General features: G+C 36.3%; 1 protein-coding gene and 1 long non-coding RNA gene across 2 annotated transcripts; both read right to left on the reverse strand.

Moving 5' to 3' along the window:
- Positions 1 to 21,340: 21,340 nt before the first annotated feature.
- On the reverse strand, positions 21,341 to 25,392 carry LOC141687517 (uncharacterized). Its single transcript, XR_012561035.1, has 3 exons — positions 24,483 to 25,392; positions 23,894 to 24,222; positions 21,341 to 21,990 (listed from the first exon to the last, which is right to left on the reverse strand). It is a non-coding gene; the product is annotated as an uncharacterized LOC141687517 (long non-coding RNA).
- Positions 25,393 to 26,019: 627 nt separating this feature from the next.
- LOC141683337 (putative TPR repeat-containing protein At1g05150) lies at positions 26,020 to 28,757 on the reverse strand. The gene has a single exon (XM_074488033.1). The coding sequence runs from the start codon at positions 28,566 to 28,568 to the stop codon at positions 26,166 to 26,168; it is 2,403 nt and encodes an 800-aa protein (XP_074344134.1). The 5' UTR covers positions 28,569 to 28,757; the 3' UTR covers positions 26,020 to 26,165.
- Between the last annotated feature and the right edge of the window lie 43,332 nt (positions 28,758 to 72,089).

Raw genomic sequence — 72,089 nt, forward strand, 5'->3', positions numbered from 1 at the left:
GGGATCCATTTCTGCAATCGCAAGTTCACTGCCATGATGCAAAGGTATAATGTGAATCATTGCATTGCTACAGAGTACCATCATCAGACAAATGGTCAAGCTGAGGTGTCTAATAGAGAGATCAAGTTAATTTTAGAGAAAGTTGTGTGTCCATCAAGGAAGGATTGGTCTTTGAAGCTTGATGAAGCTGTTTGGGCGTATCGAATAGCATACAAGACTCCGCTTGGCATGTCGCCTTTTCAGTTGGTTTATGGAAAGGGATGTCATTTTCCAGTGGAGCTAGAGCATAAAGCATATTGGGCTTTGAAGAAATTGAACCTTGATTTGGATGCAGCTGGTGAAAAAAGAATGTTTCAATTGAATGAAATCGATTAGTTTCGACTTCAAGCGTATGAGAATAACAAAATGTATAAAGAGAAAGTCAAGAGGTGGCATGATAGGGGTCTAGTGCTCAAATCATTTGTGTCGGGCAACAAGTTCTATTATTCAACTCTCGTCTCCGTCTTTTTCCTGGAAAGTTGAAGTCAAGGTGGTCAGGGTTGTTTATTATCAAAACTGTGTTTCCACATAGAGCGGTGGAGATTTTTGAAAATGATCCAGGCCAAGCATTCAAGGTGAATGGACAGAGGTTGAAGCATTACTATGGAGATACGGAAAATCGTGAGGTGGTTAGTTCTGTTTTATTGTCTACTTGATCTCGAGATTCTACGTCAAGCTAGCAATGTAAACCAAGCGCTTATTGGGAGGCAACCCAAGTTTGTTGTACAATAGTAGATGGAGGAAGAAAAAAACAAGGAGAAAAACACAAAAAAATCAGAAAAAGAAAAAAAATCAAGTTCAACTATAGAAGCATGGCGCGCCCGCGCTGAAGAGCGGGGCGGCCGTGCTGAAAAATCAGTAACTGTTAGCGCCCGCGCTGGCATGCGGGGCAGCCGCGCTAGAATTCCAGGGCGCACCCACGCTGCTATGTGGGGCGGTCGCGCTGAGTCCCTGTAGTAAAAAAAAATAAAGGCAGCAAAATAACAGAAAATCGGGGACTTTAATACAATATTAATTCAAACCCGAATTTTACTTTCCCAAATTTCCCTCTCCAAATCAATTACCATCACCCCATTATTCCCATTATTCCCATAATCAATTCCTACTTCTTTTCCATAACTAATTCTCTCTAAATTCCTATATATACATACACTTATACACAAACTTCTCCATCACTTCTCAAATTCTCAAACATAATTCTCTTTTATACACACATCTATTATTCCCTCTTATTCAATCTCAATGGCACCCAAACGACAACGAACCCAAGTTAGTAGCAGCACCACCGATTTTTCGAGTGTGGGTGGTGTGAGGCCTAGGTTTTCAACTCCAGAGGCTGAGGCAGAGTATACGAGGCTGCTTTCGAAGCCTATAGCCAAGGAGTGAGGTTTTCTGCCATCGGGGAGGGATGGTAAGTTATTGGAGATGATTGTGGAGATGGGGTGGATAGCTTTTTGTGAGGTACCTGCTGCGATACCTATGAGTGTGGTTTGTGAGTTCTACGTGAATGCAAAGGTGGAGAAGAACAGTTTCAGGGTGGTGAGGGGATTGACGATGGACTATAGTGCTGAAGCGATTCGGAGGGTGATTGAGCAGCCCGAGAGGAGGCCAGAGCAGGAGAACTGGAACGAGAAGACGGTGGATGATTTTAACTTGGATTTGATAGTTGTTACACAGTGTGTGCCTGAGACACGCTGAAAGTTCAAGAAGGGCACGAACGAGTATGTTATTTTCCCTGCCTCGTGCATGAACAGGTTTGCACGTGCATGAAACTCTTTTATTTGTGCAAACATCATGCCATCTTCTCACGTGCATGATGTTATTATGGAGCGTGCATATTTATTGTGGGGGATTCTTCAGGGAGACTATGTGGATCTCCGGATGGTGATTCATCAGGGGATTCTGAGGTTCTTGCAAAATAGTACTAGGTGACTATACCCTATGCGTCCATTGTGATGAAGCTGTGTATGGCGGTTGGAGTTTATTGGCCCGCACACGAGCAGCTGCAGCTTCCGAGTGCCCCGATTGATAGTTCGACGCTGTTGAGTATGCAGGAGTGGTACGGTATGAAGCCCGATCCTAAGGGGCTTGGTTATTCTTATGACCATCTTCCAGGTGGAAGGTCAGCTCCTCAGGCATATGCTAGTGGCACGACTGAGGCAAGCAGAGCAGCTTGGAGAGCTGAGTTGGGTGAGGAGGCCGGTCCTTCGGGTTCGCAGCAGCAGCAGGAAGCACAGGGAAGTGCTGGGATGAGTTCAGCACAGTATAGGCGCTTGATGAGGAGGATGGATGCGATGCATGACATCCATAGTTGGTTTGCACAGGACCTTACCCAGGCATTGGGGACTGCATTTAGATCCACGGGAGTTGACATCCAGTGGCCAGTTTTCGGTGAGGACTTTATGTATCCACCTCCAAACACTCCTGACACACCGCCCCATGAGGGTGATGTACCTGATTCTAAGTAGGTATGCCTGATTCCTTACTATTACCTTCACTGAGGACAGTGAATATTTTAAGTTTGGGGTAGTAATTAAGAATTATATGTTATGTGTGTAGTTTGCATATTCATGCTAGTTTAGTTTTTAGTTTATATAGTTGCATATTTACCATGTAGTAGTTTTTTTATTATTTTATTTTATTTTTATATTTACATGATAGTTTATTCATATAGTTCATGCATTTGCATTATAACATCATCCCTTAGATGATTTTTCCGACTAACTTTTTATATTGATACTAGTGTAGTGATGTCGTGTTTAGTGATGTTAAGTCCTATCGAGTTGATTTGTATGCTAGGGACAATTGTAATTTCACAAAGTCTTATAGGTTGCTTGAGGTCTAGATCATGATCATGGTTTGTTTATTTGTCGAGGTTTAATCACATGTTTAAATTAAAAATTTAGGACATTCTCTTAATGATAAAATAACATGGATATTTAAAAATTGGAGAAAATATTGGATTTTATTGCTAGTTGTTATGGCTAGGTGTCGAATGGCTAGTAGCCGGCTCATTTTATATGAGTAGTCTAGGGTTGAACGTGATAGAGTGAAACGCACTTGTTCGGAAATTTGTGAAAAAAAAGAGAAAAAAAAGAAAAAAATTGTGTTATGCATAATTGATCACAAGTGGGATCTTTAGTACTCGAGTTATTAAGTTTTTAGGGGACTTTGTGCCTAGTGACCTAAGGCTTGTATAGTTTGGGATCCAGTAACCTAACGCTCGCTACATGGGTATTATTGTATAAGTCTTTTATGGACCTCACTCATTGAACGGTCAAATAAGCATATTTGTGTTGTTTATGTGTTGTGAATAAAAGCATGAATCCATATAATAACTCTGATATAAGAATTGAAGTGTTGTCAGTCATTTTGAGTTTAGCTTTTTATTATATTTATAACCTTATGATTGCCTTGATGAGTAGTGAGTCATGATTGTTGATCTAGTTGTGATGGTATATCTGTAAGCAGTTGCACACAAGCACGTTTCTGGCTTGTAATTTGATTTGTGGGATTTGATTGATCTATGTGCGAATAACTGCATTTGTTGAGATGTTCCTTGTTGGTTGGTTTAAGTTAATCTGAGGGGATCGTTGCATTCATATAGTTTGCATTCATGCATTTTTATTTCTTGTTCTTTGAGTCTATTTATGCTTGAGGACAAGCATCGGTTCAAGTTTGGGGGTATGTTAAGTGGCATTTATGTCCACTTAGAATGCTCTATAAAGGCTTGAATTATTGTTTTGTACTCAAGTTATTTGTGTTTTTGATGTATTTTTGTAGTGTTTTGCATTTCAGGCATAAATAAAAGAATCAGGAAATTTAGCATTGTTTTGGTGCTAAATTGGTGTTAGGAAGATGTCTCGGGAGTTTGCTCATAGATCGCCAACTAAAACCAGCAAGAAAATAAAAAGTAGAAGTTTTTCCAGAGAGTCAGCGTGCCCGCGCTGTAGTAGCGCACAGGGCGCCGAGATGCTAATTTGCAGCATGGTCGCGCCAGGTCGGGTTTCAAGAATCCTGATTATACTATAATTTTGATCTGCTGGAGTTCTAATCTGCATGGGTTACTATATATTGATAACTTATGATCTTTTTTCATAACAAGACGTACCAGAGCTTAAGGGGAAGGCGTAAGAAGACCGTATAGCATAATTCAACCAAGATGAAAAGGATCTAGTTTATTCTTGTGATTATTTGTTTTAAGTTGTAATCTTGGATGCTAGTTTTCTTATTTGTAAACTTATACTCTTGTGTAACGTACTTGGTTTTATTATTTATTCAGTATAAACACTACGTTTATTATACCAAGCTTTCATCAGAACCCACGTTTATGATTAGTCCGATTATGGGATAATCGTTATCGTGGGGTTCTAGCGGATTTACTTATGGATTTCTTTAGTTAATTTGTTCGACATCTTAGTGTGTGGTGATTGTATGATATCCTAGTATTGGTTGTGCTTAATCGTCTTATGAGCGTCGCGAACTTATAAGATAGTGTGTTAATCTCTATTGAAGCGAAAGTGAATTTAGGGGTTTAGAACTTGCCATGCTAGCATAGTTTTATGTATTTGATATGCATGATTCGTAAGTAATTTTAACCATCTTACATGCCCTATGTAATCATGATAGATAACTTGTGTGTTAAACCGTTATGTTGTCAAATTCTATAGACATATAGGGTCTCAATATAATTGGTGTCTATTCAGCTTCTATATCTTTTGTGGATGTCTGGTAGTAGGGTATTCGTACAACAAAATTTGGCGTTTACTAGTTTCGTGTTATCTGATTAGTGTCATCACCATTGCATGCTAAGGTTAAGAACCAAAAAAGGCTATTGAATGAAGTAGTAATGAAGTTAGAATCCCATGTTTGTGTCATATAGTAATCAATCCCTTTTAATCTCTTAGTTAATGTTCTTTAGTATAATCTCTTAGTAAATCATAGCTATAAACAATCTCAATTTGTTAATCATCTTAGCATTGAATAATAACCATACCATTATTGCATAAGTACATTGATTAAAATTAACTTAAAAGAGTCTCTGTGGGAACGAACTAGAAATAATTATATATTACATGCGATCGCGTATACTTGCGTGAATATTATCACGTGTTTTCATCCTAACAAGTATACGCGATCGTAAGTAATATAGAATTATTTCTAGTTCGTTCCCACAGAGACTCTTTTAAGTTAATTTCAATCAATGTACTTATGCAAGTATAAGTACATTGATTGTTGATTTGTCGAGGTTTAATCACATGTTTACATTTAGATTTAGGATATTCTCTTAATGATAAAATAACATGGATATTTAAAAATTGGAGAAAAACATTGGATTTTATTGCTAGTTATTAAGGCTAGGTGTCAAATGTCTAGTAGATGGCTCATTTTATATGAGTAGTCTAGGGTGGAACGAGATAGAGCGAAACGCACTTGTTCAGAAATTTATGAAAAAAAAGAAAAAAATTGTGTTATGCATAATTGATCATGAGTGGGCTCTTTAGTACTCGAGTTATTAAGTTATTAGGGGACTTTGTGCCTAGTGACCTGAGGCTTGTATTGTCTGGGATCCACTAACCTAACGCTCGCTACATGAGTAGTATTGTAATAGTCTTTTGTGGACCTCACTCATTGCACGGTCAAATAAGCATATTTGTGTTGTTTAAGTGTTTTGAATAAAAGCATGAATCCATATAATAACTCTGATATAAGAATTGAAGTGTTGTCAGACATTTTGAGTTTAACTTTTTATTCTATTTATAACCTAGTGATTGCCTTGATGAGTAGTGAGTCATGATTGTTGATCTAGTTATGATAGTATAACTATAAGCAGTTGCACACACACATGTTTCTGGCTTGTAATTTGATTTGTGGGATTTGATTGATCTATGTGCGAATAACTACATTTATTGAGATGTTGCTTGTTGGTTGGTTTAAGTTAATCTGAGGGGATCTTTGCATTCATATAGTTTACATTCATGCATTTTTATTTCTTGTTCTTTGAGTCTGTTTATGCTTGAGGACAAGCATCGGTTCAAGTTTGGGGGTGTGTTAAGTGGCATTTATGTCCACTTAGAATGCTCTATAAAGGCTTGCATTGTTATTTTGTACTCAAGTTATTTATGTTTTTGATGTGTTTTTGTAGTGTTTTGCATTTCAGACATAAATAAAAGAATCAGGAGATTTAGCATTGTTTTGGTGCTAAATTGGTGTTAGGAAGATGTCTCGGGAGTTTGCTCATAGATCGCCAACTCAAACCAGCAAGAAAATAAAAAGTAGAAGTTTTTCCGAAGATTCAGCGCGCATGCGCTGTAGTAGCGCGCAGCCGCGCCGGGATGCAGATTTGCAGCGCGCTCGCGTTGGTGAAGCGAGCGCCCGTGCTAGGTCGGTTTCAAGAATCCTGATTTTACTACAATTTTGATCTGTTGGACTTCTAATCTGCATGGGCTGCTATATATTGATAAGTTATGATCATTTTTCATAACAAGACGTACCAGAGGTTAATGGGAAGACGTAAGAAGACCATTTAGCACAATTCAACCAAGGCGAAGAGGATCTAGTTTAATCTTGTGATTCTTTGTTTTAAGTTGTAATCTTGGATGCTAGTTTTCTTATTTGTGAACCTATACTCTTGTGTAATGTACTTGGTTTTATTATTTATTTAGTATAAAGACTACGTTTAAGCTTTCATCGGAACCCACGTTGATGATGAGTCCGATTATTGGCTAATCGTTATCGTGAGGTTCTAGCGGATTTACTTATGGATTTCTTTAGTTAATTTGTTCGATACCTTAGTGTGTGGTGATTGTATGATATCCTAGTATTGGTTGTGCTTAATCATCTTATGAGTGTCATGAACTTATAAGATAGCGTGTTAATCTCTAATGAATCGAAGGTTAATTTAGGGGTTTAGAACTTGTCATGCTAGCATAGGTTCATATATTTGATATGCATGATTCGTAGGTAATTTTGACCATCTTACTTGCCCTATGTAATCATGATAGATAACTTGCGCGTTAAACCGTTATGTTGTCAAATTCTATAGACATATAGGGTCTCAATATAATTGGTGTCTATTCAGCTTCTATCTCTTTTGTGGATGTCCGGTAGTAGGGTATTCGTACAACGAAAGTTGGTATTTACTAGTTTCGTGTTATCTGATTAGTGTCACCGCCATTACATGCTAAGGTTAAGAATGAAAAAGGCTATTGAATAAAGTAGTAATTAATTTAGAATCCCATGTGTGTGTCATATAATAATCAATCCCATTTAATCTCTTAGTTAATGTTCTTTAGTATAATCTCTTAGTTAATCATAGTTATAAACAATCTCAATTTGTTAATCGTCTTAGCATTGAATAATAACCTTACCATTGTTGTATAAGTACATTATCTGAAATTAACTTAAAAGAGTCTATGTGGGAACAAACTAGAAATAATTCTATATTACTTGTGATCGCGTATACTTGCGTGAATATTAGCGCGTGATTTCGTCCTAACAAGCCATGGAGAACACCAGCTTCTGAATAACACTTGAAATGTTATCATACCCTGTCTTCATGCAGGTGAAAGCCCTAACTTTTAAGTCAAATAGGAAATACCATTCCCTGCCACTATTTGTTCAGGCTTGCCAAGTTGATCCTCTCACAGTAGTTGATGAAGTCCATGAACTCAGCTAGCTCATCTTGAGTTGGAACCTCCACCAGATTGTCAATAGGGATGCCCAAAGGCAGATTGACATCATTCTCAGAAAACTCCACCTGTTGGACTTGAATGGGGCAATTAACCACCGTAGACATAGTTTGGTTCTCATGCACTATTATCCTCATCACAGTTGTGTTCCAGAAATCACATAGAACATCCAAATACATAATTGGATTAGCAGTTAGAGCACCTGCAAAGTATGTTTTAGAGAGAAACTTCACAAAGCTCTTGAAGCTATCAGGAGCTTGGTTAACATCTGTGAATTCAAGATAGTTGGTGCCCTCCTTTGGGATAAAAGGTCTAACTATGTTTGATGCCATTTTTGGTGTTTGAATTTTAGTGGGTAAGAAAAATTAGAGAGAAAGATTTTTAAATGAGAGAAAACATTTTGGATTTACAGAAATTAGGTCACTTAGAGATCTTGAAGGCGTAAAGAGGTGTATGCCAAGATGTCTGGGGTATTTATAGTAAAAGGTAAGTGACTTGTCGAGAAGTAGAAATAAACGTTTGGGATTTTCTTATCGAGAAGCCACGTGTGAGAATAGATACATATCGATATGTCACTTTCCTGACTCTTATCGAGAACTAGATAGTTACTTATCGAGATGTCAAATAAATACCCAATTTATCTTGAAATGGGCTGAATTTTCTAAATTTTATTTGAATAAATCAAAAATAAAATTAGAAATATTTTATATCAAAATTATTTTATTGGAATAATTTGTTGATTTAAATTATTCCTGTTCTGAGTTATCGAGAAGTTTAAGAATTATACTTGTAGAGAACTCAATCGAAAAGTCTTAAAGTAACTTATCGAGATCTCTATAATGATTTATCGAGAAATCATAATGAAGCTTGTCGAGAAGTCATTCGAGAAGTCTAGGGAAAGGCTTATCGAGAAGTCATTTAGACTTATCGAGAACTCAGTTCTTTATATACTTTTATTTGCTTTTGATTCTGCATATGCTAATTTTACATACTGAAAATGTAAATTAATAGTCAAGCAGTTTCCTTAGAATTTTTTTAAAATTTTGAAAAATAAATATACATAGAATTCTAAAATATTTATAACTCATATTCCAGTTAATTTTTAATTAAATCAAATTAATTTTGATTTATTAGAAATTAATTTGCTGCAACACATTTGCTGAGTTTTTGCCTTTAGGATGAAGAATTTAACATTCCGATTTCACCAACAAGTCTAGTGAAAGTTGCTTCATTCAAAGGTTTAGTAAAAATGTCAGCTAATTGTTTTATGTTGGAATAAAAATAAGCTCAATAGTACCATTTGCAGCATGTTCTTTAATAAAGTGGTACCTTACATCAATGTGCTTTGTTCTAGAATGATTAACTGGATTAGCCACAATAGAAATAGCACTAGTATTTTCACACATAATTAGAATTTTATGTAACACTGGGCCATAGTCCATTAGCTGATTTCTAATCCAAAGCACTTGAGCATAGCAACTTCCAACAGCTATATATTCAGCCTCAGCTGTGGAAGTTGACACAGACTGTTGTTTCTTGCTATACCGGGATACAAGTCTTTGTCCCAAGAAATTGACAGCTTCCACTTGTACTCTTCCTATCAACCCTGCATCCAGCAAAATTTGCATTTGTGTATCCAACAGCTTCAAATCCAGTTCCCTTAGGATAGCATAATCCCAAGTTTGGTGTCCCCTTTAAGTATCTGAAAATTCTTTTCACAACCATCAAATGTGATTCCTTTGGATTGAATTGAAATGTTTCACACGGACATGTTACAAACATAATGTCTGGTCTACTAGAAGTTGAATACAACAAAGATCCAATCATTCCTCTATAACCTGAAATGTCTACACTTTTCCCTTTCCATAATCTTCTTTTGTTCAAGCACATAAACTCTGTAGGCAGTTCTTTCCGATGAATATCCCGGAAAAATTGCTTCAAAAACTTTAGAGTCAAATTTTCCCACATATTCAGAGTTGTCTTTTAACACAAAACACTTGCTTCCAAACACATGCATATGCTTTACAGTAGGCTTCCTTTTTTACAAAATTGAGTAGGGTGACTTGCCAAGATTTTTGGTGATGAGATGTCTGTTTTGAGTGTAGCATGCAATGTTGACAGATTCTTCCCAAAAACATGTTAGCAACTTGGCATCTTGCAGCATTGTTCAAGCAGATTTTACTGGTGTTATATTCTTTCTCTCAACTACCCCATTTTGCTGAGGTGTTCTTGCAGCTGAGAACTCTTGAACAATGCCCTTATCCTTGCAGAATTCATACAGAGTTGTATTTCTGAATTCAGTCTCATTGTCACTCCTCAATCTTTTTACATAATTCTGATCTTCAACCTTCTTCTCAATTTTCTTGATGTGTTCAATTATGATGTATGGAGTTTCATCCTAAGAATGCATAAACTCTACCCATGTGTACCTTGAGTAATAATCCACCATCACAAGTGCATATTTCTTTTTAGAAATAGATAAGATATTAATCGGTCCAAATAGGTCCATGTGAATGAGTTGCAAAGGTGCACTTATAGAATTCACATATTTGCTCTTGTGGCTTGATCTCTTCATTTTTCCTTTTTGACAAGCCTCATAAACTTCATTCTGAGTAAACTCCAAGTTTGGCATATCTCTCACTTACTCCTTTTTCACCAAGGTATTAATTGCCTTGTAATTCAAGTGAGAGAGCTTTTTGTGCCATAGCTTGTTTTGCTCAACAGATGCCTTGGTGCAGAAGCAGCATATTACATCCTTATTTGCTGAGTGTAAGTCTGCAACAAATAAGCTTCCCTTTATTGCTCCTTTCAAAGCAATTTCACCAGTCTTTTTGCTGATTATTGAACAATCTCATTTGTCAAATAAAACATTAAATCCTTCATCTGTGAATTGACTGATACTCAGGAGATTCACTTCTAAACCATCCACTAGTGCTACATCTTCAATGACAATATTTCCAGAAACTAAATTGCCATATCCCATTGTGAATCCTTTGATGTTGTCTCCAAAGGTCACTAATGGGCCAGCCATCTCCTCAAACTGTGATAGCATGGCCTTATCACTTGTCATACGTCTTGAGCATCCACTGTCTATGATCCATATGACTCCCTTCAATTTGCCCTGCACATAGTGATTACTAAGTGTGTTTAGCTACCCAAGCAATGTTGGGTACTTTCTTCTTCTTAACATATTTAGTAAAAGTAGAATTTGATGATTCAGAAAGAACAGTGTTCATAGATTGATTTACATATTCCATTTTAGCTGCAGACCCAATGTTAACTTCTTTGAGGTCTACTCTCAGCTTATGGAAACTTGTCATCACTTTCATGTTACAAGGAATGCAATCAAACTTGTCACAGAATGAGTAGGGATCTTCATCCTTTGCTTCATTATACTTGCATGCTCCCACTACTGGCTTACTAACAACCTTTTTACAAAGGTGAGTTAGATGATTCGCAAAGCCACACCGTTGACATTATTTCCTGGGAGCATCTGCAATAAATGCAAAGTTATTTCTTTTGTTTACTCTAATATTCCCATTCATGTTCCTCTTTTTCTTTCCTACATTCTCAGTTTTAATTTCCTTGACAGGTTTCTTAGAACCTTGATTGACCATGGGCTTCTTTTCAGTTTTAGAAGTTGGATTTGTTTCTGTACATTTCTTTTCATTGTCCTCACCTGCAAGCTCCTGCTTGATAACCAATTCAACTTCACTGAAATTGACTTAATATGTTTTGAACAAAGGTGCATCAACTTTCCTCAACATAACTGGTACATCTTCATTTGCAATGTTTTACCTCTATCACCTTCAATTTTCTTGTTTATGTTCAAAGCATCATAGTCAATGCCAATGGCTATATTAGCACATGGCTTGTTCTAACTGAGACGCATTCCTGAAAGACTTTAACTATACTTCATTCTTCTCTATCTTTTACCTCAACACATCTTCTATTTCACTAGCACACTTCAGCTTGTTCGTCAAATATTCATTTTCTTGATTGTCTCAAGCTCCATAATCAACAGCTCAAATTTTTGTTTCTCATTCTCAAGCTTCTCATTAGCTTTTGACAGCCTACTAACCTCCTCAGTAGCTGCCACCATGCTAGTATGAATACGGAACATCTTTATGTTCATCTTTTCAACAGTCACTTTATATTGACTTGTATTTAAATCAATAGTGGTAAGAGTGGGTACCTCTGTTTTTTATGAGGATGACTCTCCTTGCTCTATGGCCATGAGTGCATAATTCCCAAACTCCTCATTGTCATCATCATCATCATCAGTGTCATCCCAACTCTTTCCTTCTATAATATAAGCTTTACCCTATTGCTTCTTTAAGAGAGCTTCATACTTTACCACCAACTCAATATAGGCTTTATCTTTCTTCATCTTCTTAGACTTCCTGCATTCAGTAGCAAAGTGGCCCAATTCATCACAATTGAAGCACCTAGTTTTGTTTTGTCAACAGATTCAGTCTTGTAGCCACTTTTACCACCAGGAGTGTATTGTCCCTTTCCTTTTCAACAATTGTCCTTGTTAGATGTTTGTCCTTTACTCTTGAAGAAATTTGTCTTTTTTACTCTAATATTAAATAATTTCCTTTCCAGATAAGCCATGGATTAATCTAACTCATCCAGTTCTTCCAATATATAGAACTCATCTTCTTCAAGTTCTAGAATAACTTGCTTCATTGGTTCCTTCTTCTTTTGCTCAATACTTGAGACAGTTGGAGTATAGATCTCTAGTTCATCATCAGATGACTTGTTGTCATTAACAACTAGTGCACTTGTTCCATCAACAATGTGCACTTGATCAGTTTTTAAGGATTTTCTTTGAATTATTTCCAGTTCATATATTTTCAAAATCCCATATAAAACCTCCAGTGTTATCCTGCCCAAGTCTCTTCCTTCTCTTATGGCTGATATTTTCTGTTCAAGATGGTCAGGAAGGATGAGCAAAAACTTCAAGTTAACCTCCTCAGCTTCATAGTACTTGTCATGAAGCTGCAAGTCATTAATCATCTTGTTGAATCTTTCAAACACATCAGTAACAATCTCCTTTGGTTTTGCCATAAAACCCTCATATTGAGACACCACTATTCTCTTTTGGTTTGACCTAACTTCCTTTGTACCTTCATACAGTATCTCAATCTTCTCCCAGATTTTCTTGGTTGTGTCATAGTTGACAATATTTTTGTACATGGCATTGTCAAATGACTCTATCAGAATTAATTGTAGGCCACTGTCAAGAGAGACTTTTTCCTTTTCAATTTCTTTGTATTTTGAAGTATCTTTAGGACCATATTGAGCTGGGATGATCATGTCTCCATCTGTAGATTCTTCAATCCTTTCCATAGGAGTAAAAGGTCCATTCTTCAGAATCTGGATGTACAAAGGGTTGGCCATTCTTAGAAACGGCATCATCTTTTTTCCATAGTGTAGTTAATTTGATCAAAGGCTGGTATCTTTATATTGATTATCTTTTGTGTATTCATTCTTCCAAGATCTTAATCTGTTTACTTTCAAATTTTGCTCTGATACCACTTGTTAGATATTGAATACAACATAGGGGGTGAATGTATTTTGGATATTTTTAAGCCTTTTTAGATTTGTTTGGTTGTGTGAAATGTAGTAAAGAAATGCAGTTATATTATGTTAGCAGAAATAAACTACCAAACACAATATTTCAAAACTCATTTAATTTTGCACTAAAATCAAGTTAGGACTTGCTACAAATCCTGGGTTATTTGTAAGTAAAGAACTCAGCTTCTATCTTGAGAGAATACAAGTATGTTGAATCTGTTTGTTACAACTAAACTAAGGACCAGTGCATGCTTTATGCACAAGCAGCACGGGTTTACAAAACTTGCACTAAAATGTACTAAACCCTTTTTGAAAGCAACCTATTTCTATTATTATTACTAGCTTAGCAAATCTGTGTAGAATCTTGCAGGTCTGTGACCATCCTTTGTCTAGTTAATCTTGGAACTTGATCTTATATTCTCCCGAGCTACTTTGTAGACTTTTCAATATAGTTGATAGATTGTTTGTTGACTGATAATCTTGAATCTTCATTTGTTTGCATTTTATATTTGAGAGACATGTCGAGATCTCCAGTTTGTTCTATAAATAAGTGACATCTTGATAAGTATAATGACTTATCGAGATCTCTGAGTTCTCTATAGGGTATAATTGACTTGTCGAGGTCTCTTGATATCTGTATTGCTAAATGACTCGTCGACATGTCTGAGATCTCTACATGTAGAATTGACTTATCGATATCTCAGAGACTTCTCTATAAGCCATTTTGGACTTCTCGATAAGTCATTCTGGAATTCTCGAATGACTTCTCTATATTACTTGATATGTGACTTGTCGATATTTTTACTTAGAACATTTTTTATAAAACAGATTTATTCAACTCCAAACTTCTGTATCATTTCTCTGAGGCATGATCTATCTTGATCATCTTCCAGAGTTTATTCCTTAGGCTTAAACTGTTTACAGAAAAATACTTCAGTCTAATCTTTTAACCATTTTTACAGATTTAAGTAATACAATATACAAAGTTGATTATCAACCAACTAAATCTTAGGGCTGTCAATTTGACTTATTCTTGTTATTGTATAGGCGTGTCTTGCACAACACGAGATGCCCTAAAATTATGATCTAGCTACGGGATACCAGTGCTATTTCGGGACTAATCATCAGGAATAACATAGTGTATCATTGATTTTAGTCTAAATTTGGTGTTAACACTTATATTGTTGTTGACTTCTAAACCTTCGTTGATAATCATAAAATAGATGATTTTTCATAAATTGTGTTGTGTGGTTTACATCAAAAAATGATATTGATATTAAATTTTCTATTAATATCAAAAATTGATATTAATATTTAAGTTGTTGTTGACTTTGGTATGGGATGTTGTTAGCATCAAAACTAGTATTGATATATAAGTGGAAATTGACATCAAAATGAATAATAATATCAGGATTGGGATTTTGAATAAATTTAATATAAAGTTTATGATTCAGTCCATAATCACTCTTTCGTATTGTTATTTACGATATTCCCATAAATACTTTTAGTAAAGTTCTGATCCTTAATGAAATTCAATTATTGCTGAAACAATTTTGCTCAAATATATCAAAATAGTTTTTGAATGTGATTCCTGGCAATTACTTTAGCCCAGTTATTGGAAACAATTATTGAATTACTTAACTAATTTTATGGTTCAATTATTGTTATTAATGTTATCCTTCATTGCAGATGTAGGTTTTATATCAAAAGATCGCAAATACATTATACTGAACTTGCTGAGCATTTCTTTCGCTTATACTTGCATGTTTTAAATCTAACCTTCTAGAGAGGAATAGACTGACGCTATTTAGGCAAGTAGTTCGAGAAAAGCATAGAAATAAGCTTTTATAAAGATGGTTAGTCCAGGATTTGTGGAACTAAAGTAAGTTCTATTATGTAAAGTTGTTTATATATATATATATATTATAGTCATGTTATCGTGTAGTTTTCTTAGTATACCTTTTTTAAAGTTATACTAGTGGGTTAAGTTTTGAGTTTGGTTATTGTTCAAAAAGAGTTTTAAAAGAAAGTGGAAAATTAATTTCTAGAGTTTGGAAATCTTATTTCTAGAACTGTAACCTGAAGATCTTGGTTTAGTTTGGGGTCGGAAACTATATATTTTAGTTGCGGAGCAGTTGTTGACATTTGTTTATTGAATAAACAGGTTGTTTTATATTGAGGTTTCATCGTGACGACCAAATTCTCTAACCCCAGATTTGGGGGTGTTTCATAAAACCCTTTATATATATACACACACACACTCTATCACTGACCATTAATAAGTCTAAAAAAATATAGCGGGGTATGACAAATGAATTCTATATATTGAAGTGATATCACATACCACAATAACTAAAACATGAATTAACTAATCAGGGTAGTGGTGATGTTCAATAGGGGTTTTTCAACTCCAAAGTTACACATAAAAATGGGTAGTATAAATTGGTTATTATAAAGGCTATAAACTAACGATTTCCAAATTTTTAACTACACCAGAACATCCTCAATCCAACCAACTCAAGAACCCGTCATCAATAATTTTTATATGTCAAAACCTCTCAACAATACTAACTTAAAAATAGCACAAATCATGGATCAACCAACAACAACCATCATTATACTAACTTAGATAATCAAAATTCTTAAACATGCTTTATACTTTCATCCATTAACAATCCTCAAAACAAATACTTAAAACTCATTCAAAACAACTTGAATACTAAGAGTTCAAGAGTGTTATACCTTTCTTGGAGCTTCTTAACACAAGACAAGAGCTTGTATATCTTAAATGAACCTTGATCTATGCTTAAACAACCTTAATCTTTCATGAAAATGAAGAAAACAAATGTTAGTTACTATTCATTTACTATTCATGTTCATTTTATTATGAACTTTTGACTAAGTTAACATCCATATAAAGCTATGAAACTTGGTGGTTACCTTTATCTATTCAAGAGAAATCTATTGAAAATTTTAAAATCCATGACTCTGAAATGTAAAGTTCGTCTCCCTTTTCCCCAAGTAGAAACTTGTTAATAGGACTCCACAAAGAAGTCATATCAGCTTGGAAAGGGGAGAGTCGCTAATATTTTCCAAGCGATGCTTGTTAATGGATTAACTTGTTCCAAGGCTTACTTCCCGAATGTTGGGTAAGTAAATAAAACACTCATTTTTTATCTTTTCAGCAACTTCGTTGCGAATATAAAACCCATCGTTGAGCAGGATCCCCTATATTTTGAGCGAATATTTAAATCTCCTTCATAAAGAAATATTTCAATTTGAAAACGGGGTTTGGGGTCCTCTCTTTACTTTTAAAATAATCTTGATAAAGTTCAAAAATATTCTTCGAAAATATTGAAGGTTAAAAATGATTTAAATAATATAAATCTTTTTCAATCTCATTTACAAATATTAAATGAATATTTAAATATCATTCCTTAAATAATTATTGAGTAAATAATATATTTAAATAAAATAATTAGAGTTAAATTTTTAAATGAATATTCAAAAAAATAATATTCATTTAATAAATAATATGAATATTTATAAGTAAAATCTTTACTTGAATAATTAAAATAATATTCACTAATAATAATTGATCGTAAATAAAATCTTAAATGAATATTCGAAATAATATTCACTTAGAATTTAAAACTATAACTTTATTTGATTATCAGTTATCGAAAACCATATGTAAAATACTCGGAAACATCGTCTTCCGGTTCAAAATACAATGTTTAGTTGTACGCCCTATACTCGGGGTGTTCGTAAAATATAGTTTATCATTAGCATAGGTATTATATAGCTCGTAAGCTCAATGTTAAACAATCGTATTTCAATATCAAAGTATCATGATTTAAAACATACATGCATATATATCGTAATATCACGTTTTCCACAATACACATGCATTTATATCACATTATATTGCATATACTTGTAATCATCACAACAACAGTAATCAGGGTTTGAAAACGTGCCTAATTATTCGTGGGTGGTAGTGGGTCTCCAATTGGTCCGATAATCAATAAACAATAACATAACTCGGGATTAGTCAATAATCGCTTATGAAACTAAGCCTTAACTCTCATATATATTAACGCTCATTTTCAAGTGATCGATTAACATTTCTCGTCTGCACACCCTCGGCTCCATTATTTTTATAAAATCGAAAAATAATCTTTTTAACGCTAAACCTTCGTGAGGGCCTTAATAAATGCATCTAACACTTTACATAAAAGTTTCATGATCCAACAAGTCTTTTAGGGGTCTCAATAACAGTTTCAGGGTTACATATACGGTAAGGGTGGTTTCGCGAAACATCATTACTTAAAACACTCGTTTCTCCTAAACCGTAAATCCGATAAACACGATCTATACATCAAAACAAAGCTTAAAACATGAACTAACTGATCATGACAGTGGTGATATTCAACAGAGGGTTTTTCAGCTCAAAATTTACACACAAACATGGGTAATATAAAATCGGGCATTACGACGACTATAAATTAACGATTTCTAAATTTTTAACTACACTTAAAGATCCTCAATCCAAAGAACAACTCAAGAACCCATCATGAAAAACGTTTATATGGCAAAACCTCTCAAGACCAAATTATAACTAGAACAAATCATGGATCAACCAACAACAACCATCATTACACTAACTTAGATAATCATAACCTTAAACATGCTTTATACGTTCATCCATTAATAATCCTCAGAAAATACTAAAAACATATTCAATACAACTTGAATACTAAGAGTTCAAGAGTTTTATACCTTTTTTAGAGCTTCTTAACACAATTCAAGAGCTTTTATATCTTAAATGAATCTTGATATATACTTAAACAACCTTAATCTTTCATGAAAATCAAGAAAACAAATATTAGTTACTATTCATTCATTATTCATGTTCATATTTTTATGAACTTTTGACTAAGTTAACAATACAAAGATATGAAACTTGGTGGTTACCTTTATCTACTCAAGAGAAAACTTTTGAACTATAGAATACTATATTAGGAGCTTGAATACTTGAGTTGACTTCTCCATTTTCTTCCTTGCAAAAAAAAGCTGATAGCTTTCTTGAAAAAGGGGGGGGGGTGTTTGCTTGGTTGATGAAAATGATAAAGGGAAGTGCTTGGTTAATATATTCCTTGGTTACTTTTAATAAAGTGCTTACATCACCTAGCTTACCTCATCTCCATGCCAAGTGTTATTAATCAAGTTGCTATTGATGTAATCAAACTTGATCCTTTGATTTGATTTCACATTAATGCTCCAAATATTGCACTCCTTGTTCTTCTAATTGTAACAAGTATTTCTTCCTCATTTGACTTCCCTTTATTACGTTATTCATCCGTCGTTTAATATCGTTTGATCGTTCGAGGGAACATATCGGTGATCTCATTGTTAGGGTTTCTTTGAAAACATCTTAATATCTTTTATTCATTTATTCATCCTCTTTTGTATTCCTTGAATTTAATTCCTTCAATCTTAACATTTTATACTTAATTCCTTCGATGTCCGGTAGATTTTTGGGAAAAATCAAAGTGCTCATTTTTTGAACTCTGACGACTTTTACATACACTGAAATTCATTACTGAACACTAATATGTACTCGGAACTTTCATAAAAGAATTTCTATATATGGTAGCCTGATAATAATTTAAAATCAGCAAAAAATTATTGTTCATCAGGGTTTTAAATAGTTACGCAAATTAGGTTTATACAATAGACCTATCATTTTATACTCCCTACGTCCCAATTTATTTGTCTTATTTGACTTTTGATGGTCAAATTGACTCAACTTTAACCATAAGTATAAACTCATTATTTTATTATATTGAAAAACTGAAAAATACATATTGAAGTAGATTGAACATACTTTCTAATGATATAATTTTATAAATATTTTTGATAATGTACTATGTCCAATTTTCAGTCAAAATTGGTCAATTTGACCTCAAAAAGTCAAACAGGACAGATAAATTGGGACGAATGGAGTACAAGTTATTACCAATTAAATATTATCATTTGTCATATGGTACCTATTTTTTGGGACCTTTATCATTTCTCAATTTATAATATATGTTGGAAGATAAAGATTCAGTAATTTAGTAGTAAGGTTGTAATCAAAAGTTTTGGGTCGTCTACCGATGCCATGATAATTACCATGGGAGATATCTTGTTGCAGAGATACGGAGAAAGAACTAGTTGGCTGAGTGATAGTACATGTAGCTCCTGCAAGAGCCAGGCCCGAACTCCTAATGCCATCCAGTCCCGCACACCACTAGTCCTAACCGGCCCAGTCCCGCAAGCTCAACCTTGAGAGGTCCCAGCACGTGAGGCACATGCCAAAAAGCATGATAGGGACAACTGTCACCCATCAATCATGGGAATAATCAAGGCACGTGTCAGAGGATCCTCATAACATTCCCCAACCATTCTCGTGCCGACACGTGTAAAGCATCAATTTCAGCCAGGTGTCCTCCGCTCCTAGAACCAACGACTACGATTAAAAGGTACCAACCCCAAAACCCTACCCTTGGGCTATTTAATTTTGGGGTTAATCACTTTTTTACACTCATATACACACAGTCACATTGCATTCCTTTCTATCTTCATCTTCCCTAAAAGTGAGTTCTTACTCTTACACCGGAGGCGCCGCACGACCCAAACCCCCTTCTGGTGTTGTTTTGTAGGAACCCCACGACAGCTACACCTCCACAGTGGCAAAGGGTCCAAGCACGGCGTCGAAGGAGCGGCCCCGCCACCAGGAGCTATCACTGAGAATATGTATAACGAAGCTTTGAGTTGAGTAACTGAGCTGCAAAAGCAAAAGGAAGAAAAGAATGAGCAAAATGTATCCTGGCATGCCATCCCAAGCGATTTCTTGTGTTTTTCCACTCCCTAATTATGCTGTATAACCCAACATATATTTTTTTGAGTTGCACTGGTTGTCTACCTTGCTGTATACACAAGCTTATTTGTTCGTTCTTGAAACTTGAGAGAACATTATTCATCCATATATACGTTTAGGGACAGGTAGCGGGGTTTGTCATTCAAACCACAACGAGACATATCTGGGTGTGGTTTTAAAAAGATCAAAAAAATAAAGCTAAACAATGTCGAGAATCAGTGTCTGAGCGGTTTGCCAAAGGCACTAATAGTGCTACAAGAGGGCTAGTGTTCAATTATTACCGAAACATATCCGGTGATTTAAAAAAAAGATGACCATTGCCTATGGTTTTCGAATCTCCTCCATATTTCCTGAATGTACTATGTGCATTTCTTCTTGTTCGTTTCTTATTCATCTCATTTGATTAACCACTTACCCTTTTTTTATTCAACTTGAAAGTCTTTTCTTTCAGAAATATCACAAAAAATTATACGACAAAGAAATGAATGAATGTACAAGTGTGATTACTCAACATGCTTAAAAAGCTACTACTTTTACTGGTCCAACCCCATTCATCGCAGGTATGTCTGTATTGTTTCAAATAATTTAAAAGATGGATGTTTTCTGCATCTCTCACTATTTATTGATGGTGTGTTTGATATATGTTTGTATGAATGTATTTTTAATCTTTTGAAACCGATAGTAAGGGGTGTTTGGATAGCATATTGGAATGGGAATCGGGAATGGGAATTGAGGAAATGGGAATGGGGGTAACGATAATGGGAATGACTTAACCAGAGGTGTTTGGATCGTCCTGGAATCGGAATGAGATAACTGAATCAAACTGTTTGAATTACCCTGGAATGGGAATGAGATTGCTTTTTTTAAAAATATTAATTTCAAAAATGAAAATCAAATGAAAAATTGAGATAAATACAAGAAAATATATTTTAATATGAAAACTGAATTGGAATTAGTTTTTAACTATATAACAGTATAAACTTGTAACCCACTGTAGGAACACCAATATAAACTTCTATTACAAAACTGAAACACAACAGAGTACCTAAATCACAAGAATTCAGAAGCATAAGCACATGGATATATGCAAGTCTACTCATCCTTTTAAATATAAATATATGGATATATCTTAAACCATATTCATCCAACAATACCATCTTTAAAGTAATGGTGAATAACAATAAAATCTCCTTATTACAGCTGTAGGACATACAAATAAAAAAAATGACTTTTTCTTCTTGGACAATATAAGGCCAAAAATATATTCTTTTCTCAACTCTGCATTGGCATGATAAAAAAACTTTCAATTTATGGGGCTCGGCCATAAGAATTTTAGAAGTCTCCAACACTTGACCGCTTGACAATCCTTCCATTTGAGTTAACGCATCCATCACTTTACATGTCATGTCATCACTCTCGTTAGCAACCAACTTACCAAGATGCATGTCAACATTATCCATAAATGATCCTAATTTGCTAGACACGTCATCAAACATGGCAACTAAATTTTTTTCGATGTTGTCCTTTGATCGTTTTCTTTTACCCAATTTGGAAACAGAAGGACACTCTTGGTCAGTTTCATCAATGGACGCACTAAACATTGATTCGGTTGTTTCATTACCCATGTTCTCAATTGCATCAGAGAATTGTTCAGGATGACTACCAGTTGCTCGATCGTTTACCCATCAATTGTCCAAGTGCATGAAAATGTGGAAACGAAATGCCCCACATTCCTCTAGCATCCTTGTGACTCTGATATTGTAAGATACAAAAAAAAGAATTTAGCAACCTAACTCCAGATTAGTGGAACATTAAAAACACATAGCCATAAAAGATACTGCTAGTTTACAGCCCTGATACTGTCATTTCTCAAGCATGTCTATTTATAAAATACAGCACTTGCATCATCACTTCTTGTCTTGACCATACTTGTATGTACATATTGCATGTACAGAAAGAGAAAACATCTTCAGCACCATTAATAAATTTTCACCATTTTTGATACAGATTTTTACTAGTATTGGTCAGTAGTTTACCTACTTAAGTTAATGAGACTCACGGGGTACAATGCATGAGAGTGACGACTTGTCGTACTAACTAAATTTTGTGTCACGAAAACTTGTAGACTATAGTACCACCTGTGATTTTTTTATTGTATTATCTTTTTATTGGACAATATGTTATAGGCATTCAAATTCATATATTCAACATTGAATAAACGTAATTCTCTGATCATTTTCACTTGAATCCGCTGCTATTCAAATTACAAAGTCACGAAGAAAGCACAAATAGATAAGCAAATAGAAGAATTTTCATTAGTGAGTATCCAAAGATTGAACTCGGTGCATCAAATCAGAACATTAAAGCAAAAAACAATGGGATATATTACAAGATTCCTTGTAATTAAAACCACGATAACAACAAATTGACATTCTCTTTCTTTATAAGAATTATATAAGAGAATACATTGCAAGAAGGAATCATACTAGCATACAATTATCAAACAACTAAAAGCAAATGGTACAAAATTACACATTCCAATCTTACAAGAATCATATTCTCATCAAGCTCAATATACATAGCGAGATGATCAAATCATGATATTCGTCTAAAATACAATTCTGCAATAGAAGCTCAAAGATATTAAAGGAAATGTGAAGGGCATATTTGTGGACATTTTCGTAGTGATTTATACCAAAGTTCTAAAAGCAAGCCACCCATTTGGCCACAATCTTCTTATAAACACTCAACGGAAAACACAAAGAAGAGCTTACCAGTTACCCCAAGATGACAATCATATCTATAGAATCCCAGGAATATACAGTTTACATATCAGACGAACTTGAAATAAAAAATACTGACCTGATTATATGTTTAATTATAGCCCCCAAACATGCATGCTAAAAGAGATTTTACAATTTAGACTCCTAACTAATATTAAAACTTCTGCTATTGAGATTATATGCTAATAACGCATAACTTCTATATTCATCTCAACATCTAATTATTTGCTAAATTAACAGTCATATAGCAACAAGAATTGCAAGTGCATAGCACCTACATGCAGAAAATTAATACAAGCACAAAAAATACTGTTGTAAATATTGTTGTAAACATTTCAATGACTTCGTAACTGTTTACAGCAATCAAAGTTTTCATTTATCTTGTTCCGGCTTATCCAGCCTTCCATGGATCCTCACTCAGCCATTCTCCTACTTCCACTAAAAAAATTAGTAATTCATTTCTCAGTTGCAATCACTCCAGTAGAATTAACAGTACACAGTGCTGATCTTACCCGATAATCATTTCTTTAGTCTACTCGGGTAAGTTCTTTACTTGCTCAGGGAATTAAAGAACTCTTTGAGTGATAACAATTGGTTCAAAATATATCTTGTTTAATAAACTTGCCATATACTTCTAAGATTTCAGCCATTCAAAAACTGGTCCTAAAAGTGTTGCTTAGTATTAATACACGATAATATATGAGTACTATAAATTAATAGTTAGTGCAAGACATCGTTCATTTCTAAAGTTAAAGTTCTCATATATAAAATCTCTATAAGATAAACAAGTATACATTAAAATAGGTAAACAAATAATAGTAGCATAAAATATATGCAGAGAGGCAGTGTTAGTCTGTAGAATAACTACGTACCTTACACCATTCGTCATAAATGCTTTTATCACATTGGCTTTTTTGTTCGTCTCATCCCAACCAAATCCAGAACTGCCCCGCATATCAGCTATAGCATTGTATTTTCTTTTCAAATATTTCCACCTTGACTCTATATGGGGATTTGCCTTCATGTCAGCCATGGGTAATTTTGCAGCCATTAACTCCTCAACTCGAACCAGGTAGCCATCCTCCATCCCTTCTCATTCTTCCAATTTGTATCAAATGCTACTTCTTGAAGAGTTTCAGTGAGAGCCCGATCCTCATCAATAGTCCAATTCCTCTTGTTTGGCCCTCTTCCTGAATTCATCCTATATATAAAACGACACGATAAGCATAACATTTCTTAGAATTAAGAATTACCCATGTTACGAAAATCATTTAGCAACACTGTATTCACTCACTTGGTCATTTTAACAAACACTTTTATGTCATTTTGCCAAATAATACATATAATAAGTAGTAAAATTGACTTCAAATCCATTAATACTACAATTGATCATAAAAATAATACATACACAGATACGGGTGTATGATATATAGCCTAAATATAATTTTAAATTTACCTTACCTTAAGAATAGATCTGAATAATGTAAATTCGAACTTGCAATTCGTTGTGAGTACACACTCGCTGAAATCGGAGACGTAAAAGAAGAGGGGAGAGAAGAATACAAGAACGAAGGGGAGAGAGAGAGAGAGAGAGAGAGAGAGAGAGAGAGAGAGAGTATTTCAGAGATGGAAGGAGATACAACGAGAGAGAGGATTGAGGGAGAGATAACGAGAGAGGGAGAGAGAGAGAGGAGCGCAGAAACAAAAGAGGCAGAGAGAAATAGAAGGAGAAAATAGCGAGAGATTAGAGAAATCGACAGAGAAGAGAAGAAAGAAATATCGAAGTAAAAAATAGAAGAAGATAGTCGGGAATGAATTTGAAATCCCGGGGGTATGGATAAGGTTTGGGTTCCCATTCCTCGACTTCTAAAATTTAATCCAAACAACATAGTTAGGAAGTAGGGTTCCCATTCCCATTAATCAAGCCCATTAACCCCCGACCAAACAACCCCTTACAAGAAGTTTGTTACAAACCTACAATTTATCCCGAAGACTTGTTAGCAATTTATCCTGTACCGGGAATCAATGTCGTTTATACCAAAGCTTAACATATCCCAGCAGGAATAGTCTATAGATGCTACAGGTTATCTCCACATTACAATACACAGAGCAAGAAATGGTTAGCAACAAGCTTCACAAGTATGTCTAGAAACTTTCTAATCTCGGTAGTTGTGTGCATTGTTCAACTGTAATCGCATTGCAATACAGCAAAAATATGCTGTGCTAGCACATCTCTGTTTCTATGAAATACTGTATGTACTCTCTTCTAGGTTAAAAGAATTATGTTATCTGTTCCTCGTTTTTTGTTTTTTATTTGATGAATTGGTATCTCTAAGAACGTGTGCTCCACAAAAACAAAAATCAAAAGGGATGGAAAGTTGAATAAAACAGGCCCAGCAAGAGAACTATCTGTTCAACAAATAGATATAAAAATGATCAAAGAGTAAAAGAATTAATAGAGTAGAGTAGAGTATAGTATAGTATAGTCTACCTTCATTTCATAAACTAAAAGAGAAAAAATGTTTACATGAGTACTTAAATTTTATCATTAAATAACGATTAGCGGAATTAGTAAATAAAAATCTGGATGTAACTTAAAATTCCCTTGCTGGAGATTATTAAGATGACTAAAAAAAGATAATTTGGTATCTTCATGATTGTGTATTAGTAGGTACAGCCTGTTACTGATATAAAGTTCTCATTTAAACTTTTCGTAGCCAACTTTGCAGTTTAGACAGCTCATTTATTCACTTGTTTTCTTGTTTTGATTATACAAAAGCATAAATTAGGCTTTGTAATCAATGATCTAACCTAACAAAACTTACAAAACTAGGCACAAATAATCATTTGTCCAATGACTTGCAAGCAAAACTTAACAGAAAGTGCATTCGAGTACTAGCATTTGAACTATACCACAGATAAATGATAATTATGAAGCAACAAAAGAGATGGTACAAGTAGTAAAAAAATTAAAATTTTACTTTAAACGCAAAGAGCAGAAAAAATAACAATGAATTTGAAAGGATTTATCATACAAAAGAACAAGCCACTAAACACATACATTGAATATATATTCATCACACTCAACAACTAAATTTGTACTTGAATATTACATGTTTCCCGAAAGGAAATTGAACACACTAACTATCTAGGGGGATCAACAGGTGATGAATTTTTTGAATGCACTCTGAACCACATGCATTTATCTTTCATTGCATCAGACTCAGTTGCATACTCTTTGAATCTGTATTCTTCCTGCTTGGAGTTTGGAGGAACTTTCCCTTCGCTGTAACACTGACTACACAGACTAAATTGAGACTTCATTTCCCTGAAACGAGAACCAATAATTGGGTAGCGACAAATGCAACAAGCGTGTCTACCATGACGATTTCTATCTCCACTCTCAAGTTTCAGTAGAGTGGACATAATTCCAAAACCCCAGTCAGAATCATCAAACATTACAAGAAACTCTGTCAAAGAAATTAACGATACATCCGTTTCTCCATGTATTTCCAACATTTCACTAATCCCGTAAGAAGGAATATAGATTGATCTTAACACCTTAATGTACTTTAAAGCATCAACTTTCCTTATCTGTGTTGCATCTGCATTAACAGAACGCCAAGCAAGGGCATCAAATGCAACTCGTTTTCTTCTTTCTGGTGGACCACTGCATATGGGGGCAATAATAGCAAAAAACATGCCCAAATCCACCCTTCCTGATTCTGATTCATCCAAAACAGACAGGATTTTCTGGTTAATCATTTTGACAGCTCCCACAAAGGTTTCGGGCTTCAAGAAACTGAGTAACCTGTGAAGAATCCCTTCCAAAGAAGCCTTGCGAATAGACTTCTCTGGAACACCACCACCAGAGTAGGACACCGGTGCATTACCTTCATTCATCTCCTTCTTCAGCAAGTCAACATCACAGCGGCTCAACCTGGTAATCCTCTGAAAAGCTCTTACATCAATAGCATTGGCTAACTCCTGCCTTGATGTCGTCTTTTCACCAACCATTTTAAACTTCGAAGCCTCCACAATAACAAAGCTCTCCTCCCCGTTGCCTGACCCATTCCCTTTCAACTTCTTCTTCTGTAGCTGCTTCAAGTGGGCAATTGCATCATGCAACTCCACCCTGTTTGTCATCTTCAAAGCTTCTTTCAAAGCTTTCTTGGCATCTTCTGTTTCCCCGGCTCCTAACAACGAGACTGCCTTATTAAGTTGAGCCCTCCAATGATTTGGCCACACACCCAAAACCCTAGTATACATCTCAGAAGCTCTTTGATACCGACCCATATCCATATACAGCCCGCCCAAATTATACAAAGCATCCACATGACCTGGCTTCAGATCAATAGCTTTCTGAAACTCCTTAATTGCATTATCATCATCACCCAAAGCATGCAATGCGGAAGCCAAATCACAATGTGCATCTGCATAATCATGTTTCATATATATAGCCTCTTCTAAAGCTTTAATAGCTGCTTTATACTCACCTACACCAAAAAGAGCACTACCCAAAAGCTTCAAAGCCCTAAAATGAGTCGGACACAAAATCGCAGCCTCTCTATAATGTTCACAAGCACTAATAACCATACCTTCACCTTCCAGTGCAATCCCCAAATTGACATGAATCTGAGGAAGCAAATAACTCCACTCATTTCCACTAGCCTCCGCAGCATCCAATGCAAGCACAAACTCCTCTTTCGACTCCCTCTCCTTCCCTAGAACATACAAACAATTCCCCGCCCTAAAATGTGCTCTCACATCAGCAGGCTGCAACTCACACGCCCTCTTAAAACTCACAAAACCCTCCTTAAACAACTGATGCTCATACAAAACCCTCCCAATCGCCATATGTCCATCAAACGCCTCAGACCTCGACCTAGCCCCATCCGCCCTTCCTCTCAAAACCCCTAACTCCTTAACAAACACATTATACACACTCGAATTATCCTCCCACACAACTCTCTTATCACTAATCTCCGTCGACGCCCCTAACTCCCTCGACCACCCTGCATCTGAATACGCATCAAAATTAGTCTCTCCTCCCTTCCCCTTGCCGTCCTTAACCCCTTTGGCCTTCAATTTCTTAATCAAAACCTCCAAATCATCGACAATTCTCCACGTATCATCATAAACAATCCCGTGATTAGGCGACGTAGCCCACGCAGCTGTCCTGAGCTTTTTCGCAGGCTCAACGACAACTCTCTCATCCACCAACGACGTCGAAGCTTCCTCAATTCTCTCCGCCTTCAACTCCAATCCTAACGCATCGAAATCACGGTCAACATCACCAGCACCATCATCATAAGTTCTAAGAAGACCATCATGTGTAAGCCCTTTTTCTCCATCTATAAACTCACTATACGTCTTAAACACCTCATCGAGAATCGCATTTATTTGCTCATCACTAAACTTAACTCTTGGATTAACGGCGACAACAAGCGCCGCCATTTCTTCACGGTTCAGACCACCGTCAACGTTTACATCGAATTGCTCGAATATTGTCTTCACTTTCTCCGATCTGCTGCCTCTTGTCGTCATTTCGAATTGGGGATATATTTTCAATTAATTGTGTAATTGAACATGGAATTTGAAACCCTAGAAATTAAATAAAGAGGGGGGAATTTGGGAATTAGGGTTTGTTTGGTGGGTTAGATTGAAGGAGGTTTCATTATTAGGATAGATCTCAACGAAAAATAAAGCAGGAGAAGATAAATAAATTAATTTGAGTTTTTTCTTTTGAAAATAAACTAAATTTGTTTCAGCTTTTATTAAAGGGTGGGGTAATGGTCCAGCCCACTATGATTATGAATCTTTCCTGTCATATTCAAAAATGGTGTGCTTTGTTTTTTTTTAAATTAAGTTATGAAATATATTGTTTTATTAACAAGATTAATTTTAAAAATATATATTAAAAAAATAAATTGACAATTAATTCACTTAAAGATAAAACTTGTATGCAAGTCAAGTGCGGGATTCTGAACGAGGAGTAAAATTTATCGGAGTACAATTATTTAACAACAAAAATTCATGTTTTTATGCGTTGAAGCCTACATTTTATTGTGTGATGGTGTTATCATCACTAAAACCTATTACAGATCATAACTGAATTCTCTGAGTTTGCATATGCTGATAACGTTACAGATTTGTTATCCCACTCGTAAATCATAGCCTTCTCGTATATCCGTGATAGTTTCATTCAGTCTTTTATCCCCCAATATCTGATTACACAAATCATTATTCGCATTTTCTCGCATTTTCAATTGCTGAAAATACTCTTTCAATATTAGTTGACGTGATTGGCAAAACAAAATTTCAACAATTAATTAATAAACAAGAGGATGAGGTGTATATTTACGAGTCTTCTTCATTTTAATTACAAACTCTCCTGTATTCTTAAGATCTGAAATATTTTTATCACTTAGGACATCAAACTTGAAGTTGTTTGACTGATTGTCCAACACTTCTTGATCCGTAAACAAGCAATTCTTAACATTTTTAAAAAAAATCTTCCATTTGTCTTATCTTAATGATATTAGTACCACTTTTATAGATCGAGTCATAATCATAACATTGATAATATGTTCAGTCTTCTGTAAAGATTTAAATACACCAAACTATTTTTTTACTAGACTATAAAATAGAACAATTATCTAAGTCCAGTAAATAAGCTTCTGTATTCTTGTTCCTATTTAATTCTTTCAGATTTTGACAGATTTGTCTTTTGACAGAATGCTTTGTATAATCATCTAAATTTCTTGTAAGAAAATAGAATATTTTTTCTTTTTCAAAATTTTCAAGTCAAAACATTTGTCTTGGCTTCCAATTTCGTCCGAGAATCCTGTCAACACATGTGCTATGTCATATTTGTCTTTTGTGTTATTGTTAAGTCACTATCAATGGCTATTGAATGTTTTGTTGTTGATTTAGTTTCCTCGACATTTGTTGAGTAGAATTTCCTTTAGTCGTTGATAGTCTACAGTAACAGTCACAGTCACAATCACAGTCGTTGATGTTTACTTCACTTAGATAAAATTACATGCTATATAATATTTATAATTGGTTATCATATTCTACCTATCCATTGAGTATGCATGATTTATATGATCTATACTATCAACTGCTAAATCTGGAATCCCATGAAATGTGTTATACAAAGTCTTATTCATTGATAAGCTTCTTATTTGATGGATACTTCTTAATAATATTATCCATTGAGTGGTTACAAAAAATACTTATACAAAATATATTAAGTATTGAGGTATCATTAAAAATATAATTCCTAACAAAATTTATCCCCAATATCAAAAAATATGGTTAATCTTGTCTCATTCGCACAAGAACTTATGAACTCTCTTTGCAACTTTAGGGATATAAGTTGACAATTTCCAATACCACTCTTTATACCTTTCTCCTTGCAAGGTCATTCAAAAATCCAAAAAAGCTTCCCATGTCCAAAGAATTTACAAGCTCATCATGATCTCAGAAAGGTGTTAGGTCCCGAATTATCGTAGAAGGGGGGTTGAATACGATAATCACTAAATTAGCGAATTCTTTCGAATCTTTTACGGATATAAAATTTAGTGCTTAGTTAGTGGTTCTGTGTTCTTGAGGTGAATAGTGTTTGAAACAATAAAACGAGGAACACAAGATATTCAGCGAAGTATATATTCGTATATAAATCCTCCGGGGTGTTGCTACACTCCAATAAATAAATTAACCGGCTACAATCTAAGAACAACAAAGTTCCTAACTTCTACAAAGATCAATAAATTAAATCATATACAATGATCTAGCTTTTGTTTGTCTAAGGATTTAATTACCAGGTAACGATTATATTGCCCCTATGAATATACAAGAGTTAAATCGGGCATTATAACGTTACTCCGGTGAGAAAATTAATGGATATAGATTTGGGTGTATATCTCATTTGTCTCTCTTTGCTTCAATTCTTCAGCTCTCTTGGGAGAGAAGATGAACAGAACAATTTTGATTGCTTAATGCTTCTACTGCTATAGTGTAGACTTTATATTCAATTAAAATGCGTGGCTGAAATTGAACCACGTAAATTAATTGAATTTTCAAGAAAGATGTGGCTGAGGAGTAAGTGGCGACCGAGAATATTCATTTGTAACTTGCGACGTTTATTGGTAATCTGCGACTCAGGAGGGGGAGTTAACCTACGACTAATAAAACGAACTGGCGACTGACTTGGTTTCTTTATATACTCCACAACCTACGACCAACCAAATGATCACATTTGATGGTTTCTAACCTGCGATCTTTTTGGTTGCTTTTTTCTTGTATTTTGTTTTTGTTTTTCTTTTCTTTTCTTTTTTGTTTTCTTTTTTTGTTTTTTCTTTTTCCTTTTCTTTTCTTTTTTTATTTCTTTTTGTTTTCTTTTTGTTTTCTTTTTGTTTCTCTTTTATTTAAGTTTAAATTGTAACTAAATTAATTTATAAAATAAACTTAAATATAACTTATATAAATAAACTAATTTAGATTTATAAAATAAACTTATTTTAAAGTTTATAAAATAAATTATTTTAAGTTTATTAAATAAATTATATTAAAGTCCATTAAATAAATTTATTTAATTTAACAATTAAACTTTGAGTTTCTCCAATCCCTCGAGCAGTTTAGTTGTATACCCCGCGCACCTCTTCTCGTACTTTAACAGATAAACGTTCAATCCAAGTACGTTCCTCAACTTAACAATTCTTCTAAAATTAATACCCAGATTCTTTTTATGAGCTAATGACGCCTAGTGCAACTGGTCTGGTTCACAGACGACTAACCCCGATTAAGGTCTTAATATTATTGCCTTGATTACATTGTTAAGCTTGCAACAACTTTATCGCTTCGAACACTGACTGTCAATAAAAAATATACTTTCAATGGAATCCTTTATGATACTTTAGACAACGTCTTCATTACTACTACAATCTTGAATACTTCATTCACTGTTCTTCACTGACGCTTGAACATATAAATGAACTCCTGTCAGTGAGTATAAGTTCAAGACTGCAGTTGTCTTCTTCAACCTCTGTCTATACCCTGTCTTCAATTCTTCATATTCTTATGCTTCGAACAATGTCTATCTTCAATCAATACCAATACACTGAAATATTCTTGTGGCACTTATACACTGAATATTCATCATTTCTGAAACCTTGAAAGTCTTTAATCTTTATTTTCACTGAGGCATGAACATATTAATGAACTTCTTTCAGTGACTTGTAAACAGACTTCAAGCTTTCTTCTAATATTTTGATTCTTTGTATTTACCTTTTCTTAATTTCTTATGATTTCTCGTGTAGTCGTGATATTATTAACCTGTCATGTTCTAGTGTTGTTCTCATGTTGAGTTATCACGTAACTGTTCATACAGCTACGCAGTCTCGCCAACAATCTCCCCCTATTTGATTGTTAAACCTAACAAATAAATTAAATAGAGAGGATAACTCAACTAGCAATTATAAAAATCAAAGTACCAGGACTTGTAAATAATGCTACTGGTTTTCTGGATCAAATACTGCATTTCCAGATTTTTTGAGTAACTGAAATCAAATATGCTTGTTCCTCTAGCACTGAACTGATCTTCAAGTAGTTTCATCTTCATTTCCTTGGTTCTTCAAATCTCTGCCAGATAACATTTTTCAGTCTTGAAGTAATTGTTAGGACGAAAACACGCAAGTATACGCGTTCGCAAGTAATATAGAATTCTTTCTAGTTCGTTCACACAGAGACTGGTTTAGGTTAAGTTCAATTTATGCACTTATGAAACAATGGTATGGTTATTATTCAATGCTAAGATGATAACAAGTTGGGTTTGTTTATAACTACGTTTAACTAAAAGATTATACTAAATATCATTAACTAAGAGAATAAGAGGATTGAATAACTTATACGAGATAAACATGAGATTCTAACTTCATTACTACTTCATTCAAATTCATTGTTCTTAACCTTAGCATGCAATGGTGATGACAACTAATCAGATAACACGAAACTAGTAAACTCCAACTTTCGTTGCACGAATACCCTACTACCAGACATCCACAAAAAAGATAGAAGCTGAATAAACACCAATTATGTTGAGACCCTATATATCTATAGAATTTGAAAACATAACGGTTTAATGCACAAGTTATATATCGTGATTATATAGGGCAAGTAAGATGGTTAAAATTACCTACGAATCATGCATAACAAATACATGAACCTATGCTAGCATGGCAAGTTCTAAACCCCAATATTCACTTTTGCTTCAATAGAGATTAACACGCTTTCTTATACGTTCGTGACGCTCATAAGACGAATAAGCACAACCAGTACTAGGATATCATATAATCACCACACACTAAGATACTGAAATAAATTAACTAATAAAATCCATAAGTAAATCCGCTAAAACACCCCACGATAACGATTAGTTCATAACCGAATTCATCATCACCATGGGTTTCGATGAAAGCATGGTTTAATAAACTAAGTCTTTATAAACTGAATAAATAATTAAAGTACGATCACAAGAGTAATAGGTTCAATAAACAAGAAAACTAGCATCCAAGATTACAACTCAATCAAAGAATCACAAGTGAAAACAAGCTTTTCTTCTTCTTCATTGTATTTGTGCTCCTAGGTCTTCTCGTCGTCTTCTCCTTAGTCTCCGTTATGAAAATCGTCTTTAAAGAGTCTTATAAAGCTGCCCAATCAGAAGAGAAGTCCAGAAAATCAATCTTCTACTTGAATCAGGAATCTTCATAATCGACCCGGTGCGGCCGCGCGCTATCCCAGCGCGGGAGCGCTGTACTTCTGCTACTCTGGCACGGGCGCGCGCTAACACAGCGCAGGCGCGCTGACCTTCTGGAAAAAACTTCTAACTTCTATTTATTAGCTAGTTTTTGATGGCGAACAATGAGTAATCATCCGAGGCACCTTCCTAACACTCTTCAAGCATAAATTCATGTAAGATCCATCCCCGTCTCCGATTATGCCCTGAAATGCCAAACACTAAAAAAACACATCAAATACAGAAATAACTTGAGTACAAAATACTAATTCGAGCCTTTATAGAGCATTCTAAGTGGATATAAATGTCACTTAATAGTAATCATCAGCAGCTTCCTTTATACAATCACATTTCCTCTTGAGAAGCGCATATCTCTCTTGTTTCTCCCCCTATGAGAATCAACTGCTTAAAAGAGATCACCTTCGTTTACCACCTCTCCCGTATAATAGGATCCGCAGATAAAAACCAATGGTACTCATTTTGGAAAATAGCTTATCCCCTTATGAAGAATAGTGATGAACCAATTCACTTCTTCTGATAGTTTATGGTGTACATATGTTTTACCTTTTTCCTCCTCCCTGCTATTTCTCCCCCTTTGTTGAGGAATCCTCCAAACTATTACTTAAGCTTTTATCTCCCCCTTAGAGAAGGAATGTATGCTATCGTCTGAAGGAGTTCTCATATTTTACTTGGTTGGAAAAGAAATAACAAGTCATAGTCTGATCAACCATGTCCCTTTAAATGCTGCAAGAATGACTTCACTGTTGATTATCATGTTCATTAATCTTACCAACCCCTTATACCTCCCAAATGTGAGATCACCAATTGTTACCAATTGTTATGTCCCGAACTTGTTAGGTCCCGAAGTATTCTAATCCAATCTGTAAATGTTAGGTCCCTAAGAGTTAGGTTCCAATCAAAAACAGATTCGAGACCAGAAGTATCAAGAACCATGTTTAGGGATAGTGAATGGGATATGCTGTTTCTCTTTCCTCCTCACTGTAAATGTATGATTCTATTTCGTGTACCTCACAAGTGTTTCACTTTTCTCTCCACTCGTGTTTACACTAATTCTCATAAGTGTATCACTCCTTTCATAGCTCCAAAATCCAGTTGTACCTGCAAGGAAAATCACCTTAGCCATCCTTAAGGAGGTCACAAATGGTGCAATGGGAGTTCAAAAATCCCAATCCTTGTTAGACTCGTCAGATGAATCTGAGTTATAATCTGCAAGTTGCTAGTTTCCCGTTTCCGGTTCCAGATTTGAACTCTGCTAAGGTAAAGAATGATCCAAAGAATTTAGCATAAAGATCAAAGTTTCCTTCTAATGTATGTGAAGACATTTCTATATGGCTCATCAGGTAAATCTAAATCATTATCAACAAGTTGTCGATCTGCACCTATGTCAGATCCACTATCCACATATGCATCCAGGAGATTTAAGCCTGGGGAGGTAGACACTGACCACTGACATATGGCTATTGGATCAGTATCCTCTCCTAACACTTGTAAAGGCAGTTGGTCCATTGAAGAACCTTGAACAATCGAATCTGACCTAAAATGGTCAAAACTCTTGTTTTTGTTAACTCATCCTTTGTGTGTGTAACCATTCCTTGTGCATAAAGAATTGTTTATGTTTGAGGTGGTGACACTACATCGGATACCCTGGCCGACAGGCGAATTTTAATAGACGCACCCTGTTGAGAAGATGAATCTAGTAACTATTTTTGTGCCTTTTCAGTCATTACATCTTTTTGAGAAGATGTATGGGGGCTAGCAGTTGCCTCGTTTAAATACTATTCATCTTTATAGGAGACAAAGTTGTTGGGTTGACTTCAGAACCTTCCTTATGTGGTGCACTAAGGCACTTTCTCCCTCACGCTCATTCATACTTCATTTTAGTGGTAAGAAAGTGTTGGTTGCTTCTGTTTCTGTGTTTGTCTTTACAGTCTAGGATAGAAGTTGTGGCTTTTCAACCTCATGACTATTAAATGAAAGAATGCCATTGGAGGCTGAAACTGCATCACAGAACATATGGCAATATAGAGATTAAATGCACTTAAGATCTATAATGAATGAAAATTATGCATTTAATCTTTTGAGAGAAATGATGTACAATAGTGATTTCAAACGATTTTAATGAAATAAGCAATCACCACTGTAAAAAGAAGTTTGATTTTCTCCTAAAATTGTTCGAGTGCACAAGTCTGTTTTTATGCTTATAAAGATAAATGATTTGATAAGACACAGACTGATGACCTAGAAGTATTATAAAGAGAAAGAAAGATTGTGTCTTTTAATATGAATGAGTTTTTGTAAGATCATTGATCACTTAGGGTAAAGTCTAAGTAATTCTCACTCATATCAAAAGCTCTATAATCTATCTTTATAAAATTGTAATCAACAACATTGTTTGTTGATAAAAAAAATCTTAATAAGAATGATTATGCTACTGATTTCAAATCTGTCAGCTATAGCAACTCATATAAATTCACTAGAACTTAAAATCTCACAATTATCTGCAACAAAATATTAACAATATATCATTGACTAATACTTGTCAAGTACTTTAGATACCAATAATTATGTTGCATCCTACTTTAATATAATGTAAATTATAAAACTGATATGACATGGAATTGTCTAACATTATAATTCAATTATATTAAAATAAGATATCAATGAATAAATACCAATTATTTATCAAATAGACATTAGCATTCAATTTCATATATCAGACAATTGTTAACTCCTAACAACTGTAATATCTCAAACAATACTGGTTCGATAAATAAAGCAACATTAACCAATATTATCTTGTTCGCAATATTAGAAAAATATTCTAAGTTCCATATACTTTGGTCCATTGAGTATGGCATTTATTATCAAAGTGTTTAGGAATTTGCAAGTAAGTATAAATATTATTCTAACTTGAAACATATAGTTACTTCTAATAAAGCATCAAACACAATAACCATAGTTGTACTTTAAGAAAGATTTCCACACTTTTTATATTAGTATAAGTGACTGAGGATAAGCATTGATTACTTAGAGGAGTTGTAAATAATGCCATAAATACTAATACTTCACAATTAGTTCATAGTTAAACTCTTAACTAAATATCATTAACTGATATAAGTCAAAAATTAGTACACAACTAATCATGCTACAATCACGATTCTGATTTCGGTGAATTCTTGAGATACAAGCATTTCTAAATTCACTAGAACCAAAATCTCATAATAAATTTATAACACATAAGTTACAATCAATATACTAGATATCAACTGTTGACAAATTTAGTTATAATCAATCATGCTGCTTATTTATTTTTAATTAGTTTGAATTATGGAGCAAATAAAATCATTGAATTGCCTCAATTTCCATAATCCAAACTATCCAAAATAAATACTAAATAAATAAATAAATACTAAATATCTATAAGTTAGATACTTGCACTTAAATATTTATAATTATCCTTGAATAATCACCAATATGATATATGACTTCTACTATTTTGGATCAAAAACTAAGGTATAATAATTGTTGTGTTTAATACTAGGGAACGTGAGCTTCGAGGCTCGATTTGACTGCTCTTGTGTTTCGTGACTCAATCTGCCTTAACAAGATGCCTACGTACCTTACTGATTGCTAAGGATCAAGTCCAAAAATATAGTTCTGATTTGTGGGGTGAGGCCCCTTATATAGATGTTAGGAGTCCTTGAATTGGACTTGGGTTAGGAGACTTGGTGGTCAAGTCTCAGAATTAGAATGGACTTTGGAGTCCTAAGAAGTAGGAAGCTGATTCCTTATCCCACCAGGTTCCTGGGAGGTCAATCTACAAGGATTTATTTCTCCACTAGGACTCATCTTATCAGCTGACTTATCCCTTATTAATTAATTACAAAATTAATTAATATTCAGGGTTTTGGGCCTTCTCAAATGGGCCTAGCTGTTGGCCCAATTCTGATATGATTAATGCAACATTAATTACATATCCAAGCCTTATTTTCTTTCCTATGACACTCTGTTTGAACTAGCATGACTTTCGGTATGACAATCTATTTGTCATACTAGCATGACTTTCTGTATGACAATCTGTTTGTCATACTAGTTCAATTGATTGCTGAATTAATATCTGGTCGAATTAGGCTCCTAATTGCCCTGATCGAAGCTCTTTCGAGCAAGACCAATTCGAGCAGGAATCCTGGTCGAATTTCGACCAGGATTTTCACCCTATATAATTCATTTTTTTTTGCGATCAGGATTTTGCCTTTTTTCGGTCAAGATGCCTATTTTCTGACCGAATTAGCCTGTTTTAAGCCCAGGTCGAAAACAATTTCGAGGAGAAGTGTTCGACCTCAATTCCTGGTCGATTTTTTGATCAGGATATTTTTTTTTAGCAGGAATTTTTTGTCAGAATTTTTGTTTTGACCGAATTATACTCCCCTTCTAGCCCTGGTTGTGACGGCCTCAACATTGGGGTCAAGAGTTGACGTCACTAACAACAATAATAACAATCATAATTCTGTCCAGCTCATTAGTAATACATAACTACGACCCCTTTACCAAGACCTTTTCCAGGTTTAAGTATGATTTAGGTTGCAACTAGTACAAACCAACTTACAACAATCTTTCTGACGCAGCTAACTTAACACAGCAACTCAACAGACCATCTTTGGTCCAGCACAACTACCTCAGAGGAGCCTGACACGAAAGGAGCTGGAACTCTGCCCTGACTACCGCGCAAGAATCTCCTAGGCATTTGTAATACATGTAAAATATTCTGCAAGGGTGAGCAATCGCTTGCTCAGCAGCACCACTATATGAATAACAAGTAAAACAGTTTAAAGTAAAGCAGTTATAGGAACAGAATTCATATCTTGCCAGAAACGTGTAAAACAAGTATAAACTGGATATCAAAACTAGCATGCTCTATAAAACAATATCATCAGTAGTGTGCTGTGCATAAAAAAACATAGTTCAATTTTAGCATGCTATTTCCATTTTTAAACCTTTCGTTCCATTATAGGAACCATAAAACTTGTCCCATCACAAGACCTATAAAACTTGTTCCTCTCCAGGAACCTCAAAATCACTTGTTCCATTACTGGAACCACAACATCATATATTTCAAACACATTGATTTGTTAAATAATTTCAAAACTGAATCAATCAAATCTATTGGGCGTTAACGGGTGAAGATAGCTGATCAGTTTACCCTCATCGGACAGCGACTAGCGGCCGTCCAGAAATGGAATGTGTTCCGGAACTTGGGAAAAGACTAGCTAGGTCTTTCCCCCATGCTGGACTATTTGGTTAAACAGAATGCACAACCCAATTAGCCACTTACGCAACCTCATGCTGGGCCGTTACCGAATAACGGGCCTCTTACGCAACTCCAATAGATTAATCAAATTCCCTTTTTGCCTTTTTCCAAAGTTCCACGACATAGGTGGATCAAAACATTCTCTTTATCCAGTTTCCAAAATCACCGCCACCTATCTCTTGTTAAAACCATTTTATCACAGCACACTATTCAAAACTCTTTTCATTTAAATCAAGTTGAGAGATAGGTGTTTTCAGAAGTTACTTTCCCCAAAATATAATTTTAAACAACATTTTCAAGTACAGGGGAATACGTAACTTAAAACGTTTCTGTTCCATTACGAGATTAAAACATTAGCTATTCACATATACTGAATCATAAAAGAATGGTCAGGGGTACTTGCCTTGCAGAGCGTTACAACTATCTCTGATTGACCTTGAACCGATTCGGGACACTCGGCTTTACCGCTTTTTTATTTGACTATCCTGAATCTGACTTCAACGCTCAGGTCCTTCGATTGGGGGAACCTTGCTGCACTCGTCGACTGATCACTAGGTTATCTTAGATCGATATCATTTCTTGAGTCCTTTGACTAGAACCTACAGAGTGGAAATACCCTACGTTAGACGTCTAGGTATGCTTGACATATCCTCGATACTAATTCTACCAAATGATACTCAAACCCGACTCGTAATTATGTAGATTATAATAACACACGCAACAATTAGGGTTCACAATCTCGGAAATCGGTTCGGTGTTCATTTTCAGAAAATACGTATACTCTTCATTTTACGAAATTAGGGTTATTGAGTTTTAACAGAACATTCACCACAGCATACAATCACGTTCCACACATAATATATGTGTATACTTATTTATACTCATTCGATGTTCCGATAATTACAGGGTATGTCCCGAATTTCTGAATTTAATTCCCAAAAATTCGGGCAGCACCTCCACTGTTTATCGGCCTACCCGTCGAACAACTCGACGTCAAATCACAATAACAAACAATCCAACAATTCATTCCACCAATACAACCAAAATCCATTTCACAAATCCCAAACAACGATTTAACCAACTAATTATTATTATCACATCTTATATTTATACTCGTATTTATTTATTAATTTTATTCGAATTTTTATATTTATTTATTTATTTGTAGGACTCAGAACAACGTCATCACCGTCGACTCGCCAAGGCTCATCATCGACGGCGGTAAAAATCGTCGGTGCCCGATTAATTCGGGTTTCCACACGAATCTCACCGATTATAATAATAATTTTCTACACGCAATATTTATATATCAAGAAGTTTACTCAAATAATTTCATGCACAAAATATTATTTTCATTAAACCAACATAATCAATCAATTACTGCAGAAAATTAATTAAAATTAATAAAAATAATTCCCACAAAACAGTCGAACCAAAACAACCAACACAAAACAAATACGCGTCTACGCGCTGCTCAACCCACCGGCCGCCTTATCGGAAAATCGGCGGCAACCGCAAAATCAGACGGGAACAACAGTAAGAATGCAAAGAATCTCAACCGGACTGCGCATATACACACAAAACGTGTATGTACATACACAACCCAGCCAATCAGAATAACAACCGAGAACAACAAGGAGCCGAAAAAAGTAACAGGCAACACAATACTCAGTAACATACACACATATGCGTATACGTATATGTATATACCATTCAATCAGAAGAAGGGAACTGAAACCACCAAGACTCGCCGGAGTTACACGGCGGCTCACCGGAAACGGGAGTCAAGGAAACAGCCGTGAATCAAAGCAAAGAGAACAGGAGTGAAGGCGCTCAACAGATGGAAGAGATTAAGAGCAGAGAGAGAGACACCCACAATCGATCCCCCCCCCCCCCCTCTTTCTGCCCTCTCTCCCATGTTCTCTTTGACCAGTCTCTCCCATTTTTTTCTTTCTAAACTGAAAAAAACCCAGCGTCTTACACGTGTATACGAAAGTATAAGGTTTTGACACGTAGCAGTACAATTTTTGTAGTTCAAACACGTATACTACTGGATAGTTATAAGGATTCTAAGACCTGGTTTCATCCCGAAATTCGAAATTAACGGACCGAGGTACACGCAAAACAGTTTCAGAAAATTACGAAAATAGTCTTAAAATGTCACAAATATCCCGAAGTTTATAAAAACATAAATTTCGTAATTTTAAAACAATTTCTGAAACGCAACTTACACCCGCTTTTATCAATTAAACGAAACAACGCGCGGGTGAAATCAATCCCGAAAATTTCCAAAATAATTTTAAAATTCTCAGAATATTCCAAACTTAAATAAATATGAGTTTCATAATTTTTGAAGAATTCTAGAATTAAATACGGATTTTACAAATAAAGGCATTCATAAAATCATACAGGGCTAAATAATTGATGAAATATTGATTTTCTAGATTTTATAAAATCCCAAAAATAATTATTGTAATTATGAAACCATAAAAACAATTTTAGAGATATTCCAAATATTTATGCAAATAAATTTACACTAAATTCATTTTTAAAAGTGAAAACGATTCAATACAACTCAATAGTTAATTACGCACATAACCCGGTACACCCTAATTCACACAGAGATCATAATAAAACAACACATAGCGATCGAAACCAATACACATATTTTATTTAACTATTTATTTAATAATTACACTTTTAAATAATATAAAAGTATACGAGTCGTTATACTGGTCGAAGGTAATTTCGACCTAGACCATTAGACCAAAAACATAGTATTAATCCTGGTCGAACTAGGTCAGAAAATGACAATTTTTTGTCCCTATTTTCCTGGGCCTCTTTTTTTTGTTGGGCCAACCCTTTACTGGGCTTTGTCTCTTTGGGCCTTTAATTTCAATTTCCTGGGCCCCTTTTTTTGGGCTTTGTTTATTTCCAAGCCCAACAAGATTTAATTTCACTACTTTTCTTGAGCTGGGCTTTTATTACCCCTAGGCCCAATAAAGTTTGGGTTGGGTCTTCTTTTTAGGCCCAAACTCCATATTTTTCTAGAATCTTCTATTTGTTTCTAGGATTTACTTGGATTTTTCTAAAATCTACTAGAGCTTTCCAGAGTATTCTTTTCTTGGGCCAAAATGGGCTTTCCTAGGCCCAATTAGCCTTCTTTGTGCCTATATAAGAGTGTGATGGGAGAGTGTTTTCCTCACACTTCTCACTTCACTCATTTTTCAAACACCTTCCTCTTCTCTCAACACTCTCAACATTCTTCTTTCTCTAAGAGTTTTCCAGCCATTTCCAAGCCTTTTCAGGCCTCCTTCCTTCCATCCAAAGTTTCAAGGTTTCCTTCAACCTCCATCAATGGCAGACAAAGGTGCTGAGAGAGCGGCCAAGATTGTCTCGGCTTCAAAATGAGGTAAAGATGTCGAAATCCGCTCTTCTTACATGTCTTTGATAGATATGATTAATACTAGGGGGACAAATATCCTTCCACTGCACATCTCGACTCTTTTAATCATTGCAACACATGGCACAATATAGATTATGATAAGTTAAATGCACGTTACAATGTTCGTCCTCCCCTTAGCCTAGTTCCAGTTTCTGGTGGCGACCGTACCTACCACTGGAAACCCGATAATCTTTTTGTTTACACAGATGCCCTTGATGTTGGGCTTAGGTTTCCTTTTCACCCCTTTATTCCTCACCTCCTAGCTGATTTGCAAATAAACCCCTGTCAGCTTCCTCCAAACGCCTGGAGGAATATTTTATGTTTCATGGTTTGTTGTCTTCGGGGAGGTTTTCCCTTATCTGTAGCTGTTTTTAGTAAGGTTTTTCAATGTTACAACATTTCTTCTGGTAATTGTGGTTGGGTCTACATTAAACAAAGGCCCAAGTGTAAGCACATTTTTAACAGCGCCTCAATTCCCGACAATAACCAAAATTGGAGGAATAGTTTTGTCGGGTTAAGGCGGGAGAATGGTGACTGGGGCACCCTCTTCAGATCTTCCTTCGGGAAGGTTAGTGATGGTAGCCTCAAATTCATTTACTTAACCCCCGAGGAAACTATCATTTATGATGAGCTTACTCGGGATGACGGTGCCACTATCAGCTGGACTCTTTTAGAGGAGTTCTGCCTCATCTACGTGGGGCTATCCTCTGTTTCTCAACATGGTATTTTTCTTTCCTTCTCATTTTTATTTTGTTTCATGCATTATTGACACCACTTTTTTTGTTTTTTCTCTTGTTTTGCAGCTGCTAAGGAGATCAACGAGGATAATGTGCCTCTCGTTGATGAGACTGCTAGGATGAAAAAGGCTCGCCTTGCGGGTCTGGATACTCGAGGAAAGGCTACGGAGCCTAGCTTCCTACGAAAGCATAAGGAGCCCATGGTGGAGGTTCCGGCTGAGGGAGCTGAGGTCCACAATGCCCCTATCACTACTGATGCTCCTGTCTCTGCTGCTACGGGTGCCTTTCAACCTCTCTAGGGTTTAGTGTTTGCTCCCGCGCTTCACTCCGTCCAGCATGTCCACTTCCTCCAACCTCGGGGTAAAGGGGCATCCCATAAGGGGGGTTAGTGGTTACAACAGTTGAATATTCGTACCCAATGGGTCGAGAATTCACAGGTGTATATAGTTGTTGAAGTTGGGGATTCGTACCTTGAGGAGCCGTGGGAATCGTCCCTTGAGGTTGAGGTTCAGTTGCCCCTACCTGGGCTCCTCCTTGGGTGACGGCATAGGTTGAATGCGGAGGCACCTCCACGGTTGACGAAATCATTTGGGTTGTCCCCGCGGGTGTCCCTCCTTCAAGGACGCTGCTTATTCTCCTTGTTCTCGCCATGGTTGTTGTTGTGCTTTCCCACAGACAGCGCCAAATGTTATGGATCAAAAACTAAGGTATAATAATTGCTGTGTTTATTACTAGGGAATGTGAGCTTCGAGGCTCGATTTGACTGCTCTTGTGTTTCGTGACTCAATCTGCCTTAACAAGATGCCTACGTACCTTGCTGATTGCTAAGGATCAAGTCAAAAAATATAGTTCTGATTTGTGGGGTGAAGCCCCTTATATAGATGTTGGGAGTCCTTGAATTGGACTTGGGTTAAGAGACTTGGTGGTCAAGTCTCAGAATTAGAATGGACTTTGGAGTCCTAAGAAGTAGGAAGCTGATTATTTATCCCACCAGGTTCCTTGGAGGTCAATCTACAAGGATTTATTTCTCCACTAGGACTCATCTTATCAGCTGACTTATCCCTTATTAATTAATTACGAAATTAATTAATATTCAGGGTTTTGGGCCTTCTCAAATGGGCCTAGCTGTTAGCCCGATTCTGATTTGATTAATGCAACATTAATTACGTACACAAGCCTTATTTTCTTCCCTATCATATATACATGGCAATCACTCTCTGGATAATTAGTAATTTTAGAAATACTTTCTAAGCATATAAAATATTGAGAGTTTTATACACATAACTTAGAAAATACTTCAACTTTCAATATTAGTGATTTTAGAAATAAGTATTGATTACTTAGGATAAAAATTCTAAATAATATCACTAATACCAAATGTATCACAATTATTCGTACATGATACAAATAACTATGCTGCATATTATTTTAATATAATATAAATTATGAGATTGATACAGAATGTAATTGTCTACCATCATAATTTAAATCAATTAAAATAATATTCAGACTTAATGCTATAATACTTAACTATCACAAATATATATGACATTGTAATAATGATAATCAAGATGGTAGCACTAAGTACGAGGTACTGGATTACTGATAAATTCACAAGTCCTTTAAATATTGAAGATTTAATACTTGCAAACTTATGTTAAGAATTCCTTACAGATGGGATTTCCAACTAATGTGAAATAAATGATATCCCACACTTACAAACCAGTCGTAAAATATTAATTTTAACAAGTGATTTAATAAGTGGTTCTACAAGTGATTCTTTGACTAAAAGACATGCTCTCGAAATAAATGATACCTGGTGTGAAGGTGCCTTTTCATAGAGTGTTCCACAGAGTTGTTGGATTTGAGGTTGTTTCTTATCAAAACAAGAAATCAATCTTCTTCCACGAAGTTGACAGCTTTAAAGATGCTTCTCCTGTCTTTCTTACAACCTGCGTAATCTATATATATATAGCCAAACATGTTAAGTACAATATCTTTAGGGTACTCTACTCCAAGAGTTGATAGTCCCTTAAGATATCTAATAATCTTGTTAATAGCTATAAGATTGGATTATCTAGGATCCACTTGGAACCTTGCACATTGGCATCTTGAGAACATTACATGTTGTCTGTTAGCATTTGAGTAAAAGAATGAGCTTGTCATACCTCTATAGTTTGTCATTATACCTGAGTTTCATTGATCAAGCTTTGGTGGTTTCATTTGGTAAGTAGTCTTGGCATGTTCAGAATCTTCCAAATTTTGCATCTTCAAAAGATCCTTAACTTACTTGTATTGCCATTAACTTTTCCAACATGCTCCTCCATACCTACTCTGCAATTACTTAGCAAACAATCTCGCACATATTTTTGTTAGTAGACCAACATATAACATTATCATGATATCACTACACATAAATATTATTATGTTTGTGCCTAGTGATAAGAGAATTATTAATATGACGACTCTACTAGTTCATATTTGACTGTAATTTCAGTTAGAGTGCCATACCATGTCTTTGACGATTTCTTGAGTAGTAAACTAGTTCATACCAACCTGAAGTGAGCTTATGAAGAAGAGATATACATAGTCCAATTGATCTGCTACTGCAAAGTCCATGAACTATTTTGCATTGACTTCTTCTTTTGTCTCACCAACCAGGAGTACACTTGTACACATCTACTAGAGTCCAATTCCAAGTTTGAATGTGCATCAGGTGCTTGATATGTTATAATATCCTCAAGTCTCGTCACTGGTGCTTTTTGTTAGATATTGCTTCCAGATAATAACTGAGCATCCAGTTTGGCCTTGTCCCTCGTAACAATGCCATCGTCATCCAGTTTTGACTTCTGGTTATCCTTGTACCAATTACAAAGTTGTCATTTGGTTTGGATACCAGCTTCCCTACAATCTGCTTGCTGACTGATTGAGTTCATCTTTCTTTACAATCACACAATCAATCCGGACCTATCAGAGCTTCTGTCACTTTCTTAGTTTCTTCTTCAGATAGAAAACTAGAGAATTAATCATTCACACTCAGTAGCCCTGCTAATCATTACTCCACCATCTGGATCACTTAAGAACTAGACTCTGGGAATATTATTGACATCAAACCCTTTGTCTCAATAGATATGTTCTTTAGTGTCCTCTGATTTTCAATGTGGTGTTGTATCTGACTAATTGATCCTTATATTGCCCCCCCTAAGCTGTTGCTGGGATTTCCTGAAAATCCTTACCCTTGTTGACTAGCTTTATTGAAATAATGAGTTGTTTTATACACTGTCATTCCACTGCTTGGATATGAATCATCAATACCACAAATGGAGCATGGAGTTGTTAAACTGTGCATTTAGACTTTCAATAATCTTATGTTGATCAACCACAAATGCCCTATAGGTTGTACATTCCACTGAGTAGCAATGAAGAATATCCTTACAAGTCTTAGCTACAAATGCTAAGATCTTCAAACAATAGAAAACATTTCATTGTTTGCTCCTGTAGAACATTCTCTCCAAACACTTTCAGGTTATCTAGTGTTTGCTTCTATTGGCCATTAACTCATTAGTGGTATTCATGTATACATCCTGATCAAGGCTTGATCTTACTTGTTGTAAACTGTTTTGACTGCTCTAGCCCTTGGGTATTTAGAAAGTCTTGATTAGATTGACATAGTCCTTGTTGCTTAATCAAGTTCCGGTTCTTCCCTTGTACCGTTCCATCATGACGCGGAGCTCCTAGTGTTGAATATGTCTCAGAATATTCTTAATGTTATAGATATTAGTCAGAACTGCTTCTTGAATTCAGTCCCATTACCTGACCACAAGATCATTTCTTTTACAGTTGCTTCCAGCTTGATATGTTGATATGATCAATCACCATCTATGATGTCTTGTCTTGAGAATGCACGAATAACAACTTTGTGTTAAGAGTAGCCATCAATCATCACTAAGGTATATCTTTACTTTGATATGATGTTGTCTTTGATTTCTCTTCCCGATATGCCTCACATTTATCATCCTTCTGAATTCCAGATGAGGCATTCCTCTCACTAACCCCTTTTTACAAAAGAGTTCCTTGAGTTGATGTTCAAGGGTGAGAGGTTCCAATGCCATATCTAAACTTTTGTCAGATAAAGCTTTATAGTAGAAACCATTGACTTCACCTTTCCTGAGAGTCTAGCCACGAGCATATCCTTTCCTTACTCTAAGAAGAGCAAGCTTCTCAACCTTCCTGCTTCGAATGAGACATTAATTCTTCGTTGAATTGACAATTTGTCCTTTGATACAGAACCGTCTGATAAGAGCATTTGTGTCTTAATTCTTCAGCAAGAAAGATGCTTCAACTGTTATCAGTGACACCAATGATTAGTTGTTATCAATGATAGCAATTGTTGAATCCATGATGATTCCTTTTTTTCTGTATAGCTTGTCCCTTCATGAAAATATTTGCTGTCATCTCCAAAGATTATTGACGGAATAGCTTTTATCAACCACATTTCTTTGTGAGACTCTTTCCTTGATCATATGTCTTGAGTATGAATTACCAAGAACACATAAGAATCAATTGACTTGTTATGTCCTACACTTACAAATGGATTAATAGTTCTTGGTACCCAACTTATTAGTTTGGGTCCAGATGGATTAGAGATTTTATTATAAATAGAGATAACAACAGCTGCAACCTTAACATGCTAATTCTTATCTTTGACTGATCATTTTCTCCATTTTGATACCCTTGATAAAATTGTCTCTAGGCTAGGAGAAAAATGATTCCAACCTTACATAAGGAGGACTAGCAGTATTTGCCCTATTATAATTCTAAACATGCTTTTTCTATAATTAATGAAATTACTAAGAGATGAATTCATGGCATAAAAATAAGCAAGCATTGTATTAGGAATACATGGCATTCATTCAAAAGTATTACATATAAAAATTAAGCAAGACAACATGATATGGAGTAAACATAATTAACATATAAATCACTAATTCTATCTAGTCCAATCATGTTGAAGAATCTCATCTAGCTATCTCAATCCAATTATAAACTAATACATCTTAACAAATAATTCAGATTAAATGAATAAATCACATTGTAATAGGATACTGAGAGTAAGCATAAACAAAGGTCTTATATGTTGTAAAATATATATCTCACTAAAGCAATTAATAATGTTCAACAAATATTCAAACACATATTTAAGATCACCTAAAGTAACATGCACAAGTTAAACATCAATCATAGTTACCAGAAAAATATTCGAGTGAACTAGTTCAGCATTATCTATGTATGATGCTATCATGCTTGTGCGAGTGTTAAACATTTAAACACTACGATCTTATCATGCATTGAATATTGAAAACAAAATATTGCAGTGGTTCAAGAAATTAAAACCTGAGATATGTGAGTTGGACCATCTTCAAAGATTGCTATGAAAGCAAAATATTCATGATTCTCGTCATCTGATCCATCCCAACTCTTTCCCGTGCACTACAAGTTTTGACTGGCTGCTTCCCTAAGAAAACATTCCACCTTTGTCACAGCTCTTCAACTGAATCCCTACTCATCCTTGTTTGCCAAGCTTCTTGTTCTGTTGTAAAAAACCCCTGATAGTTACTTGATACATATATCTTGTCATAACTGTAGCTATCAAATCTTGTTTATGTCCCAATCTCAGTCTTGTAATCACCCCTTGAACTGAATCTATAAGAATTTCTACTTCGGAATAGATAGGCTTGATCCTTGGATATAACATAAGTACTCCTTGTGAATCTGATGCGACTAAACTTCCCTGACATGTGAAACACTGCCCTGACGTCCATTCCCTCAAGTACTTCTACCTGAGCTTCCTTTGATTCATCTATCAGTAACCCTTACATTCTGTTCTGAGGTTCCAACTATAATGTCTGTAACTGAGATGTTTGTGTCTCCCCACTATTCTCTCTGACCTCCACAATTCCTGCCTTTCTGATTTATGTGATTCCCATATAAATGAAGCATTGGTACAAACCATTGTGTGACTGTATAATCTGGAATCATTAGAGTTGTCTTAAAATCTTCGAGAAAATATATACGCGTAGAAATTTCATTCCTTTCCTGCGTCTGAAAACCTAGTGGTATCCTATGGAGTAAGCCTTTGAGAAAATTCCACAATTTTCTTCTGTAGGTCTTGAAATCATTTTCATTGGAATAAGAAAATCATTATCTTCAAAATCCGTGTTCGGGAATTTTCCATCTGAATAGCACATGGTCTTTGTTTTCTTCGAGAGATTTAAAATAATCTTTAAAAGCTCGGAGGAATCTTGAGTCTACCAATACTTGAGTACCCTTAATTTAATATTAAAGAAAAAAATTTAAATTTCCAAAATTTTTAATTTTCTTAGAAAATAAATTAATCAAAAATAAATATTAACGTAAAATCTAATTTTCAAAAATTTTAAATTTTCTTAAAAATAAAATAAAACGTAAATAATTATCTAAGAAAAATTTAAATTTAAAAATTTTAAATTTTATGAAAAATTAAATAAATTATAAATAACCATTTTTTTTGGGTTACAGAATTTATACAAGGGCCAACCTGCGACTTGTATCTAACCTGCGACTCGTTATTAACCTACGACGTTGTAATGATTAACTAACTTGCGACTCAGTTTAACGTCGCAGGTTGACACTTTTTTTTGTTTTGTCAAAGCGTGAACCAGCCAGACAATCAGCGTGTGTCTTCTAACTGGCGACCTTTCCAAATCGCAAGTTGCGGTGCGTGTCTCCAAAACCTTCTGTTTGTTTCTATGCGCGTGAATTCCTGGAACTTCTCGAGAATTGGCAACTTTTAGAATTAAAACAAAAGAACCCTTCAAATAGCTGCCAACTAACTTGTTTTTTGATTAACTAAAACCAAGACCAGGAGATGCATTCCTTGCGTACACAAACAAAGGAAATGAGGTGCCAAGAAGCTGCCAAAGTGAACCACCAAAATTGGCAGCTAAATTAACCATAAAATAAATCTAAATTAAAAATCCTATTTACTAAAATTTAAAAATTAAATCTAATTAAGCCAAATTTATAAAAAAAAAATCATCTAAATTAAGTTCATAAAATAAACTTATTTAAATTAAATTTATGAAATAAATTTGCTAAATCAAATTTAAGAAATAAATTTATGTAAATACAAATTGTTGTGCAAGACATGCATGTACTTTAACAAGACTAAGTCAAATTGACAACCCTAAGTAAGTTGTATTGTTATCTTAATTTGTATTTTGTACTGTAACATTTAAAGTCTGTAAAAATGTCAAAAGAGCAGACTGGAGTCTTTTTCTATAAACAGTGTCAAGCCTAAGAATTCTATCTGGAAGAAGATCAAGAAGATCATGCCTCAGAAGAATTATGAAGAAGCTTGGGGTTGAATAAATTTGTTTTAGGAAAAATGTTCTAAGTTAAGATCTCCACAAGTCACATATTTAGTGTTATAGAGAAGTCATTCGAGAACTCCAAATGACTTATCGAGATGTCAAGAAAGGTACTAGAGAACTCACAGAGATATCGACAAGCCAAATTGAAGATATGGAGATTGGAGATATCGACAAGTCATTTCTTCACTTGAGAACTCAGAGTTATCGACAAGTCAACATTTATTAGAGAACTCTGAGTTATCGATAAGTTAAATTCCGCTAGAGAACTCAGAGATATCGATAATTCAAAATTCACTAGAGAACTCTAAGTTGTCGACAAGTCAAAGTGAAGACATGAAGCTGAGAGATCTCGACAAGCCAAAGTCTCATTCGAGAACTCTGAGACCTCTATAAGTAAAATTCACTATGGAGTATTAGAGATCTCGATAAGCCAATATACTTATCGAGATGTCAAGTTCTCTATAGACCAAATGGAGATCTCGAGGTAAAATCTAAAAGTACAAAATTGCAGATCAGTTCAATATCCAAGATTAACAATCAACAAACAATCCAAACAGCTGGATTGACAAGTCTACAAAAATCAGCTTAAAGGATGTGCAAGATCAATGGTGAAGATTAACTGACAAAGGAAGATCAAGATAATCACAGGATGCTAAAGATATGCTAAGCCAGAAATAAAAGATATACTTTTTTATAAATGGAAATGATAAGTGACTGTTTATTAAAGCTAATAGCATGTCTTATTCTACACTGTATAAGCCAGCAGTTAACTAAATTATAAAGTTAACACTGGTCCTTAAGTCAGGAAAAACAACTGAGATAGAAAATCTTCTAACACTCTCAAGAAGAAGCTAAGCTCTTTATCAACAAAGAGCCTAGAAATTTTGTAGCAAAACATTCATAATTTTAATATAAAATTAAGTGAGTTTTGAAGATCTGTGTTCTTTATTCTTGTAAATTTATTTTTTGCATGAACATACTTTCACTACAAGATTTAATTTACTTTGTTCAACCATAAAAGATTCAAGAAAAGCCTAAAAACAGTAAAACATATTCACCCCCCCCCTTGTGTGTTATTCATTTCCTAACAAGTGGTATCAGAGCAAAATCTGAAAGTAAAAAAATTCAAGATCTTAGAAGAATGAATACACAGAAAATCAGTAGCATCAAAATTCCTACCTTTGACAAATCTAACTACACTCTTTGGAAAAAGAAAATGTTGTTGTTTATCAGAATGGCCAATCCACTCTATATTCAGATACTCAAAAATGGGCCCTTCATTCCTATGGTTAGAGTTGAAGAATCAACAGATGGTGATATGGTCATTCCAGCTCATTATGCTCCAAAAGATCCTTCTGAGTATTATGAGCCTGAAAAAGAGAAAGTTTCCCTGGATGGTGGTTTGTAATTGATACTGATTGAGTCACCTGGCAATGTGATGTACAAAAACATTGTTAACTGTGACACTACCAAGCAAATATGGGAAAATATTGAAATACTCTATGAGGGAACTGACGAAGTTAGATCAAATCAAAGAAGGATACTGATTTCACAGTATGAGGGTTTCATGGCCAAGCCAAAGGAAAGTATAACAGATGTGTTTGAAAGGTTCATCAAGCTAATAAATGACTTGCAGCTCCATGATAAATTCTATGAAGCTGAAGAGGTTAACTTGAAGTTATTGCTTACTCTCCCTGATCATTTGGAACAGAAAATCTCAACAATCAGGGAAGGGAGAGATCTGAGCAGAATAACACTGGAAGTTCTATATGGAATTCTTAAAATATATGAACTAGAAATGATTCAAAGGAAATCATTGAGATCTGGTGAGGGATATGTTGTAGATGGCTCAAGTGCTTTTCAATAAAATCCAAACATCTATTGATGAGCCAAGATCTCAAACTCCAGTTGGCTCAACAAGTGAGCAAAGAACAAATGATTCACAGGAACAAGTCATTCTAGAATTGGAAGAAGATAAGTTCTACACTCTTGATGAACTGGATGAGCTAGATCAGTCAATGGCTTATTTGGCTAGAAAATTCTCCAACATTAGAGTAAAGAAGCTAAGATTTTTCAAGGGTAAAGGACAGTCTTTCAAAAAAGACAACAGCTGGAAAGGAAAAGGGAAGTACACTCCTGATAGCAAGAATGGTTACAAAACTGGGTCTGTTGACAGATCTAAGATAAGGTGCTACAACTGTGATGAGTTGGGTCATTTTGCTACAGAATGCAGGAAACCCAAGAAAGCAAAGAAGGATAAAACTTATCTTGAATTGGAAGCAAAGTATGAATCTCTTCTGAAGAAATAGCAAATCAAAGCTTATATTACAGAGGGTAAAAGTTGGGATGACTATGAAAATGATGAAGATGAAGAATTTGGAAATTATGCACTCATGGCCTTGGAGCAAGGAGAATCATCCTCATCTAAATCATAGGTACCAACTCTTACCACCACTGATTTAAATGTGAGTCAATATAAGGAAACTGTAGAGAAGATGAGCACAGAAATGTTTCACATTCACACAAGCATGGTTGCTGCTAATGAAGAAGTTAGCAGATTAACAAAGATAAATGAGAAGCTTGAAAGTGAAAAGCAAGAAACTGAATTGTTGTTGGTGGAGCTTGAAGTTGTAAAGCAATAGAATGCTTATCTCAAGAACAAGCTCAAGTGTGCAAATGAAATTGAATCAGTGCTAAGGGAGAAGCTGGAAAAGAATGAGGTGAAGTTGAAGTCTTTCAGAAATACATCTGAGCTGGTTGGACAATACCATGAGAAAAACAAACCATGTGCAAATATTGCTATTGGTCTTGACTATGATGCCTTGAACAACAAGAAGAAAGAGATAGGTGACAAAGGAAAAGCAAAAGCCAATGAAAATGTTCTAGCTATGCTGAAAAAGGTTGAATCACCTATGTTCAAGGCATTTGAAGTCAACTTCAGTGAAGAAGAATTGATTATCAAGCAAGAAATTGCTGATGAGGACAAAGAGAAGAAAACTGCAGAATCAACTCAGTCTTCCAATACTGAAGAGAATTCATGTACAAACAAAGTCCGAAGACACCTGTTAAAGAAACCAAAACTAAAGATGCAAGAAAAAAAAAGAAAAATAGAAATGGGAAAATAGGGATAAACAAAAGCAACAATTTTGCTTATATTGCAGATGCTCCAAGAAAGAAATGTGAAAAATGTGGCTCTGTGAATCATCTAACTCACCTTTGTAAAAAGGCAGTTAGCAAGCCAACTAAAGGAGCATGCAGATACAATGAAGCAAATGCAAATGATCCCTACTCCTTCTGTGACAAGTTTGACTGTATTCCTTGTAACTTGAAAGTGATGAAAAGTTGCCACAAACTGCGAGTAGACCTCAAAGAAACAAGAATTGGGTCTACAACCAAATGGGAAAATGCTCAACAGTCAATGAACTCTATTTTATCTAAAACTACTCATTCTACTTCTGCTAAATCAGTTAACAAGAAGAAAGTACCCAACACTGCTTGGGTTGCTAAACATATTTAAAACTCATTGTGTGCAGGGCAAAGTGAAGAAAGTCATCTGGATCATAGATAGTGGATGTTCCAGGCATATGACATGTGATAAAGCCCTCCTATCACAGTTTGAGGAGAAAGCTGACCCTTTGGTGACCTTTGGAGACAACAGCAAAGGATTCACAATGGGATATGGCAAGATTATTTCTGAAAATGTTGTCATTGATGATGTGGCACTTGTAGCTAGTCTTAAGTGAATCTTCTCATTGTTAGCCAATTTGCAGACAAAGGCTTTTAAGTTTTATTCAACAAAGAAGAATGCACTTTTATCAGCAAGAAAACTGGTGAAGCTGCTCTGAAAGGAGCAAGGAAAGGAAGCTTGTTTGTTGCAGACTTAGACTCAATAAATAAGGATGTAATATGTTGCTTCTATACCAAGGCTTCAGAAGAACAAAGTAAGCTATGGCATAAGAAGCTGTCTCACTTGAATTTCAAGGAAATTAACGCCTTGGTCAAAAAGGAGTTAGTAAGAGACATGCCTAAACTGGAGTTTACTCAAGTTGAAGTTTGTGAAGCTTGTTAGAAAGGAAAAATGAAGAGATCAAGTCATAAGTCAAAAACTGTGAATTTCAAAAACTGTGAAGAGATCAAGGCATAAGAAGCTTTTTATATGTCAAAAATAGAGTTCAATAACATAGAGAAAATGATGTTTGATTCTACAAAACTGAAACTAGGGTTTATGTTCTTGAATGTTTTTAATTCGAATTGAAGACTTCATTTCTGTTGATTCTGGGTTGAATTAAGTGGTGTCAGTCGACAGATCGTGTAAAAACAAGACGATTCATGTAATCATCTGCCTTTATGGATGCCTGAATCGGTTGATCGGAAAACCTTCGAACTCGCTGGCGTTAATGGCGAGTTAGTTGGGGATTTCGTTCCAGGGGTTGTAAACCCGAATTGAAACCATATTTGAACTGTTGCTATGTTAGGAAATCGATTTGAGTACAGATTCGAATCAAACGATTCATTAGTCGCCTGAATAAGCCTCGCCGGAGTACGTTACCTGTCGCAGTGTTCTTGATAAGCTGGTTGACCCATTTGGGTCAATTTTGACCCGGGTTTTGACCCGGTTTCGATCCAAAATTTCCAGAAATAATTCTCAAAATTCTGTTTTTGCAAATCAGTCACTGAAGTTTCAATATTTTGCAAATATTAGATTCTGTTTATCAAACTTACAAAAAATAATATTGTTGCTTATAATTTATTTTCAAAAATTGTTTTATTTATTTAAAATTCATTATTTATTATCCTGAAAATTATTTTTAGTTCAAAAAAAATCTTGATGATTTAATTAATTTATTTTAGTTGATAATTAATTATTTAATTAGTCAATTAATTTAAATATTAATTGATTAATTAATTTAATTAATTATTAATTAATTGTAATTGATTTAATAATGAGATTTAATTATTTGTTTTTGATTTAAAAAATTTTGAAAAATAGTTTCAAGCTTTAAAATATTATTTTAAATTATTTTCAAGGCTCGATAATTATTATAAAATTATTTTAAAGCTAGATTTGTTAGGTCATACAACACTGTAGAAGGGGTTTGAATATAGTGTTTTCACAATCAAATCGATTTAACACAAGTATGTAACAAAGATCAAGTATATTGAATAAACTCTATTACAATAAGAACCGTTATTCTCTCTCAGTGATGAACAAACATCACTAAGAGCTGCTAGGTTACAATGTATAATCTTCTCGATAATGATAACACATATAGTGTAAACCCTAAGTCTGTGTTTATATAGTACACAGTTACAAGATAACTTCTAATGGATATGGAATATAATTCTGTCTCCTAAAATATATCAATCAGATATCTTATACAAGTCTTCTAGTCTTCTAACTCTTTCCATGCATATCTTCTTTTGCTTTAGTCTCGATCTTCTACTGTAAATCAGCTTCCTTCCTTAACTGTAAGTCCTCCCGCACTTAAGTTCTGATATGACCTTAAGTTCTGATATTAAGTTCTGACTTCCAGTAAGTCCTGAATTTAGTAAGTCCTGATATGTCCTGTTTGTTAAGATCTGAAAACTAAACATGAATCATATTAGACATGATATCTCAAATATATCTAACAATCTCCCCTAACTTGTAACTTAAGCAAAATATACAAGTTAATAGATTTGATGATGTCAAAAACATTTAAGTACAAATGCAATAAGAGTTTAACTAGATAACTAACTACAACTTACAGTCCTTGTAGCTTTCACCAATCTTACTGAGTCAATCTGAATCTATAATGATTATTGACAAAGCTTGATATCAGCTTTTCTTCTTTAATCCTCAGGACTTGAGACATTGTAGTCTTGACTTGCTTCATCTCTTCATTCTGAATTCTAATATGGTAGATTGCAGTCCTTAAAATAGAGATATGATTTCTTTCTAAACCATCATTCAGTCTTATTACCCTGGGATGAGAAGAATCTTCATTGTAGCACAAAAATTTCTCTTTCAGTATCACTTCAAGCTTAGAAGAATTCTTCTTCATTGGAATTTCACTTCCATCATCTTCAACAATACTAGGAATGAATTCTGTAATCCTTAAACCAGAAATTCTTGCTTTATCTCTGATGGTCTTCAATATGAAGTTTGACCATCTCCTGGTAATATCAGACCTTACCTCTAAAAGGTAATGAAAGAATTGAAGTTCTTTTACTGATTTGTTTAGCACATCTGATTCTGACATTTGATATGTCCTTCCATCTTCAAGAAATAGAATTAGATTTTCCTTAAAATTGTGTTTGTTATGAACATCCAGTACCACTTGAACAGATATAACTTTATCAAGGTGTTTCTGTGTAACATCTTCAAGAGGTTTGTCAGTTAATAGAAATGGATATCTAGTAGCAACTTCAACTCCTGTTTTGATTTTTGCTTCATCAGAACCTAGTCCAGCCCTGTCTCTTGGTTCTCTAGCATTTAACCCAATAGTCATGAAAGTAGACAGTAATTGGCTTTTCTTTGGATCTGATGGTTTGACATTTTTCCACAGAAGTTTCTTTTTATCAGTTACTTCCATCTTATCTAAATCAACTTGAGCACTGTCAGAGGTTGACTTGATGACTTTATCAGAACTTGTTGTTTCAGTTATAGCTTGATGTTCTTCACTCTGAACAACTTGAGCCTTGTCAGAGGTTGTCTTTGATTCTTCAGAAATCTTCTTTCTTTTCAGAGTTTGAACATCTTTATCTTTAGTAAGAATATCATCAGTAACTTGAACCATTTTGCACACTGGTTTCATCAGAATTTGAGGAATTTTCATCTCCAGTGGCTTGGTTGGTTCATCAACTTTTCCTTTCCCTTTGTCTTTGGGATCAATCTCAGATTGTGATCTTGTCTTGGCTTTAGATGCCTCAGAAATTGACTTCTCCTTGATCACTGTTATGGATAAAAAACTAAGGTTATTACTTGTTGTATTTATTACTAAGATTTGGGAGCTCAAGGCTTTTAATGGCTGCTCTCGTGTTTCGTGGCTCGATCTACCTTTACGAGATGCCTACGTATCTCTGTGAATTAGAGAATCAAGCCAAAAAACGTAGTTCTGATCTGTGGGGTGAGGCCCCTTATATAGATGTTGGGAGTCCTTGAATTGGACTTGGTATAGGAGACTTGGTGGGCAAGTCTCATAATTAGAATGGACTTTGGAGTCCTAGATAGTAGGAAACTGATTCCTTATCCTTTTAGGTCCCCTTGTGGCTAATCTCCAAGGATTTATATCCTTATCGGGACTCTTCTCAACATCTGATTTTTCCCTTATTAATTAATTATGAAATTAATTAATAATCAGGGCTTTTGGGCCTTTTTATTCCACCAGGCCTGATCTGGTCCATCAGGCTTAACCTTTCTGGTCTGAGTATCATATATCTTTTTATTGGGCCTAGCAGCCCACAGTTTGTACAATTAATGCAGTATTTAATTATACAATCATAATTTATTTATCCCTATCATTTGCCCCCCAACTTTTGGGAAACATTGATTAGGTTTCGCAGAAGTTAAGTCTATTCGTTCCCTTACAGGGTTTCGTTTTTCCGTAAAGTGTGGAGCGACCTACACATTTACAATGAATTTTTCCTTTTATTCAGGAATTATCTTAATTTCCAGGAATTTTTCCCTTATTTCCGGGATTTTTCCCTTATTTTCTGGATTTTTCCCTAATTTTCTGGGATTTTCCCTAATTTTCTGGAATTTTTCCCTAATTTTCTGGGATTTTCCCTAATTTTCTGGGATTTTTCCTAATTTTCTGGGATTTTTTTCCTAATTTTCTGATTTCCAGCCCTATTTCGACCTGGATCCTAGTCGAAATTTCGACCTGGATCCTAGTCGAAAATAGGGGTCAGCCTTGCCATCCTGGTCGAAGGAATTCGACTAGGATCCACAACCTGGAATTCGACCAGGATCCTAGTCGAAATTTTGACCTGGATCTAGGACCTGGAATTCGACCAGGATCCTAGTCGAAAATTCGACCTGGATCTAGGTCGAAAATTCCACCTTTTTTTAGCTTCTTGTCATGAGCCTATCGACTAGGATTTCGACTAGGATTCTAGTCGATATTTCGACCTGAATCCTGTTCGAAAATTCTTTGGTTTTCTTGCTTCCTGGTCGAAGGATTTCGACTAGGATCCACGACCTGGAATTCGACCAGGATCCTAGTCGAACTTCGACCTGGGTTTTTAATCCCCATTTTTTGAAAGATGTTTGGTTTATTCGACCTCATTCCTGGTCGAAGCTTCGACCTCAATTCAGTCCCGTTATTCCAGCTATTTTCGGGTGTCTGCTCGAAAGATTTCGGGCAGGATTCACGACCTGGAATTCGACCTGGATTCTGGTCTTTTTTACCCGTTATTTTCGGGTGTCTGCTCGAAAGATTTCGGGCAGGATTCACGACCTGGAATTCGACCTGGATTCTGGTCTTTTTTACCCGTTATTTTCGGGTGTCTGCCTGAAAGATTTCGGGCAGGATTAACGACCTGGATTTCGACCTGGTTCCTGGTCTTCCACTAGCCTTCTTTATTTAGCTTTAATTTAGGGTATTGTATTTTCCAAATCCTAATTGGATTTGGGCCTGGCCTTTTTTGTTGGGCCTTATTAAATTTTACTGAGCCTCTATTATTGGGCTTTTCCAAATCTTATTGGGCCTCTTTTATTGGGCCTTTTCAAATCTTGTTGGGCCTCTTTTCAAACCTTATTGGGCCTCTTTTATTGATCTGGGCTTAATACACCCTGTTAAGAATGCTCTAGAATTCCTTGGAATATTCTGGAATATTCTTTTTTCTGGGCTTTTTCCTATGGGCTTTTGTTCTCAATGGGCTTTTCGTCCCTTTAACTTCCTTTTCCTCTTATATAAAGGAATGAGGAAAGGCTATTACTCCTCACTTTCTCATTTCTTAGTTTTCTTCTTTATCTTCCTGCTAAGATTCTCAGAGGAATAACAGCAAGTCGGAGCTCAAAGCCTTTTTCAAGAGCGTTTCTTCAGGTAAGATTCCTCCCTTTGCTTTTCGTGTCTATTTCTCCTTTGTGTGCCATTTTAAGATAGCCTATTTACATGCCCCTTACTTTTTTCAGATGGCTGACAAAAGAATGACTCGCTTGGCCAAGATAAACGTGGCTAGAAAGTCCAACGATTTTCCTATTCGATCGAGGTATACTTCCTTAATCGACATGATCAACACTCGAGGGGACGAGTATCCGTCTGATGTGCATCTGGACGCGCACGATCATATTAGTGTTTACGGGATCCCAAAGAGCTGGAAAAGTTGAGCAGCTGCTTCAAAATCAAGGAGCCTTTTAAGCTGGTTCTTGCGGGTCCGGCCGACAGGGCCTGTCAGTGGAAGAAGGACGCGCTATGCGTCTATAGGGACACTCTAAGGGCAGGTATTAGACTCCCTTTTCATCCATTCATTCCTTTGCTACTGGATGATGTGGGCATCAACCCTTTCCAACTTCCCCCTAATTCCTGGAGGTTGATTCTGTGCTATCTGTCGCAATGCGCCAAGCACAACGTCCCCACTTCTGTTGCTGTCTTCAGGAAGATTTTTCAGTTCAAAAACAGCCCTGATAAAAGTCCGGGTTGGATTTCTATCAACCAGCGCCCCACTATCCCCCATATCGTGAATGGGAAGTCCATCCCTGACAACAACTTGGGGTGGAAGAAAGATTTTTTGTTTGTTATTTGGGAAGGTGGAGATTGGGGCTCCCTGTTTCGATCATCCTTTGGGCTGGCCGTGGACGGGAGCCCAAATGACATAACTTTGTCTGGCGACGGTACGTCCTTTACTTATGCCCTTCTTACTTATTTTTCCATGTTTCTTTTCTGAACTTTCGCTGTTTCTCTTGCAGGCTAACGCCCATTTCCAGGGGGCAATTCACCAAGCTAAAGCTTGGAAGGTTGGCCTGGAGGATGCCAACAAGAAGTTGAAAGAGGCCAACCAAAAAATAGAGGCCCTTGAAGCTCAACTGGCCTCTTCCACTTCTGACCTAGAGACGGCCCGGGCCAAAAATGTCATTCTAAAGGCGCAGAAGGACAAAGCCTTTGATGGCTGGATGGACACCCAAGAATTCAAGGACTTGATGGTGGAGCATGATGCCCTTCTTCACCCAGTTAGCTATAAAGAGGGCTGGGATGCTGCTGTGGAGGCCATCCAGGATGAGTTTCCAGAGGTCCTTGAGCAGTCCCCCTTTCCTTTCCCTGTGCGGGTTCCAGAGCTTGGAGGTGTTACTGAGAAGCTTGCTGTTATGATCAAGGATGGAGAGGAGGAAGATTCTTCCGAAGAGGAGTTTGAGCCTGTCGCTAAGAAGGCCAGGGTGGAAGAGCCTCCAAAAGCAGCGCCTCAACAGCCAGCATCTCCTACAGAGGGAACTTCTACAGGGACTTCGGAGGGGACAACCGAGACGTCCGAAGAAACGACTGAGACTTCCGAGGAGACTTCGGATAGTGGTTCTGAGGAATCTCAGCCTTCCAAGGCCTAACTTTTTGTATATCTTATTTTTGAACTTTATTCATATCTAAACTTGTTACCCTTCAGGGTTATATTTTATATGTTGTTTTTCTTGCCTCTTTCTGTTTAACTTTATAATCTTAATACGCATTTGAACTTTAAACATCCTTAGATAGAAATAATTTCAAACTCTTTAATATGAAGTCTGGTTTTCCAAAACCTTACATAGCATGGGTTCGACCCTAATCAACAATAACTAGATAATGTAAATTCTACTGGAATATAAAATCCTATGCAAGCAAAGCTTCAAGGTGCTTTTAAACCTACTTGTCAATGACAAGTGAGAATCGTACTTCACCTATCTTACACGTAGTAAACCTTCAGGTTTTGTGCATGCCAGGTCCTTGGGACTTCAAAACCTTCCATAGTTTCCAGCTTGTAGGTTCCTCTACCCTGAACGCTCTTGACTCTGTACGGCCCTTCCCAATTCGGGGCAAGCTTTCCTTTCTGTCCAACACCAGAAGCCTCTATTTTTCTCAAGACTAGATTTCCTTGTTTAAAAAATCTCTCTTTAACCCTAAGGTTGTAATAGAATGAAGCCTTTTTCTGATATTCTACTATCTTTGCATGTGCCTCATCTCGCACTTCATCAATTAGATCCAGGGCTAACCTCTGCCCTTCCTCATTTTCTACAGCATTGAAAGTCTGAATCCTCGGAGAGGAATGCGATATCTCCACGGGAACTACTGCTTCTGCCCCATATGCCAACATGAAAGGAGTTGCTCCTGTCATGACTCTACAGGTAGTCCTATAGGCCCATAATATTGGAAGTATCTCATCCACCCAATTATTTCTTGACTTCTCGATCCTCTTCTTTAGTCCATCCAGGATTATCCGATTTGCTACCTCTGCTTGCCCATTGGCTTGCGGGTGAGCCACAGAGGTGAATCGTAACTCAATTTCATTTTCTTCACAATACTTCTTGAATTCCTCATTGTTGAATTGTGTTCCATTGTCAGTGACGAGGATACGGGGAATTCCATATCGGCACATAATGTTTTCCCACAGGAATTGTGCAACCTGCTTAGTTGTGATTTTGGCCAAGGGTTTGGCTTCGATCCACTTGGTGAAATAATCAATGGCTACAATCAGAAATTTCCTTTGTGCCGTGGCCATAGGAAAAGGCCCTAAAATATCCATCCCCCACATGGCAAAGGGAATAGGCGAGTTGATAGAGGTCAGCATCTCGGGGGGTTGTCTAACAACTGGTGCATGCTTCTGACAGCGATCACACTTCTTCACATATTCTTTGGCATCAGCCATCATTTCTGGCCAATAGAAGCCTAAACGAGTTAACTTATGAGCCAAGGCCCTGCCCCCCAAGTGTTGTCCACAAATACCTTCATGCACTTCTTCAAGAGCCAAGCGTGCCTCATCGGGCCTGAGACACCTCAAGTAGGGAACCACGAAAGATCTTTTGTAAAGAATCCCATCTATCAAAGAGTACCTTAGTGCCCGAACAGTTAATTCCGTGCTTCAGTTGCATCACTTGGCAACCAACCGGTCTGAATGTGAGCCTTGATGGGATCAATCCATGACGTCCCCAAGCCTATGGGAGCTACTAGCTTAACATCTATGCTTCGTGTCTTCAAAACACGGAAGTACACACTTCCTGAACTTTCTTCAATCTCAGACGAAGCGAACTTTGATAGCGCATCTGCCTTAACATTTTCTTCCCTTGGAATGTGTTCAACATGGCATTCATTAAATTGGGTCATCACAGCCCTTACTAGGCGGACATACTTAGCCATCGTATCATCCCTTGCCTCAAATTCTCCCTTTACCTGGGATATGATCAGCTTCGAGTCTCCACGGACCTTTAAGTTTTTGACTCTAAGTGTCCCAGCTAGACCAAGGCCAGCTATCAGGGCTTCATACTCTGCCTCATTGTTTGTGGTTGGAAAATCTAGCTTCATAGCATACTCAATTAAGAACCCATCAGGGCTTTGCAAAACCAACCCTGCTCCACTGGAATTTGTTTTTGATGCTCCATCAAAATAGAGAACCCAATATTCTTTCTCCTTATCATCCTTCTCCCTGTCCCCATTGTCGAGTCCCTTGTCTTGAGGTATGGTATCTTCCTGCCCCCCGACTTCTTGGTTGGGTATGGTACATTCCACCACGAAGTCAGCTAATGCCTGGGCTTTTATAGCCGTACGTGGCTTATACTTGAGATCAAACTCTCCCAACTCTATTGCCCACTTAATCAGTCTCCCACTTGCCTTGGGACTGTGAATGATATTTCTCAGTGGCTGATTTGTTAGCACTTCAATCTGGTGAGCTTGAAAATAAGGACGCAGCTTTCTTGAAGCCATTACCAAGGCTAAAGTGAATTTCTCTATAGTTGAATAATTCAACTCAGCGCCATGCAAAATTTTGCTGACATAGTATACGGGTTTCTGGACTTTCAGTTCTTCCTTAACCAACACCGCGCTCAAGGCGCTCTCTGAAACAGCCAAGTACAAGAATAAAATTTCACTCAGAACTGGCTTGGCCAACAACGGGGCCTGGGCCATATACTTCTTTAACTCTTCAAATGCCTTCTGGTTTTCCTCACTCCATACAAAGTCTTTGATGCTCTTTAGCGATTTGAAGAATGACAAACACTTGTCCCCCGACTTGGAGATGAATCGTCCTAGCGCAGCAACCCTTCCTGTAAGCTTCTGAACATCCTTAACAGTTTTTGGTGGTTCCATGTCCAGGATTGCCTTTATCTTATCCGGGTTAGCCTCAATTCCCCTCTTTGAGACCATCAGTCCCAAGAATTTTCCAGATCCTACTCCGAAAGCACACTTCATCGGATTCAACATCATCTTGTGGTACCTCAGGACCTCAAAAGCTTCCCTTAAATGGGCTATATGATCAGTCTTTACTAGACTCTTGACTAACATGTCATCAACATAGACTTCCATAGTCTTACCAATAAGATCCTTAAAAATTCTATTCACCAACCTTTGGTAGGTGGCTCTTGCATTCTTGAGACCAAACGCCATAACAAGATAACAATAAACACCAAAGTCAGTGATAAATGATACCTTTGGAATGTCATCCTTATACATTTTGATCTGGTTATATCCGCTAAACCCATCCATGAAACTCAGCATCTCATGTCCAGCAGTGGCATCAATCAAAGTATCAATTCTAGGCAGCGGAAAACAGTCTTTGGGGCATGCATCATTCAGATCAGTGAAGTCTATACACATCATCCACTTTCCATTAGCCTTCTTCACCATTACAAGGTTTGCTAACCACTCCGGAAATTGAATCTCCTCAATGAAACCAGCCTCTAAGAGCTTTTCCACTTCTTGCTTTATAGCCTCTTGTCTTTCCGGGGCAAAATTTCTTTTCTTTTGTTTCACTGTCTTCCGGCTTGGATCTACGTTTAGCTTATGAGTAATTAACTCCGGGTCTATGCCTGGCATATCAGCTGCTGACCATGCAAACACGTCACTATTTTCTTGCAAAAATTTCACTAACTTCCCTCTAAAGGGCTCCTCTAATGTGGCTCCAATGAAAGTCGTCCTCTCCGGATTCTCAGGGTCTAAAGGAACCGAAACCAATTCTTCTGCTGGCCTTCCTCTATTCTCATCATTTTCTCGAACATCCATCTCTTCAATAGGAAGAACCTGCCCCCCGACTCCATCTGCCCTCAAAGAGGCCACATAACAGCTTCTAGCCATTTTTTGATCTCCTCTCTCTTCTCCAATCCCGTTTCGGGTGGGAAACTTCATAACTGAATGGTAGGAAGAGGGGACTGCCTTGAAGGCATGTATCCCTGTTCTCCCCATGATAGCATTATAAGTTGAACTAGCCTTTACCACCACGAAATCCAGCATCTGCGTTGCTTGCCTTGGCTCCGTACCTATGGTGGTTGGCAATTTGATTATCCCTTCTACAGGACATTCTACTCCAGCAAATCCATATATCGGCATGTCGGTTGGTGTCAACTGGGAGTCGTTATACCCCATCCTTAGAAAGGTGTCGTGGAGCAAGATATCCACAGAAGCACCATTATCCACAAGGACCCTCTTAACCGGGCTATTTCCTATTATTGGTGTTATGACCAGCGGGTCGTCATGGGGAAACTTCACACCCTCTAGGTCGGAATCATCAAAAGCCAATGTTACTTCTGTCCTGGCCCTCTTCGGGGCTTCTCCAACAATATGCATAACCTCTCTAGTATATGCCTTTCTGGAATTTTTGGACAATCCAGCAGCAGTTGGACCTCCAAAGATCGTTTTTATCACAGGCCCTCAAGGTCTCGGCCCTCTATAAATGGTGTTTATAACTGGTCCTCTAGGCTGGGGGTTTCGCCCCTGATCGTCTTGGTCCCTCCTACGATCCTCAAAGTTCTTCCTTCCATTATTATTCCTATCCCCTCCTTCTCCAGTATATTTATTCAATCTTCCTTTCCGAATGAGGAACTCAATTTCATCTTTCAATTGCCTACACTCATCGGTGTCATGGCCAACATCTTTGTGAAACCTGCAATACTTGCTCTTATCTAGCTTGGCGGGATCAACCTTCAAGGGCTTAGGCCAGCGAACATCTCTGTCTTTCTCAATCTCCATCAAAATCTGACTTCTAGGAGCATTAAGCTTAGCGTATTCAGTGAACTTTTGCCCAGGTCCTCCCTTCTTGGGGGTTGAATCAGGGTTTTGTTCGGTTCTAGGATATTTTCCTTTGCAATATATTCTAAATCAGTTTTTCGCTTCTTGCCTCCAGTGGGCTCATTACTTACTACGGTCTTCCTCATGCTTTCTTCAACCTTGATATATTTCCCTGCCCTCTCTTGGAGTTGCAACATGTTTTCAGGGGGACGTTTGGCCAAGGACATCTTGAAAAACTCATCCCTGGTTCCTTGTTGTAGTGCTATCATGGCTACCTTATCATCAAGGTCTGGGACTTTTAAAGCCTCCTTTGTAAAACGATTCAGGTAATCTCTGAAGGATTCCTTAGCTCCCTGTACAAGACTCATAAGGGATGCTAAACTTTTCTCATGGACTCTTCCACTGATGAATTGCTTAATAAAAGCCTGACTTAATTCTCTGAACGATCCAATAGAATTTGGGGGCAGGCGACTGTACCATCTTTGAGCCATACCCGACAGGGTTTGAGGGAAGGCCCGACACTTTATAGCATCATTCACGGGTTGCAGCAGCAGTGCATTAGAGAATGTCCTAACATGATTAGCGGGGTCTCCCGTGCCATCATAGGCTTTGATAGTGGGCATCTTGAATTTCCTTGAGATATGGGCATTCATTATCTCTTCTGTGAAGGGTGGAGTTGGATCATCAGGATCTCCAAGGGGAAGGAGATTGCTTGGATCAGTTCTTGGGACAACAGCCCTTCTTCTTACCGGACCATCCAGGTCCATGACAGGAGGAGGATTTCTCCCCCTAGGAGGTATCTGGAGTCTGGTGGCCTGGTGAGCCTCCAAATCACGCCTCAGCCTTTGGATTTCAGCCTCATGAGCCCTGATCCTTTCCTGCACTTCTTGGGGATTCGCCCCTGGGGTGCTTTGGGGGCGTTGCCTTCCATCGGCCATTGGCTCTTTTCCAGGACACCTCCTTCTCGGGGCCACTTCATCATCCGAAGATTCGGAGTCTCTCTCAGTATAAGGACCAGAAAATTCCCGATCCTCAGGAATAGGACCCAAACCTCATATATAGGGGGGTGACTGCCCTCGTGCTTCGCCTCGCCCAGCATATCCGCTTCCTCCAACCTCAGGGCGAAGGGGCATCCCATAAGGGGGGTTAGTAGTAACAACAGTTGAATATTCATACCCGACGGGTCGAGAATTCACAGGTATATGTACTTGTTGAACTTGAGGATTCGTACCTTGAATAGTCGGGGGAGTTGTCCCTTGTGGCTGAGGTTGAGTTGCCCCTGTCTGGGCTTCCCCCTGAGTAGATGCATAAGTTGAATGGGGAGGAACCTCCATGGTTGATGAAATCACCTGGGTTGTCTCTGATGGGGTTCCTTCCTCTAGAGCTCCAATTGTTCTCCGTGTTCTCGCCATGGTTGTTGTTGCGTTGTTCCCACAGACGGCGCCAAATGTTATGGATAAAAAACTAAGGTTATTACTTGCTGTATTTATTACTAAGATTCGGGAGCTCAAGGCTTTTAATGGCTGCTCTCGTGTTTCGTGGCTCGATCTACCTTTACGAGATGCCTACGTATCTCTGTGAATTAGAGAATCAAGCCAAAAAACGTAGTTCTGATCTGTGGGGTGAGGCCCCTTATATAGATGTTGGGAGTCCTTGAATTGGACTTGATATAGGAGACTTGGTGGGCAAGTCTCATAATTAGAATGAACTTTGGAGTCCTAGATAGTAGGAAACTGATTCCTTATCCTTTTAGGTCCCCTTGTGGCTAATCTCCAAGGATTTATATCCTTATCGGGACTCTTCTCAACATCTGATTTTTCCCTTATTAATTAATTACGAAATTAATTAATAATCAGGGCTTTTGGGCCTTTTTATTCCATCAGGCCTGATCTGGTCCATCAGGCTTAACCTTTCTGGTCTGAGTATCATATATCTTTTTATTGGGCCTAGCAGCCCACAGTTTGTACAATTAATGCAGTATTTAATTATACAATCATAATTTATTTATCCCTATCAATCACAATGCATTTTTCCTTAGGCCTTGGAGATTTCTTTGTAACAGAAACTTTTGGCTTTAGATTTTTCTTTTCAGCTTTAAATCTAGCTTCTTCCTCCTTGAGATTTTCTAAAACCATTCCAGGATTATGTCTCAGAAATAATCTTTTAGCAATTTCCTCATCAAGTGTCTGAATCTTAGGATCCTTGTAGTAGACAGTAGTCTGCTTTCCCTTGAGCTTCAGAGTTTGCATGAACTTTTGAGAATCTTGACTTCCACCTTGTATCAGAACATCAGGCGTTTTCAGACTTTGCTCATCAGAACTTGATATCAGATTTTGAGTTTCAATTTTTGCTATCAGATTTTGAGTTTGAGCAGCTTCAGAACTTATCTTCTTTTGAGTAGAAGATTTGCTTACTTCAGTAATTAGTTTCCTTGAAGAAACCTTGTTGCTCTGCCCTTTACTTTAAACATGACCTCTACCCTTGCTAGGGTTTCCCTGGTCATCAGCTTCATCATCTTTCTTCTTCAGTATTTGATCATTAGAGCATTTGGACTTAACTATCTTCTCCCCCTTTTTGGCATCATCTGATAGTAGGAGTGAGAGAAGAAGTTCCACTGAAGATTGAATATCATTCAATTGAGCCTGTTGAGAAGTTTGATTAGCCAAGACCTCAGACATTTGGGCCTGTTGCTTCTCTTGAGCTTTCTCAATTACTTCTACCTTTTCAGAAATAGGTCTGATAAACCTCTTTTTGTCAAGTTTGGACTCCATATCTAGCTTTTTAGTTTTTTCAAGAAGCTTATCAACCTTTTCTTGAGTTTGTGAGTGTAGACCTTGAAGGTTCTTGGTAGATAGAGCAGTGATTTTGAGCTGTGTCTTAATATCAGAATTTATCACAAGCTCATCAGCTTTAACAATGTGCTTTGTCAAAACTTTAGAGATTGGAATGAAATCAGTTTCATTCCACTTCTTGGTCCACTCTACTCCTCTATGAGTTTCATCCCAAGGTACAAGAGCATCCTGTTCAACAAATTTCTTGACCAATGCTTCCTTTTCAAGTACAGGAGCTGGAGTATGTACTGAGACACTGTCTCCAGAACTTGATGAAGACTCATTATCCTCTGATAACACTACAATGTTTGAGGCTATAGGAGTTTCTGATTCAATTTCATCTAAATTCTGATCTTCAGGTTCTTGATCCAGAATTGGTGTAGATGGTATCTCAGCATTCGCATTTAAAATTGGAGAATGAGTTGGAGATGTCTGAGCTGCTATAGGAGCTTCCAAATACAGAATAGTAGGAATGTGCAGCCTATTGATGTCAATTTCAGGACTTAAGCCTGAATCTTCAACTGTAATATCGTCATGAAAAGGAGATACTGGAGGTGTAACCATTGTATCAGGAACAGTGTCTTTGTCTTTAGCCGGAGGTGACAGAGATTCAATGATAATTGGCTCTTTTGAGATCAGATCATCTCCTTCCTCAGCTTCTTCAGTATCTTCTGATGGAGGCTTAGCATTATACCACTTTTCCCTCATTTTCTTCAATCTCCTTGCCAATGAAGGAGTTGCTTTATCATCAGAGTTTAAAGTTCTTTTCCTCTTCAAGGTATCAGAACCTTCAGCTAGAGTTTCTTTCTGAGAAGTGACATTCTCAGCTTTAACTGTCACAGATTGATGCATGAACCTGTGCTTCCTCTTCACTATCAGATTCATCTCTGAGAATCATTTTCCTTCTCTTTTGTGGAGGCTGAGGAACAGACTTTGTCCTTTTTGGCCTGGAAGGTGAAGGTCTGATTGTATGTGCTGATGGTTGAGGTTGAGATGACTGTGTTAGTTTGAAATATGTCCTGATGGTAGGTTGTGGTTGTGGTTGAGAAGTTGTTGGTTATGTAGTGGTTGGAGGTTCTGATGGAGGTTGGGATGGTTGAACATCAGGATATAAGGCAGTGTAGGTGGTTGGAACATAATTTACCAAAAACTGTTTGACTGATATGGGAATTTGGAGGGGTCTCAAAACAGTTTTATTATTATCAACAGATAATAAGTCAGTAAAAGATCCCTTATCTAGCTTAAATGGTTCAATTAACTCACTAGCTAATTGGGGTGCATCAGAACAAGAAGAGCTATAAATAAGCTAACAGAATCTAGCAAAATATACAGTGTTTCTATCTTCTGTCATCCTATCCCCAATAAAGCCTAAAACATCATTTGCATAATCAAAATGAGTTTGATTTATGAGAGCATACCCGATTTGTTGACTGAGAATTGGGATCGTATCAAAATTTGAACACTTATTTGCAAAAGTCCTGGTGATGCAGTCGAAAAAGAAACTCAATTCCTTCCTTATGTGAGGTCTCTTCAACTGTCCCAGCTTCGCCAGAGTCTTCTCATAGCCCAGATTGGCCATTAGCTATTGAAGAACTGGCTCTTCAACTGTTGAATATGTGCAGTTTTCTGGCAGATGGAGTGCTTGTCGAACTGTGGCCAAAGTCACCACATGGGCGTCCTCCCCTGTAGTAAAGACAATACTTGAAAAACCAGCAAGCTTACGGCTTCAAAGCGGACCGGCACCACCATCATCATACACACCTGACCTTCAGAACTCCAGCACTTGAGTTCCTGAGAATGTGTCCGGTTGGGTCAGTGCATAACCTATCTCAGAGTTAGCGAGAAAGTCCTGAACGAAATGAAGATCTGACGGGGCTTCACTCTTGCTAAGAATAGCCAAGTAATTGTTGGGGACAAACTTTGCTCCATTGAAAATAATATCTTTTGGTGCCATTTCTATAAGAAATAAGTGAGAAAATATATTGTGCACAAGGTGTTTGATAAAAGTCCTGTATGAAAAAGCTTCAGAGAATATTAGAGAGAGAGAATAAGAGAGTTTAAGAATATAAAAGTAGGTAAAAGATTAGAAAATCTTTTAACTCCCATATATATACTCTCTCCACTCAACAGTCCTTTTTAGAAGTAAAACTGACACTTGTACACCTGTCAGCCAGTAAATAGTTAAAGCAGAGTTAGTGGGCACGAGAAATAAGCAATAATTAACGTGCACATGCAGTTTTTTAAGAAAAACACGTTTACCACTAACCCAAATGATTATGACTATTTTTATCTCACCTAAATATATTCTGATTAATTATGACCGTTACAATATTTACCACAAATAAGTCAAGTAAAAATAATGCCATGTAAGCATCAGAGTTTCCATCAGGATTTAATATCAGAACTTGACTATTATCAAATTTTAACAGTCATCAGAACATGGCTTATTAACTCAAAAAGTGAATGTTTGTATCTGTGATTCTTCATACAAATACTGACTTGTTTCTTCAGAGTTTAATCATCAGAACTTCCAGCAGAACTTGTCCTCAGAATTTATGCAAATGACACTTAACTGTTTATCTGAAACAACTTAATCGCCACAGTAATTTTCATCATTCATATGTAGTGAGAGTGTGTGCATTTAACAGAATACCAGATAAAGATTAAAGTCTGATAAACTTCAGTACATCTTAGAAATAAGGCATAACTAAGAAAAGTGCTTAAAATTTATCATTAATAATGAAGTCTACTATAGGATAAATTTGTGCATGAGTCCACCTCAACTGTTTGTGCTCATTTTATGCATCTTTCAGAATTCTTTTTCACAGTGGCTTCTCAGTGTAAATGAGTCACAACTGCTATCATAATTTATGCTATTATCAGAGTATTTCTCCAATAATCAGAGAATGTGAAAAGTCACCAAGAAAAATTTATTTGCTTTTCTAATGCATATTACTTAATACCAGCAATGCACTTGGGTCTTCCCTTCCACATGTTTACTCTAGATCTCAAAGGAGTACCTGACTTTAATTTTCTTTTCTTTTCTTTTCTTTTGATAAGTGAGACTTATCAGCATTTAGTTCATCCTTAAGATTTACTGACATCAGAAGTTGACAGATAAGAAGCAAGAATCTAGTTTGTGACTTAGTAATAAGATACATAAAGTAAATTTAACTAAGCTCAAAATCAGAATTTGCTTGTGTTAATGACTTTTCACATAAACAACTAATTCAAATATGAGATTTCTAGTATATTAAAGACTACTAGGTCAGCATCTAGCACAGTTATCCCCATTGGATTGAATAGTCATAAAACATTCAAATCACTATCAGAGTATATAGTGAAGGGTTTT

Source organism: Apium graveolens, chromosome 9, assembly GCF_009905375.1.
Source record: "Apium graveolens cultivar Ventura chromosome 9, ASM990537v1, whole genome shotgun sequence".
Taxonomy (NCBI): Eukaryota; Viridiplantae; Streptophyta; class Magnoliopsida; order Apiales; family Apiaceae; genus Apium; species Apium graveolens.

Excerpts from the sequence above, each read along its gene's own strand:
- LOC141683337 (XM_074488033.1), bottom strand. The coding sequence starts at position 28,568 with ATGACGACAAGAGGCAGCAGATCGGAGAAAGTGAAGACAATATTCGAG.